Source organism: Cyclopterus lumpus, chromosome 7 (assembly GCF_009769545.1).
Source record: "Cyclopterus lumpus isolate fCycLum1 chromosome 7, fCycLum1.pri, whole genome shotgun sequence".
Taxonomy (NCBI): domain Eukaryota; kingdom Metazoa; phylum Chordata; class Actinopteri; order Perciformes; family Cyclopteridae; genus Cyclopterus; species Cyclopterus lumpus.
In genome coordinates, this window is record NC_046972.1 from 3191191 (window position 1) to 3252138 (window position 60948).

Here is a 60948-nt window from a genome sequence, read left to right on the forward strand (position 1 = left end):
ACCCGAGCGGCTGTCCCGCTCCAGAGTCCAAGGCACGTCCGGCTAAAGCCCCCCCTTCCCGGCATGCCCCCCGGCTGCCCCCGTTAGAAAGACACCGTGTGTTACTGACAATGGAGACACGCGCTCAGTCCGCACTGTCGGTGCTGAAAGCGGCCCGACTGAATAAAAGACCGTGTTACGCACAGTGGCGGAGGGAAGTTGCTGTGTGTGTCGTCCTTACCTTAATTGTCTCCAGAGCTTGTGAGGGTGAGCGCGTGCACGGCCGACGTGAACCCCCAGAGCTCCCAAGAATAACCGCCGCGCGGATGCTTGCTATGCTGTATGTCTATATTAAGGCTACACGCGTGTGTTTCTGTTAGCTCGTGCAGTTTAGAACATACGACTTGTGTGTAAAGATCAGCGCGTGCGCGCGCGTGCGCGTGCACTGTCAGAGCGCATGCATCTTGGGGTACCGTCTTGAATTTCATGGGATTGGCAGATAAGTGATCTAGCCCCACCCACTCCCCTCCTGTCGCCTTCCATCTCCAGCAGAGCGCTGACAGCAGCGGGCACAGAGACGCCTTCACGCTTTCATTCACGACAGGCCTGTCACGGCTTATGACCAACACATGTTGCTCTTTCAAACTAGTGTTGCTCTTTTGTTTTATTAATAAAGGGTGGAGGTAACTAAAGTTAAGTTAAGTTCAAGTCCATATCCAACAAAGAGCACCACTCTGCACATTTAACATACGTTAGTGGTGGTGCAGCAGCTCTATCTGCTGGCTGTAACTCATAACTACCAGTAACGTGTCACCGGAGTGGCAGACGCCTCAGTGCACAATGACGTTTATTTTAATTTTATTATGCCTTGGTGTTTTATTGTGGGTGCATATTATGCTTTTAAAGTACCAGTGTGTTGGGGGACCTATATGGTCGGTAAAATAAAAAGATATTCAGAACTATGCTTCTCATTAGCGTATAAACACCTGCGATTAAGAATCTTTGTTTATTTCATCATCTGAGAATGAGGCCTTTAAATGTCCGCAGGGAGCGGGTCCTCTCCACGGAAACCCGCCATGTTTCTACCCAGAGAACTCCCGTGTGAGAACAAGTCAAAGCTTATTGGTCGCTGCTGAGCCCTCCGCCGTATCGCCAAAGGGCGTCAGAGGAACATCCTGCCATCCAAAAGTAAAACTTTGACTCTATTGTCATATATTTGAAGTGTCTCCGGAAATGGCCCTCAGGAACCTTTTGTGGGGGCCCCTGAACGTGACATGAACATGCATTTAATACTTGTACACTTTACTATGCATATATACATGAATATCACATTCATCATCGACTGTGCCTAAATGCACATTACCCTGGTGATGATCATATATATTATATATATATATATATATATATATATATATATATATATATATATATATATATATATATATATATATATGGTTGCAGACCAACCTGAACATGCTAACTGGTGGACTGAAACGAAAACAAACTCAAGCAAAATCTGTTTTAGAGAAGAACAAAAAACAAATCAGGACAAGGGCAATGAGATCGCTACCCACATCGTTCATAAAAAAACATCAGAAGAGCAGCTTCGAGTAAAACAAAAGCAAAAGTGACGATGATAAAGTCTGACATGAGTTGACTTTGTTGTCCCCTCAGTGGCGATGAGATGGAAAAGCTCAATCCAGCAGCAGGGCCGCCGGCACCACAGTCAGTACGGACAGGAGTGTTGATGAGGTCATTGCTGTCGGGTGCAACACAAGGCAGGAAGTCGGTATGCCGTACGCTGGAGGATGAAGTTACCTCTGTAGGAACTGTACAACATGCATTAAATAGACAACAACACATCCTACTGACTCTGCACAATGACGAATGAACATCAAAACTCAAAAGACCTCCCGAACAGCGTCCTTGAGGAAGGCTGCTGTGCGGCCTGCACTGATTAATGTAGAAGAGTAGATCACAGCACTGAAAGTTACTTCACCTCTCAGTGACAGTTCACGATCTCTCCACCAGGTGGAAGCATGGATTCAAGAGACAGAACCACCAACAAAAAAAAAAGGTCCAGTTCATGTCTTCCATACTTTTAGGGCTGAAAAAGAAAAGAAAAAAAAGCCCAGCAAAATGCTTAACTACTTGCAACTGAAGCCCAAAACAGACCCCCGGTGGAGAGACGTGTTTTTTTTAGAATCGCTCCCGACTGCAGCGAGCAAAACAAAAGAGGTTTGTGAAAATGTTCAACATATTATTAGAGTTGACATATATGAAGAGCAATTTTCTGAGATCTTAAAGTCGGAAAGTGAAGCAGCAGCGAGTCGTGGTGGTTATCAACGGGCATGGTGGTCTGTCAGTACCACCCTTCGGTCTTTATTTCAGTTTATAGAAACATGATCCATGTCATACTTATGGATTCCTTCATCCTTCTAGTCGGAGGTCGGAAGCCCCAAGAGGTTATGGAAATCTGGTTTACAGCCCCTTGCTGTTTATTTTCCACTCGGAATAACTCTAATCGAAAGCAGGAAGATTGTCTTTCCTTATTTGTCTGAGACGTTTCTGTCTTTATTTTGTTTTAATAAGTACAGTATGTGTTTTGTGGTGTTTTTTCGGCTCCATATCGTCAAAGCTGTGTCTGGCATTTTTAGCACCTCGTTAAAGCCTCCATTGCAGAAATGCACCAACAATTACTAGCTATATATATATATATATATATATATAAATAAAAAGATATGACACGTAAAACCGCCTGCCAATGCGCGTGCTTGGCTGAGATAATGTCCACACATCATTCCCCCACGGTAATGGGATAACCTTAAACAATGAGCGCCACCGCCACACGAGGTCAACTGTTCCACCATGGGCGCCGTACTTTATTTTGAGCCACGCGAGCGCCGTCTTGGTGCTGTAAACACTCCTTTAAGGTGCTAAATTCCCAATTCCGGGCATTTCAGCCATTGCCTCCATATGTCTCTCAACGTGGCGCCGGTAGAGTCGGTAGAGCCGGTAGAGTCGGTAGAGCCGGTAGAGTCGGTAGAGTCGGTAGAGTCGGTAGAGTCGGTAGAGTCGGTAGAGCCGGTAGAGTCGGTAGAGCCGGTAGAGTCGGTAGAGTCGGTAGAGTCGGTAGAGCCGGTAGAGCCGGTAGAGCCGGTAGAGCCGGTAGAGTCGGTAGAGTCGGTAGAGCCGGTAGAGCCGGTAGAGCCGGTAGAGTCGGTAGAGTCGGTAGAGCCGGTAGAGTCGGTAGAGCCGGTAGAGCCGGTAGAGCCGGTAGAGCCGGTAGAGTCGGTAGAGTCGGTAGAGTCGGTAGAGCCGGTAGAGCCGGTAGAGCCGGTAGAGCAGTGCTAACGGTGCGAACAGGTCTGTGCTCTACGCTTTGTCGATGACACAGTCCTGTATCTCGCTATGTCTTTACAGAGCAAATAGTTGTTTGCTGCTATATTAATGCTGGTCATTTAAAATGTTGCAGTTTAAACCACCAGATGTTATCCACAGCTGGAATAGCACCCCCACAAATGGACTTTTCACCATTTTGTTTTGCGAGAAAACACACTGCTTTTAAAATAACTCAAAGAGCTGACTAAACTGAACAGAATACTGTGTTCCTGACCCAACGTTTCTAAATCCGGTGGACATTTTGTGGAAATGTGAACGTGGGGCCTGGTTTTTGAGTATTTTCAGTCTGCTTACACATCAATTACCTTCTTTAAAGAGCTAGAACAAGCAGTTTATGAGTTTATATGTGTTTTAAACAGGGTTATACCATTAAATAACAAGACAAAGTGACTTTAAAAGGAAAGTGGATGTCAAAGAGACGTTCCACTTTCACTGATAGAGCAGTTTACTCTTCACAAGAAGACCTGCTCAGACTCTGGAAACAGTTATTTAATATATTTTCTGGCTCTGTCAATATTTTTGATGATCTCATCGGAGTTATCTCAGCTCGGGCTTAGAGGCTTAACATTTTTTTTTTTTTTTTTACAGAAAGCCTCCCTTAAAAAATGGGAGTGTGGAGTTTTAAGAATGTGTAAATAAAAAAGCGGGGTATCCCAGCTTAAAGCTAGATGTATTGCACTTCACACTTCATGAAATATTAAATCACGTATACAGGGTTCAACTCCATAATAATGTGTCATTGGTGGTTTGTTGCTCCACACCAGCACTTTATATATATATATATATATATATATATATATATATATATATATATATATATATATATATATATATATATATATTATACAGAGTTTTAAAATAGGTTAAATGTCAATGCTGTGTATGGCATACCATGTGAGTGACATCAGGAACACAGAAGCTGTACATAAAGCTATCAGGCGAATATGGAATTTTTTTTAATGCATTTACCCTCAGTGATTTAAATGTACATTACATGAATTGCATGCTCCCCCTAAAGTGTGTTGGCCTTTGTATTCAGGATAGAGAACAAGGTCAGCGCTCTTGTGCATACCCCAGATCAGGCGTGATGGGCGACGGCGAGGGTCTTGGTCCATGCAGTTTGTCGTAAGCTCCTGCAGACAGGGCAGCTTTGGCACTTGCGTGACGATAAGCGCAGCGGTTGACAGCTGCGATAGATGTGTTTCCAGGGTCTCTGGCCTGCCTGGTGGAAACTATCACGGAAACTTGTAATGCTGCTATAAATAAATGTCCCCGTCCACTGTTGCCAGCCACGCTATCATGGTAGCCATTTGGCCAGTCAGTGTTTCTATGTTTCTGTCTCCCCATCTGACGGTCTACTTGGGAAACATCTGTCATCTGTCATCTGTTTTGTGCTTTGCAGACCGCCAACTTAAAATGTACTTTATTGCCGCAGTAGTTTTTATAGGGACCTACAATATATATATATATATATATATATATATATATATATATTATAAGTGACGGTATCAGCAAAGAGATATCAGACTAAATGGGTGTCACTCTCCCATGTGGGTGTGTCTGACTGGTGTACCTCTGGTTTACCTTGGAGCACCTGTTGCTGGTCACACACCAGCAACTGTTGACCTTCTGATACTCCCACTTTACCCACTCTATCGCCCTGTCCCGGGCTGTCTACATTCACACACACACACACACACACACACACACACACACACACGTACACACACACGTACACACACACACACACACACACTACTCTATTTCACCCACTCTTGCAACACCTCCATATGTCATTACAGCTACAGTGAGAACTGTCAGTGTGTGTGTGTGTGTGTATTTGTGTGTGTGTGTGTGTGTGTGTCTGTGTGTGTGTATTTGTGTGCGTGTGTGTGCATGCACTGTGAAAACGGTTAAGCTTTTTGAACTAAAGATTTTGAACTCGTTGACCTGCTCTAACCTCATTTGACGCCCATCAATTGGTGCTGCCTTGGTGCACCGGAGTTATTCAATTTGAAATGGCAAAGAAAAGCTTTCTTTTCAGGGCTGCACGTGGTGGTGTAGTCACGTCAGAGCATGTTCTCCCCGTGGCAACGTGGGTTCCCTCCGGGTTCTCCGACTTCCTCCCACAGTCCAAAGACATGCAGCTCAGGTTAACTGGACTCTAAACTCCACGTAGGAGTGAATGGTTATACATGATCCCTGAGATGGACTGTAGACCGGTCCAGGCGAACCCATCAGCGCCCCGGGACCCTTAATAAGCGGTTCGGATAATGGACTGGAATGGACACCTTGCTTTTTAATGACAGATTATGTTATGTAATGATTGTCACTGGGTCTCCAACAATTGCAACAAATTCTGACTAAAGGCTTCATCAGTCTTTTACTAGCGGTTGATGCTGCTGTCATCCAGTACAAGTCCTTGATGAGGTGACTTCATATTCCTTGTACGTTTAAGAGTAGAGGGCAAGGTTTTATCCAAAGATGTTGAAAGCTGTCTTACCAGTAAATGCAGTCAGCGGCACGGCAGGCATGGACGTGTCTGTGAACAAAGCAGACACGTCCATGAATCTGGGGAGCTGACGCTGAATCCTGGCTGCCTCCTCTCATATATATGCTCTTCATGACATGGGACAGTGACAGAGTAGAAGATCTCGTGGCCTCGGACATGCTTTAGGCACCAATTCACGCTCAGTGTAAAATATGTAAGCTTGCATTTTATTGCGTCTTTGGTACAACACTCATTGGGGTTTCTGACTTCTCGCTGGGTGACGCACTCACAAGGTTCCACTTCAACCTCTGCTGCAGAAGTGTTCCACACTTTAAGAATTGGGCATTGCTGTTGAATCCGTTCCAGGGCCAACTGGATTCGTTTGCCATGTCCTTGATATCCACACTGCAAAGCCCCACTTACCATGTTGTACAACTGCTCATAAGTTGGGTAATTCTTGTTCTTCAGGTCATCATTTGATCTGTGTGGAAAATTCATATGTACAACTTTTCCCTTTTCTGATATCTGATAATTGCTGGTTTCCCTACACTTCTTTCTTGAATGTGTCTCCAAAGGGGAATGGCATGTGTGCTAGAGAGTCCTTCACAGCACATTAAGCCAAACACAGAACGTCATGTGTTTCAGATCTCTGTTTATCTTTCTGGTAATACTGACATCAACATATCTTCCGTCATGCCCTGTAACCTGCTCGTGGGAAGACTCCTTTTCAGTGTGTCATCATCAGTCTGCACGAAAACCAACTTCTCCACCTCTCATTTATCTTGGAGCATCCTGCTGAAAATGTTGCGGTCATCTCCAAGTGATCGGTTCACTGCATTTGGGTCGACACGCTGTTTGTCGCCACGTGGGTGGGAGTAGGAAAAGGTAACTAGGTAACTCTGGTCCTTTGCAAAGGGGTATCTGCAGAGTACCGCCTTGCATTAAAGTACATGCTCGGGGATAGGTTCATTCGTTTGGCCTCATCCGATGTGTTCTGTCCGGTTGGGAACTGCACAGGGAAGGCCATGGCCTCTCGTTGTGGTATGGAATCCTTTGTGTTAGCAGTTCTACAAATGACCTCACCGCATGGGGAAATGTCCTGTGCATGCAAGGGTCCACAGCCAGGCCAAGTCCAAGTTGCAGTGCGTAGTATGTGCAAGGACATTTGTCGTTTTTGGCGCTGATTCATGTGTTGTGTGCTGTGTTAATTGTGGAGCTGGCTACCATTAACTGTCTCTATTCATCTTGATATTATTGTTAGGTTTTTTGTGAATTACATCCCCCGATCAGGCAAGGGCAACAGGAAGGAGGAAACACATCTGGATGAACCAAGTGTACCAAGTGAGAAGTAGAGTCATTTTCTCATAGACTTACAATCTGACTTCTTTTTGCAACCAGAGGAGTAAAGTTAGATGCAATCTGAGATCTCACCACTAGTGGTGAGATCTAGACACCACTAAATCCTACACCTTTGAGCCAATTGATTAGAAGGGGCAAATTATTTTTAATTTAGTAAGTTTAGTTGATTTGGTTCCTCAAAACATTTGTCATTTAAAAATGCGCCACCACTCTCGCCGTCAGTATAAATCTTTCTGGACACAGCTGTCACATGACTATCATTGGCACAATATAGCAGACATATCTCGTCCGTGTCGATGAAGTCGGCATCTGCATGCACGTGTAGAGGGGCACGTGTGTACACTGTTAAAGGGGAATGTTGAATAATCCTGCTGTTCAGAGGAAATCAATGAAAAAAACTCCCATTGGAACGGCTGAAGGTTGGAAATATAGTGCATGATGAATAACACATACTTTATATAAGATGAATGTTTTTGTAAAAAGGAATAAAAAACAACATTCAGGATTATAGCGTTGCAATGGGCTAACTTTAGCTTTTTCTCAAGATACAGACACTTTGAACAGCATAACAAAAATCTCATAAAGGCTAGTGTTATTTATTTGTTAATGTATTTATCTGATAATATTTGTTTCGTCTTAATTTTGTTATAGTTTTAGTTAGCTTTTGTCTTTTTTTGCTACCACTGCTCACACTGTTGGCTAATGAACTGGATGCCCTTCCTGCACAGCGTCTCTATTTATTCAGAGAGACCTGTCACTGAAGGTTTCCAATGACCAATACAAACTCTTTTAAGTCATGGAGTGGTTAAATCACTTCTGTTAATCCCCCGAAATAAAACTTCTTTGACTTAAAAATCCATTCGTAAAAATATGATTTCTAGACCATGATAAACTCTAAAAAAAATCTATTAGAAGTGGAATTTGAATGATCCAATTGCAATATTATAAAAATAACAATCACTCCTCTCCCTCCTGCTAGTGCGAGGAGGCTCATGTGACGTGATTCTGCAAATTGTCTGGTTCAAGCGTAAGGGATCAAAGACTTTTGAGCTCTGGTATTTGGGAACTGGTGTAAGGGGTCAGGGGGGAGGCGGGGGGAGGGGTCCTAGGGTGAGCCGTGCGTCAGCGTCTGTGGAGACGCTCAAAGTCCAGGGTCAGCTGGGTCGCGTGAGAGGAGCCAACTGATGAACACGCATCACGTTTCTTCTCGCTGGACCCACTGCATTTCCTTTGCCTTAAAAAGGCATTCAAGTTATATTTCCAGTGTTCTACTTCTCCTGGAGATAAACATTAAAGCAGCGGGCGTCGCATCTCTTAAACACACTAAATACCTGATAGATTCCACGTGGAACCGGAGATGAGGATCAAGCAGCTGGATTTATTGTTGACTCAAATGTAATATTGTACTCAAACACTATTAAAACAACACAATTTCAATTACTTTTATATTTAGTGCGTCTTCTCAGAAACAACCTTGTATCACATGGTATGCAGTCATACGTGTGTGTGTGTGTGTGTGTGTGTGTGTGTGTGTGTGTGTGTGTGGTTTATTTCTACACACTGTCACTGTAAATCTCAGAGGGTCAAGCAGTTGCTCACCCTGACCCACGAGCAGGTGTGGGGGACCGGCTCATATTGCCCACATGTCACCCTGACTGTCATTTCACTCTGTGTTACAAATGCAGCTTTGAGCACAGCTACTATCATTACAACTACTTATCATTACAATTACCAGGAGCAGCTCACAGTTATTGTGACTATTTTTACTTGTGTAAGCGTTCTTCGATTCATTCATTTAATCAAAATAAATTAATTTTGACGATGTATATCGGTTTGTCACATTTCTAGCCATTGTTAGTTTTAGTCAACATAAACTTGAGACATTTTAATCTCGTTCTAGTCAGTGAAAGTTCCATACAATTTATTGGTTTTACATTTCATGCCAAAGTACTGAGAGACATTGGTAGTTGCAGAAGCAGTGCACGATGTACTGTACATGTGTATAAAACCAAGGCTAATTGCCTACACTATTACCATGACTCCAATATTACATTTGTACTGTTTCTATAGTTACAAGTGGTCAATCAAGTCAAGTCTTGCACCAGAAGTATCTAAGTGGCAGCTATAAATGGCAGCTGGTTGAATTTCTTTGAATCTCCTTTGTCCTTTTGCTGTTAATGAAAACAAATGGTTATAATTAAGATGTCTTGAGACCTTCTATATATGCTATATTTCTTCATGCTATGGCAAAGTCATTATGCCCACCTCGCTCAGTTTCCGGAATAACGGGGTGTCAAACAAATGGACTTTGGGTCCAATGGGACATTCTTCGTATTATTAGGGTTTTGGAAAATTGGGCCTTGATGCGTTCAGGACAAAACTCCACCAATGGCTCCTACGTAGTGAGATGAAGGCTGGGCTGCTGGCAAGGTGTTGGAAATCGTGCGGAACAGCTCACTAGCCATTTACTGCATCTAAGAAGTGGACGTAGTCATCGTGATGCCACCCATTGGTTTGTGGATTACGACCGCTGCCATGTTGGTTTTTTCGCAACCAAACAGAAGTTACCATAATAGGAATGCGGAGGAGTGACAGAGACTTTGCATACCCTGCTTTATGGTCTGTTTGGAGCTTAATTTACTAAATGAACCTCACGCTGTATTGAAGAAGACTTGAAACTAGAGATTGCAAGATGCATTTTACCTGCCAGCAATCAGTTCACACAAAATTAAACAGATCATAATCAGAATCGTGATTTCCTTGCCGCCATTGTTTGGGTGTTGTCAACCTGAGGCTTTATTATCACACGTCATCTGTGATTACATTACATTAAGTTTAGTAATGAAAACAACGATGTCTTTCATCATTCACTTGACTCTCCTGTTTCAACTGTCATTACTATTTGTACGATTTGTACTTTTGCTATTGCTGATAACATTCGTGCTCCTGAGAAAGAAGAAGAATGGTTTGTTCACTGTCAGCCCTGCATGACACTTCAAAAAGCCTGAAAGACGGTTCAGAAGGCCGAACAGTGCATTAATTAGTTTCTGCATCTTTATGTTGTTGGGATGTCAGATATTTAACTACCCGTGCTGGATGCCTTCATAATAGCTCTCTCTTGCACATCATGTTTGTTTTCTTCTGCGAGAGCCCAATTCACGAATCAAGAACGAATCATGATTATATTTGTTATGGGTTCGTTTGTTAGTTTGCTCATTTATTTCCTTCACAGTTGCTGACTGTGCTCAGTAAAGCAGACGAAACCAACTGGCAGCGTGACATCGGCCGTCCCGAGAGAGAGGGGAATGATGTCTTTGTTAGTGTGTAACCTTGGATGAGGCTTGCGTTTTGGACTATTGGAGTCCAAGCGTTAAGTACACAAAATGGCGTGAAAGAACATAATTGAACCGCTTTTCATTTTGTGACTCAGACTCTGGAAAGCTATCAAAGTGTGTATGTGTGAGAATGAGAGAGTGATATTTATTTTGTGCATTAGAGAGAAACCTCTTCTTCTCTTGGCCAAGTAGCAGCCAGCGTGCCAGGAGGAGCCTTGGGCAAGTAATATTGTACATGCAGCCATTGATGACTCACAGATGGTAAAACCAGATCTAAAGAGCAGATCATTGAAATACTTCAATGCTGCGACGCAATGCCATGTGTTGTATCATTGTCATACTGCATTGACTAATATACAATATATGTACACCAATACATGGGAAGTTTAAACAATGAATGCTTTTGATACCGTATGATTATGCTTTTGGTTAAAAGAGTTTCAAATATCTTCAACATTGGTTGGGTTACATTAACTTAGGCATCATTAGAATGGGTTTGTTGTATGATTTGTATGTTGTTCAAGGGTTGGTTCAACCAAATTCCGTGAATGGGAACCTTTTTGAAATTTTAAAAACCTTTATGTGGAACATACCCACGCTCAAAGCAACATCTATTACTATGGTCACCATGGTTACGGTCACACGCGATTATGCACACCCGTCACTTAACAGTCCAAACCAGCCGTGGTTAAAGTCACACGCCTTCATGTGCAGCCATCGGTTGCCATGGTTAAAGTTTGTGCGCTCGGTTTTGCAAACCAATCGGTGACCGATGTCACAGTCATGCGTGGTTACTTACACCCATAGGTCGCCATGGTTAGGGTCACAAGCAGTTACACACACCCATAGGTCGCCATGGTTAGGGTCACAAGCAGTTACACACACCCATAGGTCGCCATGGTTAGGGTCACAAGCAGTTACACACACCCATAGGTCGCCATGGTTAGGGTCACAAGCAGTTACTTACACCCATAGGTCGTCATGGTTAGGGTCACAAGCAGTTACTTACACCCATAGGTCACCATGGTTAGGGTCACAAGCAGTTACACACACCCATAGGTCGCCATGGTTAGGGTCACAAGCAGTTACACACACCCATAGGTCGCCATGGTTAGGGTCACAAGCAGTTACGCACACCCATAGGTCGCCATGGTTAGGGTCACAAGCAGTTACTTACACCCATAGGTCGCCATGGTTAGGGTCACAAGCAGTTACTTACACCCATAGGTCGCCATGGTTAGGGTCACAAGCAGTTACGCACACCCATAGGTCGCCATGGTTAGGGTCACAAGCAGTTACGCACACCCATAGGTCGCCATGGTTAGGGTCACAAGCAGTTACACACACCCATAGGTCGCCATGGTTAGGGTCACAAGCAGTTACGCACACCCATAGGTCGCCATGGTTAGGGTCACAAGCAGTTACGCACACCCATAGGTCGCCATGGTTAGGGTCACAAGCAGTTACGCACACCCATAGGTCGCCATGGTTAGGGTCACAAGCAGTTACGCACACCGATTGGTCGGGTCACATAACCAACCGAGCTATTCTGTTTTTTAGTAAGTCTGAAACATGTGGTTAAGATGCTTAAACAATTTACAGTGTCTGCCAAGTTCTTTAAAGTTAAATCTTTAAAATAATACTCCACACATAATTCACTTCGTGGACAGGATTCAAGTGTGACTGTCCATTTGCCTGTGTCATTTATACATCAAAGGAATTCTTTCACTGCTTTAGGTGTCAAATGTGACACTTGATGGAACCATTCCCACTTACAGAAACACACGCACACACACACCTACACCTACACACACACACCCACACACACACACTCACACACACGCACACACACACACACACATATACAACCACACCCACACACACACACGCACACACACCCACACCCACACACACACACACACACACACACACTCACACACTCACACACAGACACACACAAGGACCCACAGTACAGAAGAGAATATCCTGTTTGTTTGCAGGCAGTAATTGAATGAAACAGTCGAGGAGCAACAACTCTGGGAAAGACCGTCTGCAGCCGGAGACAAAGAAGGAAAAAAGTCATTTCTCACTATCGGTCGCTCGTGTTATTGCTGGACCGTGGCCCTTTCCCGCATGTCAGTCCAGGAATTGAGTTGTAACACTGCATGCATGCACACACGCACACACAGACACACACAGACACATACACACACACACACACACACACACACACACACACACACACACACACACACACACACACACACGTCCCCCAATGTATGGACGCTCCATTTCTACTGCATTCACATTAAAACCTTCTCTGGCCCACGGGGTGCAAACTGGGTCCTTAGTATGTCGTTCATGGGTTCACATTCACGTGTTAATGTGTGCATGTGTTCATGAATCAATAACAGAAATAATGATGCCACATACCAAACTAAACAGCAAAGCCTGGGCTACAAGAGCATATGAGCCAATGTACATGCTTCAAACACAATTAGACCAGCAGACACACAAGAATGACTCAAACTACTCAAAATGTTCATCCCGGTAGCATGATGCTACAGGCGATTAGCGCACCTCTTTTCAAAGCTTACAACCTACAGATTCAAATGCAACCATCAAAACTATTCTCAGACGAAGCCTTCAGCAAAATATCAACCACCAAAAATCTTTTTTATCACGAAAAAAAATGAAATGTGACAATCTTCCACATGCGATTGTTTGCTCTCAAAATGGCTCTCTCCTTTCGGGTGAGCCCCGTGAACTCTCCCGGAAGCGTTTCAAGTTACAGAAAGGAAGTTAGGTCATTTCAAGTCTTAGCAGATCTATTGGTCACAAAATGTGGTACTTGATTTATTTTGAGTGGCTAAGAGAGCTGTCAGTCTCATTTGGAAGGCTTTAGACGGCTCCCATAGGCTCGTACGATTAAAGGGAGGGGTTTTAGACGAAAATCGCCCTGTCAACAGCGGAGAAAGGGAGTGGAAAAAAAGATATCCATCTGCCAATAATTTATGATAATTTGAGCAATATTTTGGTTTATTTACTGTATGTTACTGCTGATTTTTTTTTTTTTTATATTCTTTTTTGCTTGTTTTTTCTGTGTTCTATCATCAACAAATAAACCAGTAACACATATAGTGATATATATTGTCTTTCTGTATATTATACCTTTGAAAAGATTCAAATAGCCATTGTGGTAGCGGAGATAATCTGGTTTTAGTATGGGTATGCAAACCATTTGCAATTTTGAGAGAACACTTCTGGGGGAATAAACATTTTAAGGGACTCTCTACTGAATTTATTGGACAAAATCCTCCTCTGAAATGTGCTGGATGTGATCTTCTCATCTCGTTGTGGTTGTGGAGCGTGATGTGGGATCGTTTTACTGAATTGAATTACTCTTTTCTTTTTTTCTGGAAATGTGCAGTGCTGGTTTGACACTCATATAAAAGTACACGCTCTATACCACTACTACACACACACACACACACACACACACACACGGTGCACAGAACAGTCTGTCCGGCTGTGCATCTTCTCGTATAATTCTCCCAGAAGTTCATCGTGACGAGCGTCATCGAGAGTGTGTGAGCTTCAGACTCTCTGGCCGCGTCTCTTATTGGTTCCAAGCAGAACCTCGTGGTCTTCTGCCAAGTACGGCCTAATCAGTGGGGTAATTGCTCCGAGGCATCAGCAGTGGATAATACAGTCAACTCTCAGCCGTTCTCTCTAACTCTCATGCAGCGCCAGATAAGTGAGCGTAAATACACAAACACACAGGCACTGTGTGTGTGTGTGTGTGTGTGTGTGTCTCTCTCTCTCTCGCTGCTGGATTTTTAGCATGTGGTATTGTTTAAAAACTCTGTGTTCAGGACAAAACCCATGCACACTTTCTCTATGTATATGTGTGTGTGTGTGTGTGTGTGTGTGTGTGTGTGTGTGTGTGGCTACCTCTCTCCTCTCTCTCTCTCTCTCTCTCTTGGATGCCCTACGCCGACAACATCTTGACAAGGTCTCGATTTCTCTACATTCCTGCGCAACAGAGAAAGCAGATTTCCCACGGGAGGTACCGCTCTATAACAAACACCATCCCGGGCCTCAATATTGAAAGCGCCGCTCCCAGTTCACTGTCATACGAACCCAGATGCAAGAACCGTCTGCAAGGCCAGCGAACGCAAACTAACCGAGTTCCACAAGTGTGGAAAGTCAAAGTCTTTCAAACCTTTCTTCCCATGCGCCTGTGTGTCCAATGTGTACCCTACGATGAAAACACTGAAAGGGTTTGATACAGTGTGTTCTGAGTTTGGCCTTGGCACCGCTATTTCACCTTCCATCTCCTCAGTCAGCTTATTCCGGATTTTGAAAATGGTGACGTTCTCTTCTTATACCCTTCATAAACAACTCAGATCCTCACCGCAGTGAAAAGAGTTGCAAATATGCAACCGTCACAAATCAGAGACGTTTTGTTCGGTTGACTCTTGGCCAAAATTACGACTTCTGGGTCGGTCACGTGGGCCCAAAAAATACTTTTTTCCCGCAGACGTGCCTTCGGAAAGAGTAATTGAGACAGCAATAAGAACACGAACACCTGAAAAGCTCTTTGAGTCACTAGGTTCTTATTTAGCTATAGCTTCCTCAGTTTGAAGTGAATGAGCTCAAGACGGAGGCTGGACCAAGGGCTGGGGGGCGGGGTTAAAGGATAGTTCAATGGGCCCCACGGATGCCGAAGATTGCCAGATGATTTGGGTAGTTTATACTCAAAGTAAATTGTTCATACATCCATGCTCACGATGTGTGTAACCATGGCTGTGATTAGAATTCCCCTAATTCAGTTATAACTACATTTAATTTCCTATATTCTTCACAAAAGTCCCCCTTTATTTTAGCTGCTTGTACTACTCCTCCATGCAGTGGACTTGTATTTTATGGAAGGATAACCTCTAAGCCATACAAATTCACTTCCTAAATCTTTCACAATAAAGGTCCCCGTTATTCGAGCTGCTGTACACAGCTCAACTAATTCAGTGATAAACATTGTTCCTTGTTTTGTCATTTATAAGCTCAAGAAGCAGCATCTTAACGTAGCTGGAAAGGAAACAGTCAAATAAAGCATTTATCTGAAAGTACAAATACAGAGGGACTAAACTCTAACACCAGAGATTGAGTTGGAAGCTACAATCAGGTGACGCAGACATACCGGTCTTTTGTAAGGCAGCTGATGAGCCACAAGAGGCTCATCAGCTGGAACGGTTACCATCACGGTAGCCGTTCCAGCTGATGAGCTGATGATGCTCTTTCCCACATTAATATCCCATTGTTTGAAGTGTCTTGCGGTAGTCTTGCAGGTTCAGGGAGCATCTTGTTAGAATAGTTGCTGGCTTACCCAATCTGCATAGGTTCCCAATGGAGTCCACAAAGTATAGAAAAGATTGCCTCAACCAAATTGTACGGTACATTTCAGTTTCAGGCAATTTTCTTGAGTTTTTCATGGGCCTGGAAAGTTTTGAAAAGCGTTAAACACAGGGTAGGAGGAGACGACGTATGCCGAGTCTACCCACCTGCTTACTGCAGAGGGGGAATTACCTCAAATGGCAGAGCGCCTGCTTGGCATGCGAGAGGTAGTGGGATTGATGCCCACATTCTCCAAGTGACTGACAAGATTGAATGAAAGAACGCAATGGGACTTGTTGAACGGAAGACAGCAACCATGTTTTTCTTTCCCCCAAGACTTGTTGAATTGACTTGCTGTCCACTGTTGTTTACCAACTAGTGGACAACAAAGATATTCAGCAATTTTCCTGTTTTTCAGGGTTTTATTGCAGCGATTTGTAATCTTTGGTGTAGATGCTTGTTGTTTACTTCGGTCCTGAGGATCTGAACTTAATGGAGCGTGTAATGCAGATGAAATGGCAGACCAAAATAAAGTGGACAGCGATGGGCTTCAAACCCACACATTTCAATTCAATTCAGTTTTCAATTCAGTTTATTTTGTATAGCCCAATATCACAAATTACAAATTTGCCTCAGAGGGCTTTACAATCTGTACACATACGACATCCCAGGACCTCACATCGGATCAGAAAAAACTCCCCAAAAATAACCTTTCACAGGGAAAAAAGGGAAGAAACCTTCAGGAGAGCAACAGGAGGATCCCTCTCCCCGGATGGACAGAAGCAATAGATGTCATGTGTACAGAATGAACAGCATTTACAAAGTTACATAAACACATTACATGAATATGACAATGTATGAATGGAACTCCAATCCATGAAACAGAAGGAGGTAGAGAGGAGGGGGCGGGGCATCAGCAGGGCCAAGGTGGGAGGCCGGCTCACCAGGCATCAGACACCTCCAGGTCCAATGGACCATTGCAGAGCACAATGGATTAGCAGTCCATTAACTTAACCACTCGGCCACCTCTTCGTTTCTACTGGCTCGACTTTAAAACTCTGATCCAAAGTGTCACCGTAACAAAGTGTTGACAGGTCTGGAAAGTTTGGAAAAGCGTGGAATGGAGCGGGTAGAGGAGACGAGCTTGGCGGCTCTACCCAAAGACCTTCTGTACCGTGGAATTGGCTCAAATGGTAGAGCGCCCACTTAGCATGCGAGAAGTAGCGGGATCAACAGCTCTGTGAGAGAGGAAGAATCAAAAAGCTCAGATGCAGTCGGCTTCACTCATTGACACTTCAACAGAACGGACGTCCAGGTGTCTTTTTAACCAGCTGACAACCCGTTTGCTGATTCACAGAATACAAGGCCTTTATCTGGTGAAGGCCCAACTATTGGAGAGAGTATGACTGTAAAATGTGAGTATCCGGGTAAGATCGTCCAGGCTCTGGGACGTGAACAGTTTTTTGGACCCCCTTCAGGTCTTTACACACTGGGGCCATGTTGAATAAATGATGATACAGTTGGAACACATTTTCAATAACTTCTAATAGTCTGAGGTTAATTGTTGTATAGCCTATACGCCGCTTTATTCAGTTTCCTCTAAGTTAAAATGCTCTGAGTGAACTTGTCTCTGGTGAACATATATGTCTAGGGCTTTTATTTTGAATGGTGAGAACAGAGGATCTGCTGTGCAGGATTGCAAGGAATAAAAAGGTTTATACTATAAAGTCTCCAGTTCGTTGAATACTATAGTGTGCTTTTTAAATACGTAGTTTTTGAATACGTGATTGGTCGATTCCCCCTTCGCGGTGCAAAAGCTCCGAAAAAATCTAACCCTGTTCCAAATGAAGGGAAGAAAACATCTCTTTTTCTGTGTTAAAGTACGCCACAGTAAACCACAGTTGAAAAATAACATATTGACATGTGAATTAGTGAGAACCCCCCACAAAAAACTCACCCAGGTGTGTCAAGTCTTTCAGTCGACACCCTTTTTAAAAATGGACATCCAGTAAATAAAGTTGAATAAGAGTCTGTCTGCTGGATGGAGCAGCTAATGGACCCAGGTTGATGGTAGAGACAAAGCTCTCTGAGCTCTGCTTGGAGCCGACAGGGAGGAGAGGCAGCTCCTTGCTCCCTTTGAATCAAACTTGGTTTCCCCTAAAAGCCAATCCCTAAGAGGGAACAACTGGCCACTTTACCCAGAGCTAGCCTCCATTAACACTCAGTACACTCCAGTACTTAAAATAATATATATCTTTACTTACTTCCTTAATGTGTTTTATGTTTGTTTCCATCATGGAACTGAAGTCATTTGTATTATTTATCTTGTACATAAGTTCTGAGTTTGAGGATCGGACCGCTCTCTGGAAGGAGGAGGAGGATGATGATGAGATTGCCTATCTGTTACAGGAAACTCACCAAAAGCACAGTCCAATTCAAACAAACACTTGGCGGTACACGGTGCTGCGGCAATTACACATACAAGAAAAAAGTAGATCTAGTCAATGGGCCGAGTGTATGGCCCGGACCGAGGGGCTCGGCCAGCATGGCGGGCAGATAATGGCTGCGGGGGAAAAAAGGGGAAACAGAAACTGAGTGAGAATGGGATGACTGTGCGTCTGTTTATGTGTCGAGCAAACGGATGCTAGTTCTCCACACCTTTTCTTTTTTTCTTTTTTTTTTTTACCTGAAAGATGCTCTTGTCTGAGACCCCAAAGAGCCCCACGCTGATATCCATGTTGGGATTTGTACCGACACACAAAGCGCCGCTGTGTGTCTGCCGGGGGTTGCTGGCTGTTTGTGTACCGTCAAAGTCGCCATATCTGATTTGGCCAACGGAGGAGGAAATTAAGCCCAATTACAGATTTAAGATTTCGCAGGATATCCAAAGCAAATCATGTGTTTACATGTCAATCTGTATGCAAATGGTGCGCATGTGATTAGGAGTGTTTGCATACGACTATATTGAGACGCAATATACAGAGGAAGTATCACGCCGGAGCACATTCACGCTGGTCCGACGTGGAAAATAAATCTTCTACTGTAGGACACGTGAGCTCCAGTTAAGAGATCCACCGGTGGCTTATAAATATGATGCTGCGTAGGTAAAAACAGCTTCAGGTCGAGATATTTAGTTTCCAGGTCCCTGCGCGCTTCAGGAGCCGGTGCCAGCTGCAGTAAGAAGGAATCGGCCCGTGTTTGTGGGTCGACTGGGCTCTGAGTGGAGAGTGCTTGGCAGAGCCGGCTGGAACTGTGACGGAGGAGGTCACAGGTTCATATCTCAGGGTTAATGATGGAACTCACATGATAGGGAACACAAAGTCTGAAAAGGCGTTTGCTGCACCGATAAACTTTTCTTTCCTTAAAGCTACGACGAGGAACTTTATGTTTGTGTTGATTGTGGCCATCAGTGTGGTCAAAAAGCGTTACTGTTTCTAAGTACCAGATTCACTTTAGAAAACAGCCCATTTTACTACATAAGGGTCTGACAATCTTCCCCGCTCAGTCCTGGTTGTGGTTCTATTGTGCCCCCCTTCCCTCCGGCATTCCCTTCCAGGAAGTATTTATTCTTGGGTATTTATACTTCCTGGGTGGGTGTTGGCTCCCAGCGGGGTCCAGAGGAGTAGCGTGACCAAGCTCTGCTCCTGGCCCGTATCCTCATACAACAGTTCATATGATATCTTACAAAAAAACTAGTCCTTTTTCCCACAAAAAAAACAGAAACACATGTCCATTTACAGTCCATACGGTCTTTTCAAAATAACTACTCAGTTAGGTTCATGAAAATGTGATGCAATCTACGTAAAATCAACGTCAGACAAATACTTATTATTATACCTATAACATTCTCTTGCATTCACACTAATTTAATGCATTTCATGTTGTCATATAGGCAGACAGCTGTGTGTAGATATTTTAAAGCACTTATCCTATATATATATATATTTATATGTCAGTGCAATTCATTTTCATCCAAGCATTTGTAGGGATTTTTAATAATTATGAAGGCTATAATAAACCGCATAATATGTGGATGTACAAACTGGGAAACGCGAAAGGCCCTGAGTCCACGATTAGTCTCGCCCAAATGACATATTTTGGGGGAAGAGGGTGCCGTTTGACTGATTGTTGAATTTGACTTTGGTCACAGAAATGTATTCCAAATTGAATGATTCGGTTCTGTTATTAAGTGACAAATGACCTTTTTCATCTTTGCAGAAGACACAAGGGTGGGGAAGGGAAAGCGTCAGAGTCCCATTGCAATGATGTAAAAAGCTGCCACCTTTACTTAAGAAAGAGTGTGACCAAAGTTAAAATGGGGGTTTCTCATGATAACTTTTAACAGATCTCTAATCTATCATTAGTACACTACTATCCTGCACCGTTTCTTTTTCGGTCCAAGATAATAATAAGTCTAAAAACAGAACCTCTATTATTTGAGCCCCACGAAGCTTTGGGGAAATCATGGGCCCCAAATTCGGTATCTTTCCAAGCCTGGCTCAGTGCTTGTACTGCAGTGCAAAGAATGCAGTGGTTGTTTTAACGTTACAATGGCTTGGCAGGACTCTCCTGTGGTCCACCGCTATGTCCCAGGCGCTCTCAGACATTGCCTCGCAGGGTGCCTCCGACAGACGGGAGGCAATCAGAAATGTATCATAAGATGTGTTTGAAAATGTAAAAGAAAAGCACAGCAGGGCATCCTATTATATCTCAGTGATACAATTACATCAAATGGTGGCTACACTGCAGGGCATTGGGTTTTATTTGTAGGACTCCCTGTTAATGAGGAACACCAACTCAATGTTCTCAAGTCAATCACACATTGAAACAACGACAACAAAAAGAAACTTAGAGCGAGCCTCCCATGGAAGTTTGGGAAACATTCTTGAAATCTTGATATGTCCTGCGTGTGATAGAATCTTGATTCATTCATTCTACCAAATAAACTGCGTAGGATACATAATTTGCTGAAACAGCCGGGCACTGCAGTTTCAAAACAATGTTACTCAAACAGATGTGTCTGGGACTACTTTCAGCAGTGGATCAATCCCCATTTGGAGCTCTATTTCCAGCAGCAGGATGTCGTATGTGGGACGGAGTGAACATAACCTACAGTGTGTAGTTATAAGGTTGGGCTGTGCTCAAAACCAACTCAAAACTTTCCTTCAAGGAATTTATCATGTTGAACTTGGTGGTAAGTGTCGATAGCCCCTTAACTCTGACTACTGAAAGGTGTGTTTCAGATGCAGTTCGACCGCCCCACAGGCACTTGAAACTCACCGATACCTTTATAATACCGGCATCATTAACACTGAGTGGAAGAAGCAAGTGGAAGAGGCCCCGGGTCAGTTGACAGAAAGATGGTGATAACCTCCTAGAAGCAGAAACCTAAAGAAATAATGGTGAGTGCATCTGTCTGTCTTAAGCTGCATGGGATTCCCAACGACTTCTCATACCAACACATCACACACTGATGCTTTGTCAGACCCCGTGGCGTCACTTTCTTAGACACATGGGAAGCCACGCGCACGGCCGCAGTAAACACATGCTCAGATTTAGGCAACAAAACCACTAAGTTATGTTTAGGAAAATCATCATGGTTGGGGTCAAAATAGGTACCAGGCAACTCCTTTGGTTGTATAGAAGTCTATGAGAAAATGACTCTACTTCTCTCTTGATTTATTCCCTTTATTACGTTGCAGTTAGAGTGGTGCGTTTCTAAAGGGTTGCTCCAGCGCTGCAGTAAGATGCCGAGACGTGACAAAAGCACCGGTATTTGATGCTCTGGGAACGAGAAAAAGACTCCTGATGGTCGCGGCCTGGGGACATTCTGCAGCTCGCCGTCACTACCCCAAAGCATGAGAGAGACGCAGACACAGAGAATAGAAAAGAGCGTTTGCTTTAGTCTTGTTTCCTCAGTTTTATGAAAGCTCCTCTTTCTGACCATTCACGCTACAGATGTTTAGTTTTGTCCTCCAGCCGTTCCTCACCGGCCACAGTACAAGTCTGTGGACCCCTCAGACAAACCAAAGACGTTCAGTCTCTCCCTCACACACACACACACACACACACACACACACACACACACACACACACACACACACACACTCTCTCAGTCTCTCTCTCTCTCTATCATTATCATGATGTTGCATTTACGGTGTTGGTTACAAAACACGGAGTTGATGAATGATTAATGAAACCCTGACTCGTGAAACACAGTAACAAACAAAGCCGCATTTCGAAACATCTCTCAGAGCCAATTAATACCAGGAAGCATTCTGGGTAAGCCGTGTCTAGACAAACACTGTTGACAGGACATGCTGGCAGCAGATTGCAGCTTCAGTTATTTAATCGGGTGGCAGAAATAAACACAGTTGTTGAGGGGAAACTCAACAACAAAAGAAGTGCAGAGCCAGATTTGTAAATCAATATATTTATTGGACAGATAATACGACTCTTAGTCAAGGACACACACTGCTCTGCCAGCCTATTTAGATAATATTTAGCCTTTATTAAGATACAGTAGAAAATAGCCAATAACAATTTGAGTTTAATCAGCTTTAGTTGATACGAGCAGGTGAAAATAGCAATAACAGCAAAAATATCAAATATGTTGTCAGTGAACACAGCAGATATGTTCAGTTTCAAGACACAGAAGGTTCAATGTTTCCTCATTATTTTGATAATGAAAGCGAAAACTGTGAACGCTAGCATCCACAAAGGTGGGACATTCCCAATACTCATCACTTTAATTAATCCTGTGAGACATTTGTGTGAAATTGTCATATGCAGGATTCTTGAGTTATGATTATGAAGAAATTTGTTTCAGGCATTCCACACTAAATGTCCCCCTGGGGATGAATAAAGTCATAGCATATCCCATCCTTGAGAATAGACCGGACAGACGCACAACCTGAAAACATAATGTCTTCGGCCACTGCTAAAGGCCTAAAAAGGCATAAATATTATGAAATTATAATCGTTACAAACATTGGTGACTGGTCATTTGGGGGCAGGTGGGTTGTATTTTGGAGCAAACTGCACATACAAATGATGTGATTATTAATTCCCAAAGCTTACTACTGGCTTTAAGCCACTGGATATTATCATCACTCAAACTGCTGGGAAGATTCATTTGTTCTGAATGAGGTTTTGAGACAATTACAGAGAGAGAGAGAAAGAGGGGACGAGAAGTTGGACTATTGCACACACCTTTTCTGTAAAGTATTAATCATAATAACTCTAAGGTTAACGTTATGTATGACGAATCACAACTTTAAGCTATTCGGTACAGCCATAGACTTATGACAATAAAATAGTGCATTCTTAATTCAGGCTTGTCAGTTTTGTAACTCTCTCTTTGTGTATGTGTACAACACATATACTGTATATAATAGATGGACGGAGTCATCTCGTAGTCATCCATTGGTTTTGAAGACTTGAGTTTGGCATCTTGGATTATGGCCGCAACCAATAAATGGAAGTTACCATGTTTGGAATGCAAAGAAGTGACGAAGAGACTGGTCGCTGCAGCAACCTGTCAATCAAATTAAGCCCGCCCTAAAGCATACATGCTTTATGGACTATTTGACTCTAAATCACCATAATTTACTAAATGAACATCACACTGTATTGAAGAAGACTTGAAACTAGAGATTGAGACCATAAACTCATGTTTACAATGTTTACTGAGGGAATAAATCAAGAGAGAAGTAGAGTCATTTATATAGACTTCTATACAACCAGAGGAGTCGTCCCCTGCTGGTCAGTAGAGAGAATGCAAGTTTTAATTAAGACAATTCCACATTGGCTTCACTCGACAGAACTGGAGGTGTCCGACTTGGTACGAGACCTGGCAACTCATGGTTGGTGCCCCACCGATATTTGTACATATAAAAACACCACAGGTAACAAATGTAATGCAAGTGACATAATTTTGAACAAAACAAGTGAACCTGATTTCTACAAGGCCGAGTCGAACCCCAACACCTTTTACAGCCCATCAAACAAGGTGCTTCATCGTCAGCGTCAAATGGGAGCACGTTCAGTCAATCTGCTCATTTGAAGGCTAATATTTGGAACACAAAGTAATCATCATGCACGTGAGGTGCAGCTTCAGCTCTGACGTATCACACCCATACATGTGTTCATGTGAGCGTTTCCGTCAGTGTGTGTGTGTGTGTGTGTTTAGTAACCGGACTGCACATCTGTTAAACTGTAACAGATACTGGCGAATGTTGAAATCAGGCAGACTGCCCTCATATCTCATTATTCTGGACTATGATCTTTTTTTTTTGATCTGGTAGTTTAAATTAACTTAACTTCAGTCATGTATTAAGATGGTACAGTTACACATGACACACAGATATTATTCTCTGTGAGCAAATAAGTTTGGGATTTCATTGACCTTCTTGATTCTTGGTTTACGTATTTGTTTGCCCTATTTCTCATTGTTTGTTTGTTATTAAAGACAGTTCCCCCCAAAAGAAAAATTGAAAATACTCAATTTTCCCTTTCTACCTTTTGAGGCATTTGCTATCAATCCTACATGAAACTGCTCACACCAAGGTTTGTGGATTATCTATAACCGGGTCATGATTTCTGGAATATGTTGGAGCGACGGCAGATCTCTCCGAAACTAAGCAAAGCAATCTAGATTCATAAATAGCACTACAGGTAAGAGGAAACTAATGTGTTTATATTTTTTATTTGTGGGGTTAACTGTGTACTTGTGGAGATCCGTTTACAGAGTATCAACACCACCGTATGCTCGCCAAGCGAGAGTATAAACAAAGCTCAAGGCCTTGGACTAAAAGCTCGGTTGCACATATGGGTGTTTTTGAGGCAGCGCTTGAGCAGATCGAGACAGAAAAGCTGAGAAATCTAATAATGAAAGTATCTTTTGTTCTCCGCTGAGTTAAGTCTCTTCTTCTCCATGGCAGATGCAAGCAGCGGTTAGAGGCATCACATGGTTGTCATTCTTCTCCGGGTCTGATACTTCGTCCTGCTGTATCGAAGTATTGACTAGAAACCATAGAAATACAGAAACAAAGGGAAGAGGGAGGAGAAAAAAAAAGAAGCTTGGCTGACAAGAACCGCAATCACCATCTTCCCCATACGCAAATGGTAACCAGATGCTGTATGTATATGGTATAATAATGGCAGGATGAAAAACAGAAAACAGAAAGAAAAAAATAAAGAAAAGGAATGGCAGCCATTCAGGATGTAATTTACTGTTGCTTTATTTTTTAATGACTGGGATCGTTGGCCTCGTGTGCTGCTGCAACCGAGCCCAAAGAACGCGGAGGCAATGCCTTCCTAATCAGCCCCAATCAGCACTCGGATTGGAATTGGATGCGTCGTCGCCTGGAAGTTTATGTCGTGATTCAATTAAACGTACTGCAAATGTTCATGAGGTCCGACGGTATGAAAGACACTTTCCAGCTCCACATTTCACTGCCATACAAGTAGTAGTTTGTTCTCGTAGAGGAGGAGATATGTGGTTACTACGATTAAGAGGGTTCATCCCGGTGGGAGCATGAATGTGCTTGGATGTCTTGTGCACCAAGGGCAATGTGAAGGCGGACCAGACACCTTAGTACTTAGTATATATGTATATGTATATGTATATCTATATATATATATTGTAGTTTGATGTTGGCTCAATCTCACTTATCTGTCACATTAAACATGTTATTGCATCAATAATGGTAATGCATTAATATGATGCCACAAGCACTCTAAAAAGGTACATTTTGCATGATGAGTACGGGAGAACCAGAACCCGGACTGAGCGGGCAGACGGTTAAATGTGAAGTTTTCTGTTCTCTGATGCTCGGAGACACTACCACCTTTGTCCACAGGGACCGCCAAAATCAACACATACTTACATGTCCTCATAGGAACTTTAAGTCATTTTTGGATAACAATATACTTTAAAGTAGAAATATTGAATGCAGGACTTCATGAAGTATTTTGATGTTGACGTATTGCTACTTCAAAAAGAGCCCGAATACTTCTCCCACCACTGGGACTGACCCGCTGACATCAACCTCCTTATCTACAGCTGATTGTAAGACAAATAGTGCACGTAATCCCGAGTCTAACATCTATAAATAATGCATCCAGAGGAAAGTTGCACAGTTACAGTAGATGAGATAATTGTTGTAATGTGACACAGTAGTTTGTTGTGGAAGTACTTGAAATCGATAATGACATTAAAAATCGCAGCCAAAGTCCACAGACAACATTTATCCGATGACACCGGTGAAACTGGGCAATGCAAGTGTTTCTGTTTGTTATTTCTCATTCCAGTGGTTTAAATAATATAACGCGGATAGTCAGTGAACTGTAATGAGCCGCATTTGGAAAGACACCACCCAAGTTCAACAATTGCACATCTCTTCCCGGGCCATTGTGTGTGTTTGTGTGTGTGTCCGTGTTATGGCAGTTTTAGCACCTTAAGCTGCAGGGGGGAGCTGTTTGGCCAATCGTCAAATGCAGTCCATTAAAAGCAACCTGGGAGGCCCTCCGCTGTAAACCGAGAAAGTCAACTATTAACCCAAAAGCAGAGAATGGAGTCCAAATCGTGTTTGGGGGCTTTATGGACTCGGCGGGACATTGGCGACCCACACATTCTTTCACATATCCAAACCCACTTTGCCTGCCACACACCGTGTGCATGCGTGTCGTAAGGTGCAATAACAAAGGTGGAGGTAGTAATGTGGTGTGTGCATCCAGACAAATACACACTGCAGTGGATTGTGTATGTGGTGCTGATAACTAAAACCGGGCATGTCGATGCATAATGCTACACTGAGCCCAATTCCCAAACTGTAGACCAATATAATCCATGTCAGCTGCAACGTGCAGATACACTTCATAATTCTCCCACATGCTTGCCTGTGCAATACACCACCTAGACTTGACACTAATCATAAATGAGTGTACTTTGGAGTTTTTACAGTAGACCATAGAGTCTCCTCCAGCTATAATAAAACCTACGATAATGGACCCGAAGCCACAGAGGCTCTGTGGACCTCATTTGTCATAACCTGCTGTTGCAACACAGACATATTTGGTGTGCAACGACACGGAGGCTTTTGAGTTAGTGTTAGGAGTTTTTTTTTTTACACACGCCTTGTCTCAGTTGAATAATGTTGTAAAAGCAGAACTTTAAATGCAGTGATGGTCACAGCAAATACCTGTGGAACATGCAACTGCACACGCAAACGAAGTATGCAGAAATATCGTGAATTCAGAGAGGACTCAGTGCCAATTATGATAACTCAACTATCCCGAGAGGAGCGCTCCACACCGTAGAACCCTGTAGATATTTCCAAATCCTTTACGAAATTAGATTTACTGTTCACCTTTAAATCCATGGTAAAAATAATTTCTGATACATAATGTAAAAAAAGAAAAAGTCAATGTGGATGAGGTACTGAATACAGATATGTGGAAACAGAGAATTGTACTTTTTTTTTAGTTAGTATGAGATGAAAGTAGATGACATTTTATAAAGACAAGATACAAGAAATTATTGAATGACATTTCAATAAAAATATATTGGATAAAATAGTATGTGAAAGGCAGTGTATTAAGATTGAACAAAATGGGATAATAATATTAGGGAAAATAAAGCTATACGATATACATATAATCACCCCCAGGACAATTTCCTAGCTGGTCACTCCCCTACATATCACTTAATTATTCACTTTAAATACTCTTGTCACTTTAAACTTACACTTACATTACACTGTTAGTACTGTACTGTTACCTGTTAGTCTGTGCACTTTATTTTATATGTTATAGTCCTCTGTACATTTAATATGTTTCAGTTCTTGCCCTGTGTTGATTGTTGTTGATTGTTATTGTCCCATGTTGCACCACCGGCCATGACAAATTCCTTGTATGTGAAAATATACTTGGCAATAAAAGGTTCTGATTCTGATCACAAGTTTATATATACATGTTTTATTTCACAAGTTTATACATGTATATACACACAGTCAAATGAATTAAACAAACTTGAGATGATGTGGGATGTGGTCCAAAAAGTGAGAGACAGAATATGCACATTCATGACATTTCCTGTACCATATTTAAACATGATTAATGTGTGTGTATTGGAAGGGGGTTCTTATGGAAATGTGAATGAGCTTTCTTTTGATTCATCAGTAATTGGCCGTATCTCCCCCTGACTTTGTTTCTGGCCGGGTGACAATGTCACTGACCTGGTGGAAACTGCGTAACCTGCCAGCCAGAACCCCGCCCACACACACACACACAGAGGCACACACACACACTCTGCTTCCTCCCCGGAGTCTTTGTGACTTCACGTCTCATGGAGTCCATTGGACCTGGAGGTGTCTGATGCCTGATGAGCCGGCCTCCTGCCTTGGCCCTGCTGATGCCCCGCCCCCCCTCCTCTCTACCTCCTTCTGTTTCATGGATTGGAGTTCCATTCATACATTGTCATATTCATGTAATGTGTTTATGTAACTCTGTAACTCTGTTCATTCTGTACACATGACATCTATTCATCTGTCCATCCGGGGAGAGGGATCCTCCTCTGTTGCTCTCCTGAAGGTTTCTTCCCTTTTTTTTCCTGTGAAAGGTTATTTTTGGGGAGTTTTTCCTGATCCGATGTGAGGTCAAAGGTCAGGGATGTCGTATGTGTACAGATTGTAAAGCCCTCTGAGGCAAATTTGTAATTTGTGATATTGGGCTATACAAAATAAACTGAATTGAAATGCTCCAAACAAATAGGGAGCAGCATTCGACCTCTACCATACAATCTAAATGTAGATTTGTGAGTTATAATTTCACTGATAATCTTCATGTGTACGGTTTGATAGTTTGTTTATTGGATTATAAAGTAGCAGAGACGAGAAAACAAACAGAGGTCTACTTTGAGTGGAGGATAAGGGGTTCAGCTCCAGGAGGAGCTGTAGAAGCACAAATTCTGCAATCCCAAACCCAAGCGAAGGGGGGGTCTGATCCTACGGGTACTGCACCCACCAGATCAGTAAGCGTGCATTCTCTCTACTGACCAGGAGGGGGCGACTCCTCCGGTTGCAAAAAAGCAGTCCGATTGTATAGAAGTCTATGAGAAATTTACTTCTCTTTTGATTCATTACCTCAGTAAATATAGTAAACATGAGATTATGATCTTAATCACGAGTATTCAATTAGTTTCATGTTCAGCTTGGTTTAGTGGATTTGGAGTTCGTTATGGATTAACAATGTATTATCGTGATACTCATTCCACGGAGAGGTTGGAAGGACATATACGTTTCTGCCTAAAAAACAGGCAGCAACCTCTGATTCAGAGAAGAGAAGCCAATGTTGAAGTTCATGAAACCTGCATTCTCTCTAATGGCCATCAGGGGGCGACTCTGGTTGTATAGAAGTCTATGAGAAAATGACTCTACTTCTCTCTATTTATTCCCTCAGTAAACATTGTAAACATAAGTTTATGGTCTCAATCTCTAGTTTCAAGTCTTCTTCAATACAGCATGAAGTTCTTTTAAGTAAATTATGAAAATCGTCACACTCAAAGCTTCAAAACAGCAGTCCACAAACCACTGGACACTACAGCAACTCACTATCGCCCCCCCCCCCCCAGGTTCAAGTGGTAATACAAGTCGTTGCTAGCTGGTTAGCACGCTCATATCAGCCGATATCTCTGCAACACAACACATAGACGTCTTTTGGCAGTTGTAAGATTCGTGTTCAAAGCTCCGGGTCCCGTGGCCGCAGGAAATTCAGGATTCGAGCTAAAGTTTAACAATATTTAATGGCAAAGATAATACTCATGTAGCGTTCACGATCGTGGGGCCAGAAAGGAGGAACTCTCCACAGACGGACTGCAGCTCCCAAGGAGCCACAGACCGGGGCTGTCTCGAGTCTCCAGACCAGTAGAACCATGTCTCCCCAGAACAAATGCTCGGCTATTAGTATGGTCATGCAAATGAATTCACACCTAAAGGTTAGTTCCATTGGTCAGTTCAAAGGATGCAGCAGTTCTGTTCGCTAAGCCAATTGATAAGCTGGCGAGGTCAAAGCGCACACTTCCGGTCAAGGACAGGAAGTTCCCCTTCAGAATAAAACCCTATTATCCTGCCTTCAGAATAAAAGCAACACATTAGGTTTCAATCGGCATCCATTTTAACTATTGTCTAAACAATAAAACATTCATTCATTCTCATGCATCATACAGTTAATCATTACATTTGTCATTAAAACAGAATAATAAAACAGTGATCCTCTCTTATGTTTCACAATACATTCCTCCAGAATATTCTTCATAATATCCCAAATTAATTATCATATCTTTCTTTATGTATTAATTTAAAACATAAACTTCTCTTATCTACATGTGCAAATATATATAAAATCCACTACAACCTAACACATAACATCAAAACCGTTTTAAGCTCAAAATGTTGCCAGATCGTACACATTGCACCGCTCATATTATTTATTTATTTTGAACACAAAGCAGGTATGCTTTAGTTAAAACAGTCATGATATGAAGTGAAACTATGGGCCAAAACGTTCAAAAACACTGGAATGCTTTAACAAAAAGGTTCGGGGATCTTTCAGGACTTTTGGGGGGTTCTCAGGAAGAGTCTATCTGTCACAGTGAGACAATTTAGTCATGAGTCCATAAACAATAACAGCGTCCACCCAATGCATTACAACACTAATGTTGTGTTGAATAGTAGATAACACTTGAGGCACACCATTCTTTTTTGTTTTTAATCATAACCATGTCAAGAGAGACCAGCGCTAAGGAAATAATAAACTCTTCACTGTAGCTAATAAATTCCAATAGTGAGATCCGTTATGTTTGAAATAATCTGGTTGGTCCCCCAAGCCTCACCGTACAATGTTAATGTTGTAGCTGAGCCTTTACAGCTTACTGCATCGACTAGACAGAGGGAGGAGTTATGGGCTTCATATATTGAGCAGTGTATTTGTTCCATCGTCATTCCGAGGGAAATGAACTTCAGTTCTTTTCTTTTTAAGAAAAATAACAACAGTGACTTTTCAGTCAGTTGCTGGGGATCAGGACACCTGGGCTATGCTGCTGAGCCCATCACCCTCACTGATCCCTGTGAACGATGATAAGTACAGGAGGTTAGGGTTCAAGGCTGAGGGGCTAGGAAACAACTCAATTCCTCTCAGATGACTGACTTCCTCATTGAGTCCGTTTAAACCGCCCAGTAAACACCGTAGCGTTTATCTAACCGCCGCCGTCAGTGCGCTTCTGTGTGTATGTGCGCACGTGACTGGGCAGATCAACTGCACCTCGCCGGTGTATTTAGATTACTACTGTATGCATATATGTGTTGGGCGAGCCTGTGGCCTCCTGATTGAGTTGTGAGCACAGAGCGAATTTGAGATCCAAATAATGACCTTCATTACTGTAATTTTAAATAATTCGTCTCCATTTGGGACAAATGTCTGCCAATAAACACCGCAATTATGGCTCGTCCCTCCCGGCGGGGCGCAGCCGACCGCCAGAGTCCCGTTACGAATCCGTCTTTGGCTCTGCAGGTGTGGTCGAGCTCTTCGCCAGGCGGACTGTGAGCGGTGTTACATTTTAAGTAAGCTTTTATTGCTGGAGAATAACAGAAAACGGTTATTATGTTATTTGGTTGGGTGGTCAGAAAAGCAAGCTGCGCATTAAACGCTCTTCTGTCGCCAATGTCAACAGGGTTGATGTCACTGAGATGATGAATCGGATGTGTATCGGAGAAGGCAACCTAGTCTCACTCCCAACTCGTCTAATACAGAAGGTTGGTCAGTGGCGTCTGATACTACGAAAACTTCATTATTAGAGGCTATTATTAGCATTTTAGGATTATTATACAGAAACACATTTTGACTTTTGTGCAGCTTGAAAACAATCGGCAGGGATATATTGTTCATAACAAAAGGCATGCAATAATGAATTATTTAAAGGAGTACGGTCACCTGACAATGTCACAGGGCCCGGGGGTTTGATCCCCGATCCTGGGCGGTCCATCTGTGTGCCCGTTCGCCCCCCAAGTGTCAAAACCCCTGTTTTTACAGTTAATACTCTTTTTCCCCCCCTCAGCCATTCATGTAGTGATTTAACTTGCACTAAGCTGTTCAACAGTGTCTACTGGGCCTCTTCCATTTAAAAACCTTCTCTAGTGATGACTGAGAACATTTGTAGGTCGCAATATTTAAGAAACCGCTCCAGTTACAAAAACTCAAAGTTACTCCACAGATGACATGTAACTGACAATTAATCATTAATATTACAGCATTTAACAGATGACTCACAGTCGGAGGGGACAGCCAAGAAAAGATGGAAAGAAGATAACAGTTTAAAGCAATTAAAAGTATGAAAGAAGTTTTGAAAGATCTCGTGTCTTTGATCTTGGCTTGATAAGAATGAGTTGTTTTGCCGTTTGTATTGCTGCCCCTGGCTTTTTCACACGTTTGTTTTTTCACAAAATTTAAGCAAACTTTAATAACTTCCATCTTCCAGCATGTACAATGTCACAACACGTTCTCATCGCACACTTGTCAGAGAGAGAGAGAGAGAGAGAGAGAGAGAGAGAGCTGTCTTCATGCATGTGTAAGTGGAATTCCAAAAGTGGTATTTAAAGGGTTGAATTTCATGCAAGTGGATATGCTTTTCCTTGTTGGCGGCATACTGCGTGTGTCACGCTGCCTACTCAGGATCCACAAAATGCCAGCACTTGTTACGCAACTCTCTCAATTCACAGAGAAGCGTGTCATCAACTTTCTTTCTTTCTTTCAACTTGAAACGTGAAAATCGCCAATGGTGTTTTTTCTCTCAATATTTTCACAGAAAGGGATGTAAAACAAGTTCTATTGGCCTCCTGCTGTGGCCCACAGACATTATTTGTGAGCCAGAACATCACATTTCACAGCAGCAAAGCATTTAGCAGGGTTTCCATTACTATCACTCATTTCATTGAATTCAGCACATTGCATCAACGTAAAACATAATTAACTCACTGACAAGAACAAATCCACAAGAACCAGTCTCATTTATTTATAATAAAACAATCCAACAAAACTGCGGCACTCAAGAGCCCGAGCCATTAAAATATTATTCATATCAGAAGGAACGATATTAACTATATAATAAAAACAACACCATAGGCCAATGAACACAACTACTGCCGAAAAACACAAAACGCAGTTCACTCACCAAATGCTGTTCACTTAAAGACAAAGTCCATCCTCCTCTCTGTTACCGTTTATCGGTGGCTTCAGTTCCAGTAACAGGTCCTTCTCGATGGCCGTGGACGCCATGATGACAGTCGAGGCTCACCAGCTGGGTTTCTGGAATAGGTTTTGATGCGTTTTAGGGCTGAAATGTCCGCTCGACAGTGGCAGTTGATATTGGGATCGTCACCACCAGACATGCCGGTCCGTAAAGCTGACGCAGTACAATTTGCCGATGCCGTCAGCCAGGAATATCGTTCGTAGTTGGTGGACTGAAAATTACGCACAAATGCTTTTACTCGCTGGGCGAAGGCTGCTAGCTGTGGGCTTTGTTACGATTTCCAGCTTTTCCTGAAACGTCCTCTGTGAGAACGGCATTGTCATTAAATCCGCCACCAGGTCCGTTTCTCCTATAACATATAATTATATGATAAAATAGCTATAACTTTGTGATTCTGTTTAGGCCCACCACTGACACTACCATATAGAAGAAGTGGTTTGTGTGGGGTTTTTTGGCGACTAATAAACAGAAGTTACCATATTTAAAAAATACGGCTCTGGTAGCGACAACAACCTGTCAATCACAATAAGCCCTGATATTAAGGTCTATTTGACTCTAAATGGATCATCATTTACTAAATGAACATCATGCTGTATTGAAGAAGACTTGAAATGACATCTATTGCTTCTGTCCATCCGGGGAGAGGGATCCTCCTCTGTTGCTCTCCTGAAGGTTTATTCCCTTTTTTCCCTGTCAAATATTATTTTTGGGGACTTTTTCCTGATCCGATGTGAGGTCAAAGGTCAGGGATGTCGTATGTGTACAGATTGTAAAGCCCTCTGTAATTTGTGATATTGGGCTATACTAAATAAACTGAATTGAATTGAATTGAAATACATATTCATAGACTTCTATACAATATGACTTATTTTTGCAACTAGAGGAGTCGCCCCCTGCAGGTCAGTAGAGAGAATGCACGTTTTAAGACACTACTGCTTTGGCTTCACTCGGCAGAACCGGAGTTTGCCGCCTGGATTCTACACAAAGCGCCGGGCTCCTGCTCAAGTGTTTGTATCTTCTCCACACACACACTGGCTGGTCATGGTGGCTGAGTTTACTCCAGTGCCAACATTGTTGGTGTCCAAATGAAGACGTGGGGGCAAGTCTCAGTTAACTTGTGATTTCTGACATTTCTGGCATCCTTCAGGAAAACCAGCGCTCAAGGTCAATGTAACTCTGCTGAGTTACAGTAAATGACTTTGAGGTAATTTGAGTCGCGGAACAAAGTCGACCAGATGAGATTTATTAGGTAAAACGCTCCCTTCCTTCAACCCCCCATGTGTGTGTATGAGTGTGTCTAAATACACTGCCTACTAAGAATTTCACTTGCACATGCATGAAGACTGCTCGCTCTCTCACTCTACAGGAAAAGTCAACTTCCCAAGGTGGACTATGAAAGGGACTTGTGTTTAGACTTTATTTTCCACCAAACTCGGCGAACACAAACCAGCACTTATGAAACAAGTACGCCAGGAAGTTGAAAGGAAAAACCCGACCCCATAGAGCTAATGGGGGATGAAGTGTCACATACGCAATGCACAGACCTCCACGACCCCACCGGCCTCTTATGTTGCATGTTTTTTTACATTAAGTCACATTAAAGCAGAAATGTCCAAAGTATTTCCGCGACGTCCTTTGGTGCTGCTCCAGTGTCGGCAGGATTGTTTTAGGTAGAACTCATATCCACTTTCTCTGGGGCTGTAAGATCCGTCTCATCGACTGTCGCGGACACGAGTGATACAAAGAAAAACAGACGCGTGCCGTAGCGCATGTTAATTATGATGAGCTAGTTACTCTCTAACGCTCGCTCGGTTTGCGGCTGTGCTCAGCATGTCGGTCCGAACGGATTTTGTGCCTAAACCATATAAGAATCCGACGTAGTCGTTGTGACCAAATTGGTTTGTGGGTCGCTGATTTGCTTGGAGTTTGGTGTTTTTGCCGAAGACATCTTGTTTTTTTGCATCCAGTGAACGGAATTGACCATATTTTGACTGGAGAAAAGTAACGACTCTATAAGGCACTGTTAGCGATCTGTCAATCACAAGGTAGCCCCGCCTTAAAGCATAACCTGCTTTACATTATCGGTTAGCTTAAAAGGTTTCCTGTTGCATGTAGTCTGTGTGCTTCTGCACCATTGCAAATTATTGTAGTGTGTTGTGAGTGAAACATAAGTGAGCATGCGTCTGTGTAGGAGTTTGGTTAAAAAGCCTCCTGCCGGGTGTGTGTTTTGAATGTGTGTCACATGTCTCTCCATCTGCACAACAGCAGAAGCGACGCTAGCAAACAGCTTCTTTTCTTTCCCCCTCCACCCCTCGCTGTGAATTCCTTACATTCACAAGACCTGAGGGCAAGATGAAATGAGAGCGCTCGGCACAAGTGAGTTATGTTCCCCCCCACTCTGCGTTTTACAGCGCTCTCCTGTGCCTTTCAAAAGTGCGTGCGTGCGCGCCTCTAATTCATTGCTTTTTTTCATAAAGTGCTGTTAGAGTGAGTGTAAATAAGTATAACATGGCCACAGAGCTCCTATGTAGTCGTAAATACCACAAGATAAAAGGTGGAGGGGGTGGGAGGGCAGTGAATGTATTGCTCCCATGTGCAGCAATATGCTCATATATCTATACAAATCGAGCCACACACACATGATTACATAAGAGAAGGAGAGAGTGTGTTGAAGGTTACAGTAGGGGCCCTTGCTCTCACTGTGTTTAGTTGAGACTCTGCAGGTACATGCTGACAACATTAACCCACCCTGCAGCCCCCAAACAACTCAAAAGTCCCAGTTTTCCGAAACACAACTTCTTTTGTCCCTTTCTCTTCGTGGCCCCTGCCATTCCCATGGACATTTACAATGACATACACTGATATGGCAAAAAAAACAAAAAACGTAAGGGAACATTTCTGAAGTGTTTCAGTGTTTTAAAGGCATGTGTTATCATTGTCAATATATCTTGATATACAAAAAATACCTTTAACAATGCAACCCGCTGCTGGGTAAGAGGCAAAAAACATAAAAACCAAGACTGTAAATAAAGAAGTGGATGTTGTCACCATGAAAGCCAGTGGTTTGTGGTTTTGATTGACAGGATGCTGTGGCAGTGACCTGTCAATCACCTTGTAGCTCCGCCCTAAAGCATACCCTGATTTATCGTCTATTGGACTCTAAATGGACCATTATTTACTAAATGAACATCATGCTGTAATGAAGAAGTCTTGAAACTAGATATTGAGAACATAAACTAATGTTTACAATATGGAATAAATCAAGTGAGAAGTAGAGTCATTTTCTCATAGATGATCACTATCAGCCATGACATGTAATAGGATTAGTTTTGTTTTTAATGGATAAGTTTAATGGATAAGTTTCATCCAAACAAGTTAAAACCAAAGACACAAGCGTTTACAGCTGTTTCCGAATGGTTGCACTCGAAAAACTGCCAAATAAACCTGCTGTTATCAGCATGATGAATCGGGAGGGGGAGGGTGGGGGGATTTTGGCACACACCTTTGGACAGCTCTGCATCTAAATCATAGAAGCAGCTGGCTCAATTCCAATGTCATAAACTCACTGATGCCTTCGCAATGATGCTTTGAAAATATGTACATCATAGGTCAGAGAAAACACTGCATTGTGGGAGAAGTTTTAGTTGTACAGGAACACTCAGAAATGTGTTTTCCTCTTACTCACTGCTTCTTTCTTTTTCATGTAAATTCAAATGTAATGGCATGACCTCTGGCAACAGGTTCAGACTTCCAAGTACAAGATTCCTTTTCATGTGTCATTGGGTTAAATAAGCTTCCGTATCCATGGCCCTCAGGCCAAACTCAGCACTTCAAAACATTCTTGTTTGTTCCTCCAAAGGGTAGATGAGGATGAGGCTTTCCGTTTTGACCGAGTTATGAAAATAAATTGAAATTACATTACAGAAGGTGGATATCACCGGGGATAAACGAGCTAGCACCTCTCAAAGAGCGCTAATCTGCTAGCATGTTTACTGCTAGCTGCGCAAGCTAATACAATGTTATCCTATAGACCATACAGACTGGGTTTGTACAATTGACACATTAAGTACTTAATATAACTGAGCTGAAGGAGTAAAGAAACACAACAGGTTGATGTACGCTTAACTGCATATTTTGAATGCACTTTTTCACTATTTACCTTCTTCTATGGTACAAGTAGACAAGCTAGCATACTGACGTCATGCAGGTTGTAGAGGTGCATTGCGAGTCTTTACCACACAAAGGGCCTCCTACTTGTACAGGCAATGAACGTTGGATTGGACGTGCAATTGTGACATTGGGAATCAGCAGATCCATATCTGCTGATTCCCAATGAGGTTGCACCAGCAATACCTAAGGAAGCTGGGCTGGTGCAACCTCATTGGTGGAATCCACAGGCTTTATAAAAATGGACGTAGTCATCGTGGCCTCACCAGTTGGGTTTGTGGACTGCCGTTTTGAAGCCTCGAGTTTGGCTAATCTAATCTTGGATTATGGCCGTCGCCGTTTTGTCCCGCAAAAAATAATCATTCATTCTAAAGTGGCGCTGTACGAATAATTGGAAACGCAACAGAGAGAAAACCAAATCACACGCTGGATCAGAAACACGTGAAGAAGGTGTCAGTGCTGAAGTGCTAATTGAAACTTGATCACGGCAAACAAAGGGGGCTCACACTGGAGGTGAGGGTGTCTGCTCTGCCAGTGACACCACAACTGATAATACTGTACAGGCCTGCTGGCAAACATGTCAGCGCTTGCAGACACACGGAAGCTTTCACGGACCGAAATACACCAACCATCTCACACACACTAATGCACAAGCACACACTGTGTTTCTTTGCAGTTGAGGATAGATTAAGTCATCATGGGGGGGGGGGGGGGGGGGGGGGGTAGTACTAAGGAGTATGACTCATTAGATAAACACACGTTGAAGCCAGCGCTCACATTTACATCACAGCCTGTTAAATGTTCGCCAGAACACTGGACACTGCTGTGGACTGGAGACACAGATCATGACGTCTTGTGAGTAATGGGCCAAAGTCCTCCAAAGGTCCTTTTTTTGGAGGCTCCTTTACTTTCCTTAACCTAACTCTGATGCCGCAAAATAAAACTTTCTGTAAGCTTAGAACGACAAACCAGATGTCTGAAGGAGTGACTGTTACCGGTTTAATCGCACCAAACAAAAGCGTAATCTCCTAAAAGTGAGTTGACGTTAGCGAGAGACAGTTTTTGACATTTCTACAGCACGAGGCTATTCCTCATTTTTGACACATCACATTCATTGAGAATACAGCAGACTTAGTGTAAACCACTCATGATGTGCTCAGCAGCCGCTGCTAGTTTAGGAACAATGGATTTTCAATTGTGGCATGAAAAAGTATAAAAACTCTCTCACATAAACTTCTGAACTCCTGCAGCCTGAAGGGCCTTTTGTTGTTCTCACGATTGTTTTCATTTCAGTTTTTTTCTTGTTTAGTTTTTTATTTCCTTCACAAATTGTAATTCTTCCCTTAACAAGATATACAACAAAAACAAGTCCTTACATCTCGCAGAAATGCAACTTTGTAGGTCATCACTCACGTCTTATGTTAATTGCTGTGAGATAATTTGTCTAGCCAACATATTCGGTGAGATTTTAGCATTTTTGCAGCAGAAACAGTCTTTTCATCAAAATACATGGAAATAAGAATCTACTTGATGCTAATGCGGGTTAATAGCTCGGTGCGAGCCAAGTACATGAGCTCCACATTTAGCTGTATTTTGACAGGAATATGTTTCTATGAAAGGTACTTCCACCATGACTCTGGGTCTCATTCACAATTCACCTATGAAAAATGTTGCGCTATAATAAGTAGATTGATTGTAAATCTTTGTCATATGTTAGCCTCGTAATCTTAAACAAGGATGTTTAAAGACGGCTAAATCCCACCGGCGGTAGATGGGGCCAACAAATAGAGATCTTTTAGCCAGGAGACTGCTGTTTGTTCCCTATATGAAACTAGTCAATGTTGATGTTCATTTCACGTAACTTGCCAGTAATGGCACTTCCGTCGATATTTGAACCCAAACGACGATCTATTCCTATTCCTATTATTGTTGCCTAAACCTAAATTAGTATTACACAATCTATTCATAAACCTAACCAGTACTTTAGTGTACTAACCCTAACTGGGTGTCCTGTGAAAACAAAAGTTTCTTTTGAGAAGAAAAAGTAACGTTTTGTAGGCCACCATACAAACTGTTGTATGAGGATACATTATTTGAATCCATTGCAACATCCGTAAATCCACACTTAACCACTGCTGTTTAGGGGCCAGCAACAAAATTCGGAAAAACTTTTACGTGATAGGGGGTCGCATCGTGGGGTCTTTTCAGAGGAAAAGAGATCCGTAAACTGCCTGCCCAGTGACAGACAGACAAAGATGTTTCTTTAACGAGTTAATAGAGACCACATGAAGTCGTTATTTGACTGTTGTCTTTGAGGCTTGTTCGCGCCGCATCCAAGTACCCTAACAGTCTGCTAATGTAGGTTTAAGTTAAAACATCTTTTGTGATTCCACATTCTCAGCTGCCAAGCAAGTAATCGGCGCTGACCTATTTGAGCAATCAATGCTCCCCTGTGCCGCCACCACAGTATGTCACACCGGTTAGTAAATGCTTTGAATGTCTTCAACTCGGGGTGGCGGTCACGCTCCCAATCCCAACCTCATGAGTGCCACGGCCTCTCTGGCCATCTGCCAGTTTGTTCTGCCTCATTAAAATCACCTCTAGCTGTCTAAGAGTCGGCCGGCTGAGGCATAGCGAGAGAAATGGGAGAAGAATAAGAAGAAAAAATGATTGATATCCTCCTCTCCACTCTGCCTTGGTTGTAAGTCGCTCTTCAGATGCCTGAAACGTAAAACATGTGTTAATGTGGATAGAGAGAAAAAAAGGATTCCATCTAGATAATGGTGACAGATGGTGTTACTGAAAATTGGATGTAAAAGCAGTGATATATCCAAGAGTTTTCCATTCAGTAGGTGGGGGTCACGCTGCCTAAAAGAAAACAAAGTTAACTTTCTTTGTCTGCATTGGCGTTCAGATGTGTGTGTGTGTGTGTGTGTGTGTGTGTGTGTGTGTGTGTGTGTGTGTGTGTGTGTGTGTGTACGTGACATACTGACATATACAGTACGGGAAACGAAAGCAGGCCGGAGAAAGTGAAGGAGGAGAGCTCCTCAACAAGGCGAGTTGAGAGCTTGTTGCCAGAGGGAGACGAGTGCTTAAAAGTGACAGTCCACCCCAGCTCCATAGACTTCGCCTCCCTCCCAGTCGGTGGTTGTCAATCATCTCGGTGACAAAATTGTCTCCGTGCTCCGCTCCTTGATTGGGAGTGTTGGATCATCCCTTGAAAGGATCGTGGCACGGAAAATGAATTAACGGGGAAAGGAAGAAAAATAGGATTTTTTTTTAGTGAGTTTTATTTGTTATGCTCCTTCCTCCCAGCTTACATTGAGGCAAACAAAGCCGATTCAATGGAAAGACGTAGAAATAGCAGGACCCTTCCTTCCGCTTATTATAATAATGCATTTGAGGCTTTTCACGTCATTTAACACCAAATCATTAACGCGACGATCGCAGCAACGAAACTACGGTGGCGGCCGCAATTACGTTTATGCAATAAAAATCACTTTGTGAGATGAGTATGTCAACTGCGTAACATTTGTACGCAAATGATGTAACAGGATTGTGCCACAAATGTAACTTCAGAAACAAATATATATCCCTACACATTCTGGTTGTTCAAAAGACAACACTGACATGTATTTATTTACATGTTTGAAGCGTTACGTACAGTTAAACTACCCAACTGTATTCAAACCCAGTGTGCTCGCAACAGTATTAAAATGCTGCCTGTTAATGCATAATCATCATAACAATGACATGAGGGATTCCTCTGCACAATTACTTTTGATACATTAAGCAACTTTTGCTGACACATATTACTGTACTTTAATTTAACTACATTTTTTCAATGCAGAACTTTTACTTGTTGGCTAATGGAGTATTTTCATAGTTTAATACATATTGTAAAGAATCCAGATACTTGTTCCACCTCTGAGGTGATGAATCCACGGACCTCACTGTCAGCAGTTTTCATCGGGGACTACTTTCTACTGTAAGTGTGATTGCCGCTCGTCTCAATGGAAACTGTTTTGGAACAAGCAAGCCGAAAACCTTTACTGTGGGCCGGTGGTTTGTGCCTCGGGCAATTTTCCATGTCTTCACTGTATGAAGTGCAATGTTCTACGTTTTTGATCTTGCACATAAACAAGCACTGTGTTTTTGATTCTCACTTGGGATCGGAGCCCAAACTTTTCTTCTTTGGTGCAGTCGACAGAATGACTTTGTACGTATAAGACAATGCACGAGCCGAACACAGACACACAAGGATTTACAGAGATCAGAAGTCAAGACGTAAAAAATGCCAGACGTGGGCTCCTTGGAACACATGGCTAGCCAAATTGCTGGAAAGTGGACTTCTGCTGACATAAATTTGGCTCTCGGGTGGCAGGGTTAGCCATTGTCGACCCACAGGAGAATTCCTCCCTGCTCCACGTGAGTGTGTGCGCAGCATGTGTTTACTCACCGACTTGTCCGTTTTGCACGCCTGCTGCACAACGTGCGCACGTTGGGTTAATCCTGCCTGTGCTCCTGCGTGTAAAAGAAGTACCATTCCCATTCGTTGCAGTCTAAATGAAACCTGGACCTAGGAGACCCATCTCGGCATGCTGCATGGTCACGTAAAGAACAGTGTGTGCCTGAGATGGAGCCACCATATGTAAGACACCTTTTACTTCTTAGAATGACATGCTTTAGATGAAAAAGGCCAATATAAAAAGAAATGTTGCAATTTCTCTCACTGTATGTTTCTAGGCTCCTAATTGCTTCCTGCTTTTTTTGTTTTCTATTACTTATTAAAGCATTCCTGCATATATAACACACGTGGCTTGTGGTTTGAGCTCAATGCTAACATGCTAACCATGACAATGCTAGCATGCTGCTGTTAGGCGGGTTCAATGTAGTTTGCGAACATATACGCTAACGGTCAGTGAACGTGCAACAGACAGTACGGCTCGGGACTGCAGAGAATGAGAGGAACCACAACGGTGACAACGGGGCTGGGTGGAAAGGTCAAGGTGCAATGTGTCAGACATGGCCACCATTTTAGTGAATGACATTATCATTAGAGTTTGAAGAAGACACGGCGTTGACGTTGTTTTGCGTCACAAAGGTATCTACGGAACCAGCTAGTCCTTGCTCCTGTCTCGGGAACTACACTCGTACTTCTTTCGAGTCACACACACACACACACACACACACAGACTGGTCTGAACTTGGCTGAGAGGTGTAAGCAGTTACATAACAAGTATCATCTGATCCCAATCAGCACATTGGCCGTTGTCGTTGATTACAGAGTAACTTGCATCTGGCATTCACGTTAATGTTTCTCCTTCTCCCTCAAAACTCAAACCTCAGCAACTTTTAAGGAACTGAACTATTTTTTGTTCTATTTCAAAGAAGAATATAGATTTCTTTCAAGATTTAAATATAATATATATATATATATATAATATTATATATAATATTATATATATTTTATAAAAACACGTTTAACTGGTTATGAAACAATTAATTGTGGATGCTTCTATATGAAGAATATAAGTAAACGAGACCATCAGAGAGAAGACTGTCTTCTTTCACACCGATTGGATTCCATAAGAGATCAGATGAAATCATAGTTTCACCAGAAGCTCCTTCAGCTAACTCCAGCGGGGCTTTTAGCAGCGACCAGCCCACCTTCGACTCCCCAGATCTGGCCTCACACGTCCGCCCTCGATCTGCAGTCTTAGCTCCTGCAGGAGCTGCGAGAGCTTCTCACTGGCCAACAGCGGCTCCTTCTTTGGCCAGGAGCAGAGCTTTGCCAATACCAACGCCACGCTGCTGAGGCCCAGGCTGTATGGAAAGGGTGCACAACAGAACCAGAACAAGGACTTTGCACAGCAGATTTTCAAAACCTGCTGCAGGAAAATGAGAGATTTTCTAAAGGAACTCTGGTGCTCAGAAACATTTCAGCTTTGGTCCACAGGGATCGCCAAAATCAACTCCAAATCAGAGTTCTTCATAGCAGCTTGAAGTCATAAAGGAGGCATGTTGAAGGCATTCAGCTTCCTTTCTGATGGCACTATTAAACAGTAAACTCAAAGGGGTTCTGAATTCATTTGTATGTGATGGAAATGGCAGTTCCTGTTTTGATCAGTGCAAACGCAGACCCAGGGAGAGAGGTTAAAAGAGAATGGAATTGGATACTGAGGGTAGAATGATGAGTAGGCTAATGGAGGAATGCTGGAACGTAAGTCCAAGTCAGGCGCTACAGAGGCTGAACAAGACTCCTTCCTAGCATTCGGAAAGCACATGTGCTCAAAAGAAATGGCCGTGTTTTGTTAGCTATTTTTTGACTTTTTTTAGAACAATTCAGTACATTATAATGTCTAGTAGGAATATTAATTTGGCTTTCTTTACAATCAAAATATTGTCGGCCTCTTAGGAATTAATAATAGATGTTTTTTAACAATTATTAATAAAGTAATTTGCTATAGTGCAAAACATATGAATAAAATGCTACCAAAACACAGCAATTGTACCTCGGTAACTATTCTGGTTCGCCTAGTCTTTTCACGTCCAACAGTCACAAAGTTTTGCTCGAAAGGTTTGGTCGAAATAAAACCTTAATTCACATCGTTAAATAAAACATATGCTGGTTTTACGCGCTCTTTTTACCCCGCTGTTTCTCTCCGCCAGGCCATTGCTGGCCTCTTTGCGGTTGTACTGTAATACTTGAACATTAATGGGTTAGCTGCATGAATTGGGGCTTGTATAGTGAAGATTCAGCAATATTGGCAATTTTTAATTCTCAATTTGACTATTCTCAATGTACAGACGTTTGCGGACTGCTGTGGTGAAACAACTGAGAGTTTGTCTGTTTTTTATTCTTTCTTTCCAAATCAGGAAATGCAACGTGGTTACAGGATTGTGGGTGTTACAGGAGCTCAGAGGATACACACTGGAAAATCCTCGGAACAAAGTTTTTTGTTAGAAAAACCCTGGAACAGTCCTTCACTGGGATTCAAGGAGGAAGTATTCTTGAAATTCATTCGTCAAAGGATTCTTCTGACAGTTCCCGCACTACACCGACTCTGATTATGACGATTATGAGCATTACATGTGGGAATACAACAACATGTCTAATGGGAACCCCCAGTAGAATGTGAATGTCACTTTCTATAATCAAAATGAATATTACATTAAAGTGCTTGATGGTAATATGCTGTATTGGATTCTGCTGTTGCATGTTCCTACATGCTCGGCATGACAGCAAGCCAAGCAATCAGTGTTTAGGTACGTCTAGGTAATCGTTGTCTAGTAATATAAGTAACCTTTCTTTTCTTCTTTCAGAAAATCTTCTCAAGAAAAGGAGCCTCGCTGCTGAACCCGAGACCAGCAAAAAACATTCAGATCCAGATGTATTGAATGGAATCCTTCTGTTGCCTCCCAGAATGCCTCTGAGACGGCACTGGCTCACAAATCAACATGATCTATATCCATAACAAACAGCACACAGACGCTCAGCCGCTACCACTCTGTTTGTTCTCAATGACTCAGCAAACATTTTAAGAGGCTGAAAAAACATCCAAAGCCATTATTTAAAACCGTTGTGAGGAAGGAGGTGGTGGGGTGAACAAGGACGAGTCTGGATGAAGGGAGAGCAGAAAAGAAGGAAAAACGAATTTGGATTTGCCATGTGGTACAAATTTGGACATTTCCAACATTTCCACGCTTTCTGTTCCTCGTGCAACGTTACGGGAAGCAGTTATTTTCCTCTCTCACTCTGTGAGCTATATGTGGATAAAAAGCTCAAGGGCAATATGTTCATATGAGTCACATAAGCATACTTTTATATATGGGATTTTTATTTTTAACTTTAAGAATACATGGCGGAAAAGATCATAAAGAAAAATAAATCTAGTTTCATAGAAACTGCATTCATTTTGTGACAGCACTATATAGTACATAAACACAAATGTAGGAGGGTAAATAAAGTGCACTAAATTGGGCATGATTTCAGACATATCACATTATAAAGTTGGTATAGCTCAAATTTCGGAAAGCAGTTGCATATTGAGCTAGAACGGGAAGAATCGCACGTTGCATCATGCCATTTATTGAATGGTCAGGGCTGTAATCTCAGGACTCTTGTTGAGGCCGATATACTTCTGGTTCATATATTGCTGTATTCAGTGGAGCAAAAGGGTATTTGTTACATAATAATCAAAACATTTAGTGTTACCTAATTCCAACAGGCGGTTTTGGTGAGTTTGATTTGTTTCCGTCAAGTGTTTCATATACACACGTTTAATATACAGTTTTTTCAGTACTTGTCATTTCTGTTTAAACAAAAAAGATTTTACTCTTGAACTAAAAAGTTTATCTCTGGAGGCATCCTTTATTTTATTCACTGTTACAATCATTAAAAAGCAAAAGAAGCAGCCGTGTACATTTAGTATACCTTTAGCAGCTAGCGTAGCATAGTAGTGCTGATGTGCTGTCTCGTTAGCTATTCTGCTAATGTTAGCAACACAGGTTTTTTAGGTAAAACAGTTATGTTTTAAAAAGCTTTTACTACCTCTACAGGTAACGAGTATCACTTCTACAAAATGTATTACAAAAATCAGAAACCATTGCTTTAGAGTCTATGGAGTCCCGATGCTACGCTATGATTGGCCAGTCTGTGTTTAAGGGGCGGGAGAGCCGTATTTCTCTGGGTGCTCCTTTAAGCTCTGAGTAAAGCTTAATAATAGTCTATGTAACTTGAAAAAAGACTGCAAATTCATTTTCTTCCACATAAAAAGTTGAACTCATAAACCACGAGAATAGTTCGAAGACTTGATCTCATCCAGAAATGATCTAATACAGAAAACAATTAATCGGTTTTGGGATTTTTATTGTAAATGTTTTTACGTAGGAACAAAAGCAAAAATATAACATTTTAAGCATCTCTTTGCTTGTAACGTGTTTACAGAGCACGTTACTCATCACATGATTCATAATACATTATGCTGTATTGCAATTTGCACCTGACCGATTTAGACATATGCATATTGCAGAATATGTTATACATTCTGATCCATGGATGTGCGATGAAACATTTCATGAGCATTTCATAATCATGTGTTGTGTAAAAAACCTGACAAGAAAAAAGCAAGTTACCACATTCTTCACTATATATTTGAATCATCACGTTATGTACTCTTTCTTTACATATTCTTTCAAAGAATCTTTCACAATCACATAAATCACTAGAAGAATAGTTCAGATCTCCTTTCGGATGCATATACAGTATTTACATACATTCATGGGCTCACACCCATTCAGAAAAGTGTTTCTCCTGATCGTACGGAAGGAATGCTTGACATCGATGTTACACTTCTTCCAATCAGCGTCCCGATCAGCCACCGCGTACCGACCACTCTAGGGGTTCGGCCATCGATGTAGGTTTCAGCGAATCAAACGCTTCCAAAAAACGACTGGATTCCAGTTCAAAACTTCAACATTCCTCTCTTCAAACAATATCGACACGGATTATCGCCAGCTGATCCTCAACTTCATGGTTACACGAAAACCACGTCTGAACTCTGTGCAGCAGGCGGTACGCGTCCCTCCCACGACACATTTGGTTTAATTCAACAGATGCACAATGACACACGCTAAAGCAACGCATACAGGTAAATGTAATATGAGAAGAAAAAAAAAAAAAAGTCACTGTTCCCTTACAATACGAGACCAAGGCATCTCATTTCATGGAAAGAGATCGGATATGTTCAAGACCAGGGACAGCGGAAATCTGCAGTTTCCTAAATACCTTTGGTGAATACGCTGTAACAAGTAAAGCAAATGTTCTATGATAACCGTTTTTAATTTTATTAAATAGATTTGCTCAAATAAAATGGACTAATTTAAATAGAGAAGAGGCTTCAGTGGAAGAGTCATATTTGATTTGCCTCTTAAAGTACAAAATACAACTCATAATGTAACTTTTGAAAGAAACAGAGCACATTGATTCTTTTACAAAAGAAAAGTTGAATTTAGAGGAAATAAAGCACTCCCTTTTTAAATTCAATAGATACATTTCGTCATCAGAGACCAGAGAACGTTGGCTTATACTTTGTGTCTCTTCTTCACTTGTACTGTAAATATCCTGTAATTGCTATTTGTGGTGATGTTCAGATGAAGTTACATATACATAGGCAAATACAAATACATAAAGCTGATCTGGTGTGAATTTGTCATTTGATGTTGTAACACATATTTCCAGCATCGGCGAGTGCAAAGAAGTATCCACATAGATTTGATATGTAAATTATTTCATTTCATTTGATACGTAAAACTCATCTGTATTGACGTTTAAAGAGAAGACAGAAAAAAATTAACTTGATTTGGCAGGAGAGGAGGCAACAGATTTGATACGCCTTTGCTTGTGCCACTTGTGACAGCAGTGACATGAAGTTAAAGTGAATAAAGTAATGATTATGACATCACAAAACCAGAAAACAAATGTTTTATATTGCGTGTTGAAGACAGTTGAACAAACATGCCGCTGTAAATGCTTGTTTTTAACATTGGATTGAGCTAATTCGCAGACAATCTTTGGATGTGGCTGCACCCCAATTTAGTTTTGTTTCTCCCACCCCCAAACAAAAAGACCATAACAATGTTCTGAAAAAATACTATGGTCCAGATGAGACAAAAACAATTGCCAGAAATACAAACTTTTCACGTGTGCCAGTGCAAATTACATAATGACATGATGTTTGTTGGTGATTGGTAATTCCACATTGAACATGATCATTCTTGTGTTCGAGGTTACTTCAGTGTTTTGTTTTTTCTCCCTGTCATGAGACTCAAAGGCAACAAAGACACTTATTCAAAGTTCCAGGAATGTTGACGCATCATTCACTCTGCTGTCTAACGGGGAAGACTCAAACCCCAACAGCTCCCCATGTCCACTTAGCTTTAGTTGGGCAACAAATTCAATTTCAAGCCATCAAGCGATGCGTTTTTGCTAAACAACATTTGGCTCCAGGAAGGTAATAAAAAATGAAAAAAGGGGATTTAAATAGTAGCAGACCCCTTTGCGATTTTTTAATTTTTATTATTCATATAAGGCTTTTGACTCCAGCAACAACAATAACACGCATCTCAAAGTGTAAAAAGTACTCTTGAGTAGCAAATATTTCGTCAAATTAGATCAGCTAAAAGATTTAAGTGAGACAAAAAACTAAAAAAGTTTGTTATATACAAGAAGCTTATTCCACCTGTGAGGGTGTTGTGTCAAGTAACAGTTTTCTGTTTCACTTTAGTTTTTTTTCTTTTTTCTTTTCCTCACCACTCAATAAATTATAACAGTACCATGGATGTACGTCACGCGTACACGTTTAAACATCAACACACACCAGCTCCAGAGTCCTGCACAGACCCCTTTAAAAAGGTGTTTGGGACTTTCAACAGCCCACCTCCTCCGCTGTTGTTCGTCACACAAATACACATACCCCTCCCCCCATCCCCACTCAGTGTCAGTCTGTCAGAGTGGGGTCAGAGGAGTCAGTTTGCAGAGCGCCCTGTCCTGCTGCTTCGTGGAAAGCGGTGGACTTTGAGGTGTTTTGACAGGTGATCGCTGCGGGCAAACTTCTTTTCGCAGACGATGCACTGGTATGGTTTCACTCCCGAGTGGGAGCGCCGGTGTCGGGAAAGTTCGTCGGACCGGGAGAACCTGGCGGAAGGAAAACCCAGGATGTGACTCATCAGATTTAGGAAACAATTTTTTTTTGGAACATTAAGCATGGCTTGAATCCCACCCGTTATTGACCAATTCTTGTGTTTTATTCCCTAATCGCAGTCGATCAAAACTCTCACGGAATTTCACAGAGTTGCTCTGTCATTTTGAAATATGACCACTTCTAGCTTAAATTATACTAGTCACAATTCAAACAGCCACATAAAGTAAAATCCATGTCCATGAGGGCATACTGTACAAGTGTTTTGCCCTGCATCTTCTCTGTGAGGTTAAAGAGCCATCCCATATTTAGCTTAGCTCCAAACCCGGTCTATTCCTGGCTTGCTCTGCTCCGGTCTCTATGGGCTCCGGCCAGCTTTTGGTCTCATGACAGTGAAGTGTTAAGTGGTTGATAGTGTAGTGTCTGTGTACGTGTGTGTGTGTGCGTGTATCTGTATATTTAAGTAAAGCTGTTAAGATCAGATTAATCTAGAACATGGATTCATTTCCCGGCGCATTTCCAGTAGCACCGGCAGGCTGAAGTCATGAAGGCGATAACTCACAGAGATATAAAGACGTCGCTCACAGTTATTTGAAAGCATTTCCACTCTCGATGTGTATTACACAGCCGGCCTATTCATCATTTTAATGGCCCAATAAAAAGAAAATAACTGACAGAGCCTATAAAGCCCAAGTGTGGAATCTGAAATCCAAGGAACCTCAAAAAGTAACACTCCGTCTTGAAGAGTCATTTGGTATTACGCTTGTTTTAACGTTCATCTCTTGTTGACTTGGCCTATAGTCAGAAAACCATAAATTAACTTTTCTAAAGACTGTTTCACTTAGATTTAAGCTTGGTCTGGGATTACTTTAGTTTGTAGCCCTGTATTAATTGCCTTTTACATTTTCAGGATATGTTCTTAACATTGGCTCAAAATACTCCAACTAGTTCAGATAATCAGTCACCTGCATCGCCCAGAAGGTGTTGTCCACGTAAGAGTCTACAGCCACGCCACAGACAGTACCGAGCGGAGGGGTTGCCAGACTGGGCCAGACGGTCTATTATTTTTAATACTAAGGGAGGACACGAACGGTTATTACTAATTATCAAAACAGTTTAAGCTTGCCCCATAAAAAGCCTGACCATCTCAAAGTCCCCGTATCTCCCTGATGGCAATGCGGCTATCCAGAAGCTAAGCAGCTCTATTTGATATGCTCACCATCACAGTGTTGTGTGTTAGAATGCTACCGTTGCTAATTAGCACGAAAACACATAGTACAGCTTAGGTCTGTACCTGCTCGTAAACCAAAGCAGTGGATACATTACAACCTGAGGATGGAAATACAGGATAAGTTGAGGTGTCACGAAACATATTCCAACTGATCCCGATTGGGAAATTAATGTTGTGTTAGATTTCTTGGCAATCCATCAAATAGTTGTTGAGACATGTCACCGAAAATCACAAATTGGAACCACATGGCAGAGCTACGAGAAGGGTCAGGGCATCACAAAGTCTTTAGGGTTCATCCTCTGGGGACCATGAATGTTGGTACAAAAGTCCATCCAAAAGCTTTTGAGATATTTGGACGGAAATTGACATCCCTAAAGCCACATCGCTAGCATGGCCATTATGTCACCATTGAGTATTATGTATGGGACGTAGATATGCATTACTTGTATTGACATCAATGCTGTTCGCTTCTAAGGAACAGAAGAACAAAGGATGTTCTTGTTGCTTCAAGGACACCATACTGCTCTGACTTCTCGCAGTAAACACAACGCTGACATATTAACACGCTGGTAAGTGATAGAGTTTCCAGTTCAACAAAGTTATAGTCATTAATGCCGGATTGATTGATACTGTACACAAGCACTAATGCAAAGCTCTCCAAAAGTTCAGCAGCAATGCAGTCAGTTCTGAGTGACTGTTGAGCGCTATTAGAAGTGCGCATGTTTACTATATAGTTGAGCTGTAGGGATATAATGCTAATTTAAATCTGTTTGGAGGTGGTCTATGCAACAGTTTGCCTCTACTACAAGACACTTGCATACTAGGGGCAGCAGAATAAGTTGGAAACATGCTCTCAATTTAAAAAGTTGATATGGTAAATGTTTCCCAATAAACTATGGATGTAACAGGATGTAACATGTACTCTACGTTTGGCTCTGATTTGGTCTCCACAAAGAAATTAATTAGCTTTGTTCACCTGCTAACTTTGCCTCTTTGGTGCTGGGCAGGTAGTGTACAGTTGGTCTATCAGAATTGGCGGTGCAACATTGAATATATATATATATAAGATCCCCATTCTAAATATAAAAGCATGCAGCTTTGGCGTAAACCAATGCTTTCTGCAACCAGTGCCCTTCAGGCTAAGTGACTTTGTGTTGACATGTCTGTCACATGCGTGTCTCTACAGGCACGTCGTGGTTGAAGTAAAGATCGGTCTCTTTATGCTCTGCACTACATTTGTTCCTTATGGTAATCTGCGTGTGACGTGCATGGACACATTACAGCCTAAAGCCGTACTATAGCAGCTTCAAGCCAGGGCACGACAGAAACCACGCAGCTGTTCTAACTTCAAACTGGGCCGGAGCTCAGCTTCAACATACTGCACTGGGGAAGATCTTTCAACACAACATGCGTTTAGGACTCGTGCAAATAGACTAATTGGTCTTCAAATCCACGTATTTTTTCAGTTTTTTGGGGGGTTGCTGGGGGTGAAATTGATCATGTACCAGTTCTCATAGCTTTTTCCCCTGCACCTTAATTCCTTGGAGAGTCTTGGCTTTGCTGCAGCGCAACACGGAGTATCCATTTGAGCGTGGGCGCCGTGGGAAACACATGCGCCGGCTCTGTTCTGGCTTGTTCCTAAACGGCGCCCTGGGGCTCTGCCGCCAAACGGAGGAGCGTAAGGGCGGGGCCGTCAGGTTGGTTGGCACACCCGGCCAATTACAGTAACAAGAGATGTTGGCAAGCGCACGTACTGTACCAGAGTTTGTGTGTTGTCTGTTATTGTTTTTGTTTAGTCGGTCACGTCAGCTCGAAGACATTTACGTTTTCAACTGTAAGTTGAAAGGGGAATCACATTAATGTGTGACAGCACTAATCAATAATTAGTTTCCCAAAGATGGATTTCTTTAAACCAGAGGGGCTAAATTCCTGAATTTGCCCTGGAGCAGGACACTGTCTGCTCTCTCGCTCCGGAGGGACCCAGGAGCATCGATAGCGCATCAAAACCGACTGACAGTCAGCTGAGCTCCAAGTGTCCAAGTGTGGCGCTAAATCAAACTGCATCATCGTCTTGTTGTAACGACGGATGCAACGCGTCAGTGCCCCGATGACAGCTGCCTTGTTATTACAGCAAACGGTTCGGGTTCCAGTCCCGTCCCATAAAAAAATCTAATCTGTTGCCTGCCTGCGTTCCTTTTAAGTGTTGCCATGAGACTTTGTCCATGCAGCCAGATATTTACATGAGCATGACCAGAAACTACTGCCAGAGAGAAAGAACATGACTTCCACTGAGTTATATATGACGTCAATGAAATACCACTCCTCTCTACCCCCGAGGGGCAAACACATGGATCAATTCTACGGTTACAGAGGGTAATTATTAATAATTTCTGTCATATTCATGTAATGTGTTTATGTAACTCTGTAAATGCTGTTCATTCTGAACACATGACATCTATTGCTTCTGTCCATCCGGGGAGAGGGATCCTCCTCTGTTGCTCTCCTGAAGGGTTCTTCCCTTTTTTCCCTGTGAAAGGTTATTTTTCTATTTCTTGGCAGTTTTTCCAGATCCGATGTGAGGTCGAAGGTCAGGGATGTCGTATGTGTACAGATTGTACATTTGTAATTTGTGATATTGGGCTATATAAAATAAACTGCATTGAATTAAGAGGTCCCAAGCTCACCTCCATTTCCTGGGGAGAGGAGCAAGGAACGGGCGAAAGTGTGCAGTTCAGTATGTTGCTGTCATGTGAAGACTGCAGAAGTGGAGTTTGGGGAGGACAGAAATGCAACCCAGTCGTTTGCACCAATGTGGGCACTGTATGTTTCTGCAAACCGTGGAAGCGTTTCATAAATACACGGCACATCATCCTCGTATCACGCTTGCGGAAACGCAACATTTGTAAAAAGGGAAACAAACCGGAACAACTGTAAATAAATACCAACCGCCCTGAGGGGTTGAGTACGGAGCTGAACCAACAAGCGACGATGACACAGCCCTCGTCGTGTTCTGTCCTGCCCTGTGTTTGTTCTGCCCTGTTATCATACCCAGAAGCTTCAATAACGGCTGGCGCACTTACTACGTTACCAGCTCTGCCTGAATGCAAAACAAAAATTTGGTGTCAGCCAAATAAATGAAGGTATTTTGGAAAGTGCAATTTTGTCATTTTGCAAAAAACGTACTGTTGCTGGCCAATTAGTTTAGCTTAGCACAAGATGGCTAAACGTGTTTCCTAAAATGTCTAGTTGGCTTGGATTGAACATCATCTTGATTGCATTACACATGGGAGGGGGGGGGGGAAATTGTGCGCTAGAAAATGCATACATCATATTTTTATGTGAACAAAACACACGTTTAAGCCAACTTTAAACAATGCATAAAGGGTCTAGTGATTTTTCTTTATTTGTTTTGCTCTAGGATAACATAAAATGCTTATGAATACTTGTGTGTAAGCCCAGATTAAACACACATGGTGAAAAATGTTTCACATCTGGAGAGTTTTAAGTGTCTGCAGGTTTTCAGTGCAGAGAGGTGGGACGGCACATTTAATCTCCTTACCTGCTAAACTGCTAATACAAATTAACCTCACACTAACACTCAATTGAACTTGAACCATGATGCGTGGTCTAACAAGCGGGCAATAGCTCAATGTAGAGATATGGAATCCAAAAGTCGGAATTTGTACTTTGGATTGACGAGTTCAGATCAGGAATTCAGATGAAAAGCAATGATTGACGGACATAAAGGTACACGTATGAAGTCGAAAATGTTGAGCTGCGTCAATGTGCGTGTGTGTGTGCAGAAAGTCAGCAAACAAGTGGAATAACTAGCAGGGGGCAAAGTCTGCATGCAGAGAACTTCAAAAGGTGCTCTATCTAATCTACAACTTGAACCATGGTACAAAAAACCCACAGATAGTGGAGACACACATCCAGCATGTAGAAAGGAACAAATTGTGACTGTTGAATATAGTTTGATGTCGCCTGTCACCATCCCCTCCCATCCATAAAGTAACATCTCAGGGGAGAAAAGTTTAAATGTTTTGAACTAATATATACTGTATCACACAAATTGATTGCTTATATTAAGTCAATTATTTTTTTCTGAAAATTTGAAATGATCATTATTGTCATTATCTTGTTAAATGTGTGCTAATGTTCATACATTTCCAGAACAGAAATCTGAACATTGGGTTAAGCCAGGTTTGAAATGTTTGTTTCCTTTTGTTGACATATTAGAGTCAAAGGTTTTTACAGCGGGAATTTTAAATATCGCTTTTTATCCCTCGTTATCACTTTTTATCACAAATCAGGAAAAAACAAACGCACAAAATGTGCTTAAGAATGTAATGTCGTATAAATCATGTTTTGAAGGGTGTAGGGACAAACCCCTCAGTAAAAACATTCAGAATATTGAGAGGAATGAAATTGAAAAGTTTGCTGTATTTAAGTGCTGCTGAAGAGGAGATTTCTGGATCTTCTATCCAATTGCACTAATGCTGGATTAAGGTCTGTCTGTTCTTTGCATGAAAAACTAACTTCACTCTGCGCATCTCTTCAAAGTCTACTCACGTGGGAAGAGGGATACACAGATTATCAGCTATCACACGAGTCCACTGCAGATGTTGATAGCCCTGGTTGCTGTAATCTCTGTAGTATAGATACGACGCTTCACCCCGCACTCATTCACCTGCACCGTCTACGTCCTGTATATTCTATCCACCGAACTACCTGTCCATTTGATCAGTTCAAGGTGGCAAAGTGTGTAATTCTGAATTCAAATACATCTCTCCAGTTCATGACTGCTCTCATCGACATCATTTGATTTGATATAAAAAAGGACACTTGGTTCTGCTCACCTCCATCCACAGCCGGGCCACGTGCAGGCGAAGGGCTTCTCCCCCGTGTGCCTCCTCAGGTGGGCTTTAAGGTGGCTGCTCTTGGTGTACATCTTATTGCAGCCGGGAAAAGAGCACTTGTGCATTTTAATTAAGTCCGCTACTGCGCTCTTCTGGTACCTCTGACCCCCGACGAGAACCCCAGCAGTTGAGCCCCCGCCTTCCCCAAGCCCAGTTGGTTTGGCGGCGATGGGCACCGGTGCGATCCGGACAAATTTGGGCAACACGGTGCTCCCGTTTTTGATTGAGTTGGCAATGTTTGTCGGCGAAAGCAGCTGTGGTACCAAGGCAAAGGTCTGCCCCTGGATGTTGACCAGGAGTTGGGCGATTTTGATGTCCGACGGGGGCTGCGCAGGCTGGGGTTTTGGGGGTTGGGTTTGCTGGGTGGCAGCATCTGGGATGGCACTGGTGTTGGGCTCTTGTTTGATCTGGATGGGCTGTATTTGCAGGATGACAGGCACGCTGGAGGCACCGGTACCTTCTGATGAGGCCGGTGGTGAACCACAATCTTCATGTTTGATCTCGTCAACACCACGAGGAGAACTAAAATCCACTGCTGGTGGCGAGTTGTCCATGTCTGATGCACATTGTGTGTGTTTGGTCTCTGTGTAGCAGGAGAGCGGCGAATGAACCGCGGGCAAAGTCTGATCCGAATTCTGTGACACTAATACGAGTTCTCTTGCTATAGTCCTTGAACCTTTCGCCTCAGCATCCTCTGGCATTGGTGACATGGCCTCATCACTCTCCTCCTCTTCTTTCCCCAATGCCACCGCCATGTTCTCCTCCAGGAACTCCTCAATCTCCTCCAAGGTGGGCTGAAAGAGGAGCGCCGCCGGATCCTGCATCTCGTCCAGGAAAACGGGGAACTCGTAGCAGTCCTCTTTGGCGTGCTGCTGGAGGAGAGTCATCCGCTGCTCCCTCTTGGACTCCCAGGCCAGGCCCATGGGTAAAAGAGGGGCAGATGAGGAGGAAGAAGAGGACAGGGGGGCTGGGGATAGGGAGAAAGATAGAGAAGAAGAGTGAGAGCTGCTGCGAGGGTGGGAGGCCTGCGAGAGGAGGAGGTCCAGCAGGCTGTCTCGACTCTCTCCTCCCCAGGAGCTACAGCTCCCGCTGCTCCGGCTGCCCCGGCTTTCGTAGCTGGCACCGAGGACGTGCCGCAACGTCGGCGACGAGGCCTCAGGGCTGGAGCAGACCGAGGACCGAGGGCTGGAGGAGTCACTGAGGTCATCCTCAGAGGGGCGAGGGGAGGAGGAGAGCGTCACCCCTTGGTAGGGGTGGTGGTGGTGGTGGTCGTAGATGCCAGCGTTGGATACCATGATTCCTGGCAACGCGCCACCATTAGCGTGGTGACAGAGGCAGTTGTAGTCCGACCCCGGGGAGCCGGTGTAATACAGGAAGGTCTCCTCACCAAGCGGCAGGTGATCCACCATTCCTGTGCTCTGCTCTGAAGATCAATCGGTTCTGCTGGAGATCGGCTGAGCGTCTTCTTTCTGCAAAAGACAGAGAAGTTTGACTATGCAGTCTTTGAATTTGACTGCATCCCAAAACTACAGATTCTGACCACCGTCTGTGCTTTATATCATTTACATTCCAATTAAATCAAACTGCAGGTTTGTGCACTGGGGTGATCATCATTCCCAAGAAAAACAGCATAGCAACAGAGCAACAGTCAAGTCAGGTTAGTCTGAGGGGTTAAAGTTCTACAAGACAGCCCCTTCAAGATTATTCTGTACTGTAATAAGTAAGCCAGCAGCAAGGCGGAAAATGTGTCATTATGTTTTGGTCTCTGTGCACTAAACCTGCTGCTGGTTCAAGAGGTCTGCAGCTGATGGCACTTCAAAAGGAGAACCAACCACGTGTGAAGGAAAGTGGAAGTGGAATTTGAAGACTGTGTGTGTGTGTGTGTGTGTCTGTGTGTGTGTGTGTGTGTGTGTGTGTGTGTGTGTGTAGGTAGACACTGCAGCTGCTGGTTCAGACTTCAAGCTGACAATCAGGGGGTTCCCATTTCTCACTGCTTCAAACATTAAAACCTTAGAGTTCTGCTGTTCATTTAGTGGTCTGTTTCTATCCCTTTCCCTCGAAGTGACTCTCCCCCCCCCCCCTCCCTCCCCCCACACACACAGACACACACACACACACACACACACACACACACACGAAATAACAAAATAGTTGCTATTTATATTTGAACAAAACTGCAAAGCTCAACCTGAAAGCGTCCTGCACACAGTGGTCAAACGCGTTATATATCATCAGTCATCCAGTCTGAGATCAACAGATTTCAATGGGATGATGAGTGAAGGATTTCGTGTCTATTTCTATCCATCAAACAGCCTGCACACAATGCATCTACATTTAACGAGGATGTGTGTGTTATGATGATTAAACACGAAGATACAATCACGCTGAATTGCCACGTGTGTTTTGCATGAACCAGAAAATAGAACTAATGACCGTGCGCCCTCTTGTGAAGCTGAGAGCTGCCCGGAGAAGAATCTCCAGATTCATTGGATTATTATCATTGCCTCATTTACCTTACCTTCAAATGATTGTGCTGTTGTTGACACCCCCCCCCCCCCCCCCCTTATAAACCTGTCGGGGGAACTGGGGTCTCGGCTAAAAAAAGAAGTTTAGGAAAAGAGTTTGGGGAGCCCTTGGCTCGGCTCCAAGTCCCTTTGCTGACCGCCGTAACATCGGAGAGGCTTTGACAGCTCCTGGTCTTCACCGTGCGTGCACGCGTAATTAATACGTTTAACACCGTGACGAGTCACACCACAGGCAAAACAGTCCCGACATTAGAGCGACATGATTATAGATAGCGTGGTGCATGAAGCATCGGCCGTCGCGTCGGAGCGCGCATGGAGACGCCAACGCGCCTCTCCGTTCACAGCTCCGCGGAGCCGCGCGTCCCCGCTGGGCCCCACAACGGAGAGACAAACAAGACAACACACACAACAGCAGCCTCACCAGCTCAGACTCACGTGTAAAGTGCGTGAGGGGAAAATACCGCAAAAATAATCCGCTCCTCCTGCGACGTGCGCTCCCCTCTCTGTGCGCAGCGGTCAGTGCGGAGCAGCGCGTAATGGCAATGTCACTCCGCCACACGGTCTTTGCGTTGCTCTACGCCTCCACATTCTCTCTCTCTCTCTCTCTCTCTCTCTCTACCTCACACACATACACACGCACACACACTCTCTCTCTCTGTTTCTCCCTCCCTCACACACACACAAACACACACACTATATCTCTGTCTCTCCCTCACACACACACATACACACACACTCTCTCTTCCTCACACCAACACTCTCTTGCTCTCTCTCTCCCTCACACACACACATACACACACACTCTCTCTTCCTCACACCAACACTCTCTTGCTCTCTCTCTCCCTCACACACACACTCTCTATGTCTCTCCCTCTCTCTCTCACACACACAGACACTCTCTCCCTCACACACACACACACACTCTCTATCTCTCTCTCTCTCTCTCTCTCTCCGTGTCTCTCCCTCACACACACACACACACTCTCTCTATGTCTCTCACACTCATACACACACACAAAAACTCTCTCTCTTCCTCTCTCTCTTCCTCTCCCTCACACACACACTATATCTCTCTCTCTCCCCCTCACACAATCTCTCTCTCTCCAGAGGCTGGTTGTTCGCTTAGCCAGTCAAATTAGGGGTTGGGGGGTAGGGGGCCCTCTCGGCTCATGAAGGCTCGTCCGCTCGGTGCGCCACAATTGGCTCCAGCGGTAAGAGAGAAGTAAGAGGTAAGGGCCTCAGGATCTGGCGTCACTGTGGAGAGGGAATGTTTGTGTGTGTGTGTGTGTGTGTGTGTGTATGTGTGTGTGTGTGTGTGTGTGTGTGTGTGTGAGAGAGAGCAGATCATAAAGTCCCTTTCATCTTCCCTTATTATAACTATACGACTTGGATAGATCAAGCAGAGTTGTTTTTACATTGTGTTATTTGTGTGTTGACAACAGGACTCACAGTGTGCCTTTTCTCAATTCATATCTTTCATGAATGAATTATTCATATAATGTAATATTGGTCTTGAGGAATAAAAGACCTTAACATGTGTGTGTTAAAAGTCGCTTAGATAACCTGTACAGAAAAACAGCTTTTGAGTTGCCTAGAAAGCACACTTTGTGCTGGCAGTGGCCGAGGGAGCCCTCCAGTGTGTTTACATGATGCCTAATAACATCAGCAATAGAAGTTTTGCCTTCACTCCAGCTGAGCGGGCCTCGTATAAACACCTCCACCCGTGCCCAAGTAGCTCCACCGGCTCCGGCCTAATTAGATTTGCCTGCGTATGTTAGATTACCTTTCACCGGATAAATGATCCACTCTCAGCCTGCTTGTAAACACCACGGGAGTGTTTGAGTGTGTCCTCGAGCACGGCACAGAGTCAGGGGCTGTTATTGCCACCCCGTGTAAAAGGATACACTCTGTCACACTGAGGGGGGTTTGTTTTACAGAGGAAACTGCTACTGTCGACTGCTGCTGCTGTAAGCGCTGCTATTGCAACTCATACGCGTTACAGTTTTTCTCGATTGCTATAACACAAAACCTGGTTCCTGTAGCACAAACACCCAAACCGTTCCCAGAAGCACACACACATTTCCCATAACCAAAAACACAATTCACCTGTGTCCACACGTGTCTCAATATTCAAAACACTTTCTGCAAAACCTTACACAAAAGTGACCAAACAAATCATTCTTTACACTACGTGTTCATTCAGCAAACGCATGCTCTCAATATAATGAACTCAAGTTATCATAACATAAACTCAGAGACCACACCCCCTTCTCAAGGTGAAAACTGTTAACACACCAATCAGAATTGGGGGTCAATAAATAGAGCTTAGAGGCATGCTCATGTCCTTTGGAACAATGGATCCCAACCATGCAGAGGTTGAGAGACAAGAGAGAGGAAGAGGAAGAGGGAGATGGAGAGGAAGAGGCAGAGGACAGCAAAGACAAGTCATTTCTGATGAAATCCGTGCCACTGCTGTTCATCATGTGGTGGTACATGGGAGGACAATGAAAGAAGCTGGCCAACTAGTCCAGCCAAACTTAAGCCGTTTCACAGTTGCATCCATTGTTCGTACTTTCAAGAGGGAAAACAGGTAATTTTCCTCATTGTCACTATGTATTGTATCACAGTACATGCACAGTAATGTTGTAGTACATATAGACTGAATATCCACCGTATGCTGTGTAGTTTTGACTACAGTATACTGTGCCACAGTACACCATAAGTCAGTAATGGTAATTTTTGCAGAACTGAGAGGCAGCCATCTATTGGAGGCAGGCGGCGATTGCTCACTGCCTTGGTAAATGTGGTGATTGGCAATAATGCCATCACTTTGAGGGAGATTCAAACCCGCATTATTGAAGACCAGGAAATATTTCAAGGGACTAACAGCATAAGCCTTTCCACCATTGACCGGGTGATACAGCAGAACCACATAAGGACGAAGCAACTTTACCGCGTGCCTTTTGAGAGGAATTCCGATAGGGTTAAGGAGCAACGATTCCAATATGTGCAGGTAGTTGCACTGTACAGAAATGCTAAAATGGGTGTTTTTTTATTCCTGATGTTTGAGATGGATGCAATGGCTGACCCACACAAATACATCTTTATTGATGAAGCAGGGTTCAATCTCACAAAAAGG

At 42.9% G+C, this 60948-nt stretch overlaps 2 protein-coding genes across 2 annotated transcripts in view; both read right to left on the reverse strand.

The window, feature by feature from the left end:
* The window catches only part of LOC117733778 (solute carrier family 41 member 1), a 22934-nt gene extending 22478 nt beyond the window's left edge, over nucleotides 1–456 (reverse strand). Inside the window, exon 1 of the mRNA XM_034537657.1 lies at nucleotides 221–456. The gene's annotated coding sequence lies outside the window, so the exon portion shown is untranslated. The remainder of the gene's footprint in view (nucleotides 1–220) is intronic.
* A 48505-nt stretch (nucleotides 457–48961) lies between these two features.
* On the reverse strand, nucleotides 48962–56693 carry LOC117733657 (Krueppel-like factor 15). Its single transcript, XM_034537444.1, has 2 exons — nucleotides 55225–56693; nucleotides 48962–49130 (listed from the first exon to the last, which is right to left on the reverse strand). Exons 1-2 carry the CDS (start codon nucleotides 56691–56693, stop codon nucleotides 48962–48964), a joined length of 1638 nt encoding a protein of 545 aa, XP_034393335.1.
* Nucleotides 56694–60948: the final 4255 nt, after the last annotated feature.

Bases quoted from the DNA above. Each gene is read 5' to 3' on its own strand.
- LOC117733657 (XM_034537444.1), bottom strand. From the start codon at position 56,693: ATGGTGGATCACCTGCCGCTTGGTGAGGAGACCTTCCTGTATTACACC. The intron at 49,131-55,224 runs GTGAGCAGAACC...TCCTTCCGCCAG, and splicing joins TGGCCCGGCTGTGGATGGAG to GTTCTCCCGGTCCGACGAAC.